The sequence below is a fragment of the Manis pentadactyla genome, chromosome 2 (genome assembly GCF_030020395.1).
Source record: "Manis pentadactyla isolate mManPen7 chromosome 2, mManPen7.hap1, whole genome shotgun sequence".
Lineage (NCBI taxonomy): Eukaryota > Metazoa > Chordata > Mammalia > Pholidota > Manidae > Manis > Manis pentadactyla.
The window spans coordinates 184,095,180-184,167,268 of record NC_080020.1 but is presented as its reverse complement, the minus strand read 5'-3'; the positions used below and the strand labels follow the sequence as shown (position 1 = coordinate 184,167,268).

At 37.4% G+C, this 72,089-nt stretch overlaps 1 long non-coding RNA gene across 1 annotated transcript; it reads left to right on the top strand.

Annotated features, from left to right (window-relative positions):
- The first annotated feature begins 29,721 nt into the window (after positions 1–29,721).
- Positions 29,722–40,439, top strand: LOC118932493 (uncharacterized). Its single transcript, XR_005032801.2, has 3 exons — positions 29,722–30,054; positions 35,673–35,810; positions 36,383–40,439. It is a non-coding gene; the product is annotated as an uncharacterized LOC118932493 (long non-coding RNA).
- The last annotated feature ends 31,650 nt before the right edge of the window (positions 40,440–72,089 follow it).

Sequence of the window (72,089 nt, the reverse complement as noted above, 5' to 3'; positions counted from 1 at the left end):
TAATATGCTCATGGAGGTACAGAAAAATATTCAAGAACTCGGGAATGAATTCTGGTCGGAGATCCAATCATTGAAGAGCATAATGGAGGGAATTAAAAGCAAATTAGATATGGTGGAGGAGATAATAAATGAAATAGAAACTAGAGAAGAGGAATACAAAGAAGTGGAGGCACAGAGAGAAAAAAGGATCTCTAAGAATAAAAGAATATTGAAACAACTGTGCGATCAATCCAAATGGAACATTATTTGCATTATAGGGGTACCGGAAGAAGAAGAAGAGAGAAAAAGGAATATAAAGTGTCTTTGAGGAGGTAATTGCTGACAACTTCCCCAGTCTGGAGAAGGAGATAGTCTCTCAGGCCATGGAGATCCACAGATCTCCAAACACAAGGGAACCAAGAAAGACAACACCAAGACATAAAGTAATTAAAATGGCAAAGATCAAGGATAAGGACAGACTATTAAAAGTGGCCAGAGAGAGAAATAAGATCACATACAAAGGAAAGCCCATCAGGCTATCATCAGACTTCTCAGCAGAAACCTTACAGGCCAGAAGGGAGTGGCATGATGTATTTAATACAATGAAGCAGAAGGGCCTTGAACCAAGATTAATTTATCCAGCATGATTGTCATTTAAATTTGAGGGAGGGATCAAACAATTTCCATAAAAGGAAAACCTGAGAGTATTTACCTCCCACAAACCATCTCTACAGTGTATTTTGGAGGGACTACTATACATGGAAGTGTTCCTAAGGTTTAATAGCTGTCACCAGAGCTAATAAAACCACAGTGAAGAAAGTAGAACAGCTAATAACTAAGCAAATGCAAAATTAAATTAACTACCCCCAAAGTCAATCAAGGAATAGACAGAGTACAGAATATGATACCTAATATATAAAGAATGGAGGAGGAAGAAAAAGGAGGAGAAAAGAAAAGAATGTTTAGATTGTGTTTGTAATAGCATATTAAGTGAGTTAAGTTAGACTCTTAGATAGTAAGGAACTTAACCTGGAACCTATGTTACCATGAATCTAAAGCCTGAAATGGCAATACACACATACCTATTGATAATCACCCTAAATGTAAATGGACTGAATGCACCAATCAAAAGAGATAGAGTCACTGAATGGATAAAAAAACAAGACCCATTTATATGCTGCCTACAAGAGACTCACTTTAAACCCAAAGACATACACAGACTAAAAGTGAAGGGATGGAAAAAGATATTTCATGGAACTAATAGGGAGAAAAAAGCATGAGTTGCAGTACCTGTATCAGAAAATATAGACTTCAAAACAAAGAAAGTCACAAGAGACAAAGAAGGACATTACATAGTGATAAAAGGGTCAATCCAACAAGAAGAGACAACTATTATAAATATCTATGCGCCCAACACAGGAGCACCTACATATGTGAAACAAATACTAATATAATTAAAAGAGGAAATAGAATGCAATGCATTCATTCTAGGAGAATTCAACACTCCACTCCCTCTGAAGGACAGATCAACGAGACAGAAAATAAGTAAGGGGACAGAGGTACTGAACAACACATTAGAACAGATGGACCTAACAGACATCTATAGAACTCTACATCCAAAAGCAACAGAATACACATTCATCTCAAGTGCACATGGAACATTTTCAAGAATAGATCATCTACTAGGCCACAAAAAGAGCCTTAGTAAATTCAAAAAGATTGAAATTATACCAACCAGTTTCTCAGACCACAAAGCTGTGAAACTAGAAATAAATTATGCAAAGAAATGAAAAATCCCACGAACATATGGAGGCTTCACAACATGTTCCTAAATAACCAATGGATCAATGACCAAATAAAAACAGAGATCAAGCAATATATGGAGACAAATGACAATAATAATTCAACACCGCAAAATCTGTGGGATACAGTAAAGGCCATGCTAAGAGGACAGTACATTGCAATACAGGCCTACATCAGGAATGAAGAACAATCCCATATGAGCAGTCTAAACTCACAACTAATGAAACTAGAAAAAGAAGAACAAATGAGGCTCAAGGTCAATAGAAGGAGGGACATAATAAAGATTATTATTAATAATAAATAAATAAAATTGAGAAGACTATAACAATAGAAAGAATCAATGAAAGTAAGAGCTGGTTCCTCAAGAAAATAAACAAAAATAGATAAACTCCTAGCCAGACTTATCAAGAAAAAAAAGAGAGTCTGCTCACATAAACAGAATCAGAAATGAGAAAGGAAAAATCACTATGGACACCACAGAAATACAAAGAATTATTAGAGAATACTATGAAAATTATATGCCAACAAGCTGGATAACCTAGAAGAAATGGACAGCTTTCTAGAAAAATACAACCTTCCAAGGCTGATGCAGAAAGAAACAGAAAATCTGAACAGACCAATTACCAGCAATGAAATTGAACTGGTGATTAAAAACTACCGAAGAACAAAACCCCTGAACCAGATGGCTTCACTGCTGAATTTTATTAAACATTTAGTGAACACCTAACACCATCCTCCTTAAAATTTTCCAAAGAGTAGAAGAAGAGAGAATACTTCCAAACTCATTCTATGAGGCCAGCATCACTCTGATACCAAAACCAGGCAGAGAAACCACACAAAAAGAAAATTACAGACCAATATCCCTGATGAACATAGATGCAAAAATACTCAACAAAATATTAGCAAACCAAATTCAAAAATACATCAAAAAGATCATCCATCATGGTCAAGAAGGATTTATTCCAGGGATGCAAGGATGGTACAACATTCAAAAATCCATCAACATCATCCATCACATCAACAAAAAGAAGGACAAAAACCACATGATCATCTCCACAGATGCTGAAAAAACATTAAACAAAATTCAACATCCATTCATGATAAAAACTCTACACAACATGGGTATAGAGGGCAAGTACCTAAACATAATAAAGGCCACATATGACAAACCCACAGCCAACATTATACTTAACAGTGAGAAACTGAAAGCTTTTCCTTTAACAATCGGGAACAAGACAAGGATGCCCACTCTCCCCACTCCTATTCAACATAGTATTGGAGGTCCTAGCCATGGCAATCAGACAAAATAAAGAAATAAAAAGCATCCAAATTGGCAAGGAAGAAGTTAAACTGTCCCTGTTTGCAGATGACATGATATTGTACATAAAAGACCCTAAAGAATCCACTCCAAAACTACTAGATCTAATATCTGAATTCAGCAACGTTGCAGGATACAAAATTAATACACAGAAATCTGTGGCATTCCTATACACTAACAATGAACTAGCAGAAAGAGAAATCAGGAGAACAATTCCATTCACAATTGCATCAAAAAGAATAAAATACCTAGGAATAAACCTAACCAAGGAAGTGAAAGACCTATACTCTGAAAACTACAAGACACTCATGAGAGAAATTAAAGAAGATACCAATAAATGGAAACACATCCTGTGCTCATGGATAGGAAGAATTAATATTGTCAAAATGGCCATCCTGCCTAAAGCAATCTACAGATTCAATGCAATTCCTATCAAAATACCAACAGCATTCTTCAACAAACTGGAGAAAATAGTTCTAAAATTTATATGGAACCGCAAAAGACCCCGAATAGCCAAAGCAATTCTGAGAAGGAAGAATAAAGTGGGGGGATTATGCTCCCCAACTTCAAGTGCTACTACAAAGTAACAGTAATCAAGACAATTTGGTACTGGCACAAGAACAGACCCATAGACCAGTGGAACAGACTAGAGAGCCCAGATATAAACCCAAGTATATATGGTCAATTAATATATGATAAAGGAGCCATGGACATACAATGGGAAAATGACAGCCTCTTGATCAGCTGGTGTTGGCAAAACTGTACAGTTACGTACAAGAGAATGAAACTGGATTATTGTTTAACCCCATACACAAAAGTAAACTTGAAATGGATCAAAGACCTGAATATAAGTCATGAAACCATAAAACTCTCAGAAGAAAACATAGGCAAAAATCTCCTGAATATAAGCATGAACAACTTCTTCCTGAATGCATCTCCTCAAGCAAGGGAAACAAAAGCAAAAATGAACTCATGGGACTACATCAAACTAAAAAGTTTCTGTATGGCAAAGGATACCATCAACAGAATAAAAAAGGCATCCTACAGTATGGGACAATATATTTGTAAATGACATATCCAACAAAGGGTTATCATCCAAAATATATAAAGAACTCACACGCTTCATCACCCAAACAGCAAATAACCTGATTAAAAAATGGGCAGAGGATATGAAGGGACAGTTCTCCAAAGAAGAAATTCAGATGGCCAACAAACACATGAAAAGATGCTCCACATCACTAATCATCAGGGAAATGCAAATTAAAACCACAATGAGAAATCACCTCACACCAGTTAGGATGGCCAGCATAGAAAAGACTAAGAACAACAAAAAATGCTAGCGAGGATGTGGAGAAAGGGGAACCCTCCTACACTGCTGGTGGGAATGTAAGCTAGTTCAACCATTGTGGAAAGCAGTATGGAGGTTCCTCAAAAATTAAAAATAGAAATACCATTTGACCCGGGAATCCCACTTTTTGGAATTTACCCAAAGAATACAACTTCTCAGACTCAAAAAGACATATGCACCTCTTTGTTTGTTGCAGCACTATTTACAATAGCCAAGAAATGGAAGGAACCTAAGTGTCCATCAGTAGATGTATGGATATAGAAGAAGTGGTACATATACACAATGGAATACTGTTCAGCTATAAGAAAGAAAGAAATCCCACCATTTGCAACAACATGGATGGAGCTGGAGGATATTATGCTCAGTGAAATAAGCCAGGCGGAGAAAGACAAGTGCCAAATGATTTCCCTTATTTGTGGAGTATAACAATGAAGCAAAACTGAAGGAACGAAATAGCAGCAGACTCAGAGACCCCAAGAAGGCACTGGTGGTTACCAAAGAGGAGGGGTGTGGTAGGGCTGGTGGGGAGGGACGGAGAAGGGGATTGAGGGGAATTCTATTTAGTACACATGGTGTGCAGGATCACAGGGAAAACAGTGTAGCACAGGAAAGGCAAATAGTGAATCTGTGGCATCTTGCTGCACTGATGGACAGTGACGGCATTGGGGTATGGGCGGGGACTTGATTGTGTGGGTAAATGTAGTAACCACATTGTTTTTCCATGTGAAACCTTCATAAGAGTGTATATCAATAATATCTTAATTAAAAATTTAAAAATAAATAAATAAAACTATAGGGAACCCCACCTAAAGAACAAACAAATAAATAAATATAAACTATTCATGATACATTGAACATACAAGAATTGCATCTCTATGTTCTTATATAAGAAACATTTCAAGTTCTGAGACAGCACAATCATGAGTGACTGGTGTCTTTGCAGAGGCATATGGGATGATATCTAAGCAAACAGATTAGAAAATGGATATTTGTTATACCAGATTGGAGAAAAATTATCTATGACTACTGAGGTCATTTCGAAAGGCCTTCAGAGCCAACTTCAGATGTTCCCAATGGATTTATTTGTTTAAGAAAAATAACCGTAATAGATTGAGACACATCAGGTATGTTTACATCTTATAATGAAACTAAGAAAATAAAAAGTCACAATCTTCTGCAGGATGGTAGTAATCAACTCATTCTTTTGAAAAATAGTAATAATGAGAAAAAATTCAATATTATTTTTATTATATTTTTTCTTTCTTTCTTATATTAACTTTACCTATGGATAACTGAATAGTTGATAAGAGGAAGTGTCTTTTTCCATGGTTGTATTCAAGCCAATAAGTGAAGAAAATTATAGAATTAGAGTATCAACAGCTTTGCAGCCTACATTTAATTAATGGACCTAGGCAATGATTAGCAATGACCACATCATAATCTGGTACTTCAACCAAATAGAATGACACACATGATGTACAAAATTGTCTCACAAGGAAAAGAAAAAGTTAAACCCAAATCTGATCAAGACTCTAGGTTCAACTACTCATTTATAGGAAATAAAGGAGACAGGGTAATATGTCAAATTATACCAAGGATATATAATGAACAAAGTCCAGACTCTGGAAAACTTTACAGGGCAGAAAGCCTGATTTTCCTCCACAAAAAGTTATGAGGGGTATAAAGAGAGATGGAAGAAGCTAAAGATTTAAAGGCTTAAAAGATAAGCCAACCACTGCATTGTATGGAACTAGTTTCAATGACTGGATTTTGAATTACGGAATTATTAGGGATCTTTTCAGGCATTGTAACAGTGTTATGGCTAATATTATTTTTAAAAGCCTCCCAATCTTTTAAAGACACAGAGGAAAATGTTTACAGATGAAATGATACAGTGTCTGGAATTTGCTTCAAGTGAACCCTGGGTCAAGAGAGTGGTTGGGAGGTATATAAATGAAATAAAATAGGCTATAAATTGATAATTATTAAGACTGCTTAATGGGTGCTTGAGAACTCATTATGTGAATCGGCTACTTTTGTATATATTTATAATTTTCAATAATATAACAGCTCAAAAAAATTAATAGAGAAGGGACAACATTTCTTCTGGGCTTCAATATATCCAACTTAGAGCTAAAGCCTAGATTCTAGGAGGCATTTTAAAAAGAACACAAATCTGGTTCTGAATGTCTAAATCTTGACAGTTTGAGGCTTGAAGGAACAGTCATGCCTCACTGGCTGTGGGGAACCAGAGCAGAGCACACTTCACATACCCAGGGCCTTTTGTCCTGGTTATATCCAGATGATCCAGATGGCAGGAATAGGATAAAATGACAACAAATGTTTATTTCATTTTAGTATTGTCCTGTCCTACTTGGATTTCCAAGAAGAAACTTGGATGCAGGGCAATCCTTTTCTCCCAAACCTTTAAAATTTTTGGCTCCAGTTCCAGGACTCTCAGAATAAAGAGGAGCAGAATTCCTGAGAGTAAATTAGATTTGTATTGAATGGAGGTAGAGAACACAATATTCAGTGTAGACCCATGCTGTTCAATAGAACTTCCTGTCATGATGGAAAAGTTTTGTATCTCCAGGGTTGAATGTGGTAGCCAGTGGCTTCTGAGCACTTGAAATGTAACTAGTGTGATGGAGGAGATAATTTTAATTTTAATTTACTCTAATTAGTGTAAATTAAATAGCTTTCCTTGGCTAGTGGCTACTTTATTGGGTAGCACAGTTTGACTCTATTAATATCCATAGCAATTTCTTCTTTAATGATTCTACTACTAAATCACAAAGCATGCTTTATTCTTTCTAGCCAAACAAGCCAGTCAACATTAATTTTAGTAGATATTCTTCTCCTATTCCTATTCTCACTCCTTTATTTAAAAACAACAATAGCAAAAACTGGAGATTTTAATTCATCACCTTTTCCACATATCCTCTAGGAGACAAATAGATTTATACAGTATTGTTGAAAGGGTTTATCTAATCCACACCAGATAATAAAGAAATTGGTGCTATGAATATATTGACGGTAGTAGATGCCTAGTGGGCTGCTCAGAGTCCCTCTTCTGGGACCAAGGCCCTCAATCTCCCAGCAGCTGGGTGTATCTGCTGCCATCAGCATTTAGTTGAATCCCTCTCCAGGGGTTGCTTGAGGCTAAGGAAACTGCCTCACCCACGTTTATAGTCCTTCCTTAGGGACAGCCCACACCAGTCTACACAGGAATACAAAGTAGGCCCCCTTGCTGAAATTTGTGACAACTCTGAAAGGCCATCTTAAATCTTGAGTTCCCTGTGGGATCAACTAAGGCCTTTGTTACAACCAGATCACAGTTCAACTTCTTCTGTGCAACCAAGCCCCAGTGGCTGTTCCCAGATGCAAATCGACATTTCAGATAGGTTTGGTTCATGCCTTTAAGGAGAGGACACTATTCTGGCAGAGATGAAGAAACTGAAATCAGAGAGGTTTCAGGACTGGCCCAAGGACACACATTTTCCTGGCACTCAGTGTAATGCTCTTTCCACTGTACGATATGGCCTTATAAAGCATGCTGTACCAGGAAATCATAATCTGCTACTGGGAGCAGTACAAAGATAATAAGGTATCTTTCTAACATGTTAAATTGAATGATAGGCAAATTAATACCCACTGGAAATGCTTCCCTCTTGCTTTAGACACAGGATCCTAATTGAAGTTACCATCTTCTTAAATGACCTGGTTTCTTGACCACAATACAAGGTTGGCTGAGAGGTGGGTACCAATCATGGTAGCCTGACCATTAATGGACTAGGGATGGGCACACAACTGAAGCCAAACCAATCAAACCCCTTCCCAGAATTGTTCTTAAACTGGAGCTGAGCAAGTATTTCCATTCTAATTGAAAGATTTAAGAGTGTGATTTTAGCGGGATTTAAACTCGTCTTGGGAAGATGAGGCTCTCCTCATCTTGGGAAGAAGCTGCAGGAGAAGCAAAGAGAGAGAGGGATACAAGTCCTGATAGCAATTTATGTCCTTCTTTAAAGACATCCCTAAGGCCAGTGCCACCCCTGTTCTAAGGCTTGGTTATTTGAGCCAACAAATTCACTCCTGTTTGTTTCAGCCAGTTCATGATCAGTTTATATCCTGTTGTCCTACCACCCTAGCAAATAGATTCCACTTTTCCATTTTACCCTGTCACCTATGCTTTGCATACCCATTTTTATATAGTTTGCATTTGTTAGCATACAATTTTATATTCTGCCATTTCACTTGCCATTACTTCATATTTTTCTGCAGTTGATACAATGCCCACAAGTTAATAAGTCTAGCACGTTAATATACCACAATTTAATAGTTCCTCAAGTGTAGAATATTTAGATTGTTTGGGCTTTTTTTCTCCTTGTTATTATACTTAACATTACAATGGCCAACTTGGTGTATGTAGCTTTATTCTTCTGTTGAATTGATCCTTAAGTTAAATTCCCAGATGTGGGATTGCTGAATCAAAGGATATGAACACTTTCACTGTGACTGACCCCAAAGCGAATCTTTTTTTACATTTCAGAAGTTTGCTTAGATGTCAAGTTTAAAGCAAATCACTCTTTAATGATGAGATCCTTGAGTCACTCCCTCCTGTGTAAATTTTTGTCACTTACCCCAGCTTTCAGGGCCAATTGCTGCTTGTTGCTCCTCTAGAAGCCCTGAGAGTAGGAAGGAGAGCCTGAGGCCACAGCAGCTGGCTGTGCTGGGTTTTTGCTCTGCCCAGCAGTGGAGCTCCAGGGTATAGTGTAGGTTTCTAACAAAAGAAAGGAAGGGTGTTGGAAGGGCCTGGAATCATCAGGAGGGGCTTTCAAGGTATCAAATTCTTCTTTCCCAGAGCCAACTTCAGAATCTCATTAAGGTGAGCAACCCTTCACAAGAAATTCTGGTAACAGTCCCTGAAAAATTATTCTATTATATCCTCCCATAGTGCTTTGGGTTTTTCCTTCATAGTTCTTTCCATTATAAATTATTCATTTTGCAATTCACGGTCTCATTTCTGGGAATTTAACTAAACAATTCTTATGAGGGCATTAACTTACGAATTAATTCAACAGAAGGAAAAAATTACACACACTTCATACTGTCTATAAGTTCCTCAAAACCAGTGATTTGTGTCCTTTTTGTTCACCCCTACACCCCAAACACTTATAACAGTGCATGACACATAATAGGCACTGAACAAATATTTGTTGAGTGAATAGTCAAATCAGCATAATGAAAGAAACTGGGTTAACTATAGTTCTTAAATTTACTTGACCATGGATCCATTTTTCAAATCCAAGTTAACATTCTAAGGGACTCACTTGGGAGATACCAAGTCCACATATTAGGGGAAAGTATTAAGAGGAGGCAGGGATAAGTGGTCCTGTGTTTTCCATGCCTGAACTGCCCCACCCTTCAGTACAAAGAGAGGAACCCCAGTGATTTGACTGACTTGAAGGGAATTTTGATGAAGCAAGTTGATCAACGCAGTATTTTGATAATGAGGTGGAAATTTAATAGTCCTGTTAATGTTGTCTTGAAATTTCATAAGTTAAGGTTCTCTTGAAAATTCATAATTTTTGGATCATTGAGCACTTTCACAGACCAGTCCTGTCAAACTGTTTTAGAAAAATCTCTAAGGAAGTATATTTGTGAGCATTTTCCCAATGCTGACATATGTTGAAGTTAAATGAGTCTTCTGCATATTTTAAAAGATTAAAGTATCCAAATAAAAAAGATTAATTCAGAGACTTTCTTGATTGTATAAGTGAGAAGTTATTCTGGCACCTAGTTACTGCAACTGTTTGGCTGGGGGGTGGGTGCGGGTGTTGTGTATTTTCCTTGGTTCTTGTCCCCACCGTAACAAAGAATTGAAGGGCAAAGACACAGTAGTGAAGCAGAGTAAAAGTTTTATTTAAAGTTACTTAGAGAAAAAGTGCAGGTGACCTCAGAGAGAGAGGAGTGCCTTGAAAGGTTGGAGAGAGAAAATCTGTGCACTTGGAAGGGCAGGCAACCTCAGAGAGGAGCACATGGAAAGGTTGGGGGTGCCCCCTTTTAAGGATTTTTCAGGAATGACAAAGGGCTGGGGGTGCAGTCTTGTTAAGTGGTCTCTGAATATTTTAATTAACTTAAAGAAATTTGCTGCTCTGGTCTCCTCCCAGCAAAGCAGCTTCCTGGTTTGAGAGCATATATCAATTAAGACTGCCTGCCCAGCCCCCCATGGGGTTTGCTAAAGAGTAAGTTAAGAATCTTACTTCTTAACTTCCTGGGTATTAAAATGCAGTCTTATCTTTAAGATGGAATCCTTCCTGCCTTTTACTATGTTGTTTACGGTGGGGCCTGCATGCTAAATTAGTTGCCCAGGTTGCAAATTACTTGATTAGGGCTGAAGGAGAAAAAAATAGTGTATAGGTAAAGTTAAAAAATAAGCTGGGCCTGCATGGTTAACACAATAAAGACATGGATTATGCTGAAGTACCCTCCTTTATTTGGGGAATATTCAAACATTCCAGGCCAAGTTACTCCTGGCTTTTTGAGCTTTAACTGATTAACCCATCAACTCTGGGTCTTTTTTAGTGGGCTTTCCTGGCCTTATTCTCTTTCTACTCCACTCATATCTATTTTCCTGCCTAACACAAGTGTAAAGAGGTCTAGATTAGTTGAGACGCTTGGTTCTAATTCCAGCTCTGTTCCCAAGCAACCTGCTTCATCTTTGGGAGCCTTTCTGAGCCTCAGGGACCCTTTCTACTAAGTGAGAGGACTGAATTAAAAAGACGGTAATAGTCTTTCCAGCTCAGATAGCCAATGGTACTTATCCAAAGCACATTTAGTCTCCAGAAATGGCATAAGTAGCTGTGAACATAAAGAACTGGTTAATATACTCATTGCTATGGCTAGTACAGTCTCTAGGACCATTACAGGGAAGTGGATGTTAAAATACAAAGTTAAAATTTCACAGCTTAAATCATGATTGCTCTTTGGCTGAGCTAATTCAAAAGGCTCTCACAGAACAGGTTAGAGTAAGGCCCACTTATATTTAATGTGGACTGAGAAAAAAAAGTGAAATATGATAAATGATACACTGAAATTAACCTGAAGCAGACCCTTTGCTATTTGCAGGTCTATATAGGACCTCTTTACTTACCAGATTTGTTCTGTGACCTTACAAGTGTCTCTTGAGCTTCAGCACTTGATTTTCCTCTCAGATACAATTCCCCTGTACTGCTTATCTTGTCAAATTAACTACTGTGTTACAGATGTATGAGCCAAAGCTAATTTTATAAGAAACTGGAGTGAGAGGAAATCAATATTTCAAGGTCCCCAAAGTCCTAAGATCATTAATAAAGGGCTAAAGAAGTAGTTTTTGGCTTTTTGCTTCTGATTTCCTTTTTTAGTTTCAGTCTTTTTCTGACTCTCTCCCCAGAACTTCCATGGCATATATGGATGCTCATAAACAAAACAATGACGAATACAATGCTGTTAGAAAGGACACAGCCAGGGCAGCCAACAGACACTGCCAAGCTGGCTGTTAGTGGAAATTTACAAATGATAATGGGGCTGCCACTTCTGCTTTAAGAGCTACTCCCACTTGGGGACCTGAAACTGTGTAGTCACCAAAACAACAAAAGGTGGTTATTTCTTTAATTTACTGAAAGAAGCCCTATTGATCAAGTTCATGTAAGGTTATTAGTTTATTCTACACAGTTTCATAGTTTGGCAAACACAGACACTTCAGCTTCAGCACTTACAAGTGATCAGATTTAATTACTGTTGAGTTACAAAATCACAGGCTATGCCCATTACTTTAAGCCCAATCTTAACACATGTACAAGCTTAAAGTTCTAAGAATTGTTTTCAGTTTCTCTCCTGGTTATGAATTTGTGTGTGTATGTTTGTTATGTAAAACTGAAGTCTAATGACTGTTTTGAAAAGATCTGGGCAAAGGGTCATGACAACAATTCAGCTATTTAGCACAACTCTCTGTAAACAAATCACCAGAGAAAGGCTTAAAGTGAGGTAATAATTCCGGCTCATTGTCAGTGAATAAACACCAGGCATCTATAGACATGTTTAATTAATTCCTGTACTCTCTTCAAATACAAATTGATGCAAAACAACATTTTGTGACTTGAAGGAAATTGCCCACATGGCTGAACTATGTATCTCTGAGAGCTGTATAATCTAAGTGTGCATTTGTGTATGGAACATACCAGACTGAATTAATACTTTGAATGAACATTTATTTCACAGAAAAGGCAAATAAAGTGGTGGATAAATGATGGCAAGGGAGACACTAGATATAAGTAGCAACGATGCAAACCAAATGGTGCTCTGCGAGAGGTGTAAACAAACTCCTCCCTCAGCCCAGGGAGGGGCAATTTAAACCAGATGGGAGGACAGGCTTCACAGAGGAAGGGAAGTGACTCCTGAGTTCTGGGAAGATGAGAACTGTTTTGATTAAAAGATGAGGTGGAAGGCATTCCAATTAGAGGGACAGCAAAGGCAGACAGAAGTGAAAAGCACTACCTGAGATAGTCCTGGGTGAGGAAATGTGACCGGGTTGGTGGAAGGTGGGGCTGGAATTGGGCTAGGGACTCATTTTACTATGCCTTGAATATTAACCCAAAAAGGATGACTCCATCAAAGAAAAAAATTTGTGCCATTTTTGTGTCTTTATTTTTTCAGATTGAAAAAAAAATTTTACATACAGACACATTATGTATACATACATACACATTATAAACATTTAAATACTATGAAAAGTAGTGAAAAATACTGTGAGAAGTAGAGAGGTAGTCTTTCATAGTTCTACAACCCTGGAGATACCCATTGTTAAAGCAAATGGATATTATTAGAATTTTAGCAAATGTTGCTTAATTGCTCTCTAAAACGTTTGTTACAACTTCCACCAATAGTGGATGACGTTGCTTATTTTCTCACATATTTGCCAACATTGAATATTTTCATTCTAACTAATCTTTGCCAATCTCATAGGAGAAAAATAATATTTCATTCTTGTGTATCTTTTCATTTTGGTGTGGCTATTTGCTTTCTTTGCCTCTAATTTAAAATGCTCCCTTTATTATAATTTACCAGTGCCTACCCAGCACCTAGCATATACAAGGCTCTCAGCAAGTGAAGTTAACAGGTTAAGAATGGTCTATCACGGCTCTTTTGAAGAGGAAAATAGTATGATTGTATCTATGTTTTAAGACCATAGTTCTCATGGCAGTATGAAGAAAGGACTGAGAGCATAAAGTTTCTGTACTTATTGTGTAGTCAGAGAATCATTAAAATACTCCAGGCAAGAAAACGATGAATGGTTTACCTAAGGTAGTGCCAGTGGGGATGAAAAATGAGAATGGATATGGAGCATTAGAGGGGTGGAATTGAGATACATTGGTATCCACTTAAGCAGGCAAGAAAAATAAGGACAAGCTGTTGTTAAAGAAGAATGGAGTTCTTTGCTTGAGTGGAGCAGTTATGGGAATATAGAACCCACACTGGGGAAAAATTTTTTTGCAGTTATGAATGAGCCCATTTTATATGTTAAGCAAGACCTACCTCCTCTTGTTCTACTATTTGTGATCTTGCTTCCATAATGATAGTGTTCTATCAGTTTTCCCTGTTTTGTATCCCTTTTCTACTTTACCAGTGGAGTCCTCCACCCAGCAGCATGTTTAACTTGCCCCTTTCCTCAACTGTACCATTATTTGAGTCTTTATTACCCACATTGCCTCTACTTTTTTTTTAGCACTTCTTATTGATGCATTAATTCATTTACTTATTTGACTAATGTTTATGGAGCTTTTTCAATGGTTCTACATAAGGGGGATCCTCAGTAAATAAAAGAGACAAAAATCCCTGTTTCTTGGAGCTCCCATACTTTTCTATTTAGTGTTTCCTTCTTATCTGCTTGCATCATTTCCCTGGAATTATTCTTTTGAAAGTTGACACTGACTTCAAGATTGTTAAATCTAAGTGCCATTTCTTGGTCTCTCCGACTTCTCGGCAGCACTTGACGTTGTTGGACAGTCCTCTGTTCCTTTAGCTTAACTCTTGTTATCTCCACCTCTTCCACTTTTCTATTTCTTGGAATGCTTCATTTATGTTTCTTGCTCTGCTTTTCCTTCATTTTTTCTCTGGTCCTTCCTACTCATGTTTTAAGGACTCAGTCCCAGTTTTAACATTCTAACTTGTATTGTAATTACTTGGGTGTATACTTTATCTAGACCACTGTTCCCTGAAGTGTGTTCTGTGGAACAGAAGTTCTCTGGGTTGTTAATAGATTTTATATAAAGAAAAAGTTCTGTGATCAAACAAACTTTTGGGCAAACACTGGTCTTCTCTATGGAAGAACTGCTTAGAGCAATTACCATGCCAGTGAGAATTATGAATCACTTACAGAAGAAATGATATACAGTGTTTCCCTCATGTCTTTGATCACAGAACCTTATTTTGAGTTGAATTTTGTAGGACTTCTGAAAAACACAATTTAGGAAATATTATACTAGACAGCTCTTTGAAAGCCAAGACTTTATCAGACCTGTTTGTTCATGTATTCCCTGGAGAACTAAGAAGAATATTTGGTCCCAGTAGGTATTCAATATATTTCCATAGGTAGAGATTAAACTGAGGGTATTCCAAAGTGAAAAGTAGGTAAGTATGGGTCATGTTTAAGAATATTTAGTTCAGTTTAGCTATACATGATGAGGAAGAATACCGTGAGCAATTACATGCCCACAAATAAGATAACAGAAGAAAAAGACAAATTCCTAGGAAGATACAAACTACCAAAACTAACTAAAACAAAAAACAAAAACAGATAATTTCAATATATCTATACAAAGTGAATCAATTGATGGGGGGAGTCTAGTAACCATAATGTTGCTTATGATATTGTAGATTAATGGTACCAAAAAAAAGTAAATAGATTGAATTGATAATCAAAAAAACTACCCACAGAAAAAATCCCAAGCCCATGGCTCCTACTGAATTTGACCAAACACAGGTACAATAGGTGCAACCAAGCCTGATGTTGGAGAAATTCATACTTTGTCCTATCAGGAATCTCCTGATGAAGGTTGGGAAATTGAATAACATAATAAGGGCAGGGCCAAATCCCTCTCTCCAAATAGAGATGCTGCTGAACCGCCTGGGTCACCTACACTCCTGAGCTGGGCCAGAGCTAGGTTGGGTCTGGATCTTCCAGATATAGGTTCTATGACATTTACAGCTTGACTGGACATTGAATATTAAGGCTGTGAGGTGTTCCAATAGTTCTGGGCTGGAATATGGTATCAGAAGTAGTTATAAATATCCTAAATTCAAGAATCACCAGCAACAGGGCCTTAACACCATCTACATGTCTAGAAATTAGCCTGAAAGTAGGTTATGCTGGTATGAAGTGGGTGGCTTACTGCAGCCTCAGGAAACTGGTGTCACTTTGGCAATATCAGGCCAAACTTACTTTTACAATCTTTAGTAAGGAATCAAAGCTATGCAGAAAAATGTGAGCAAAGTTCATGTCAAATCATGGCCATAAACATCACCCAATATTGTCCCCTACAGATTATAAAGCCCTAAAATGAGCTTTCTTCCCATACCTTTCCATTTTTAATTCCATAGAAAAATTTACTGAAAACATGCACACAGATACTTTTATTGTCTCACAAAATCTTATTTCTTACCCTCCTTCTGTACATTTTCTTCCTTCTATTAAAGATATTATCAGGTTGCTATCTTGTCAACTCCTTACCTTCACAGGGCAGGAACAAGGCCTCTGATAGACAGAAATATGCTGTCTTTGAGCATATTCAGTGGGCATTGGTACAATTTTTCCTTTATGTTCTTTTCACTTCTATCTTTCTGCTTAGCAATCTCTACAGAAAATCTAGTGTTCCACTTCCCCTAAAATATTAATTCATTCATTTGCCAAATATTTATTGAGCATCTTCTATGTTCCAAATGCTGACCTAGGCTCTGGGGATTTAGCAGTGAACAAAGTCCCTACCCTCATGGAGCTTATGCTCTATAGAAAGAGGCAGATGATAAGCAAACAGATATGTAATGGTGGTGGTCAGTGCTATGTAGGAAGAGTCAGGGGCTATAGAGTGCTTCAGCTGATATGGCAGTAACCAGGGCCCTCATAAGTCATTTGTTAAAGACCTGAATGCAATAAGAAACTGCAGATATCTGAGGGTAGGGTGTTCTGGACAGCAAGTAGAAAGGCTCTGACATATGAATGTACTTGGTGTGTAAAGAATAGCAAGGAAGCCAGTATGCAACAGAGTAAAGGGGAGCATGGTAGAAGATGACGTTAGGAAAAAAGTGGGCAGAAACAGGAGAGTAGGTCATAAGGACCTCATAGGCCACAATAATGGTACTAAGAACCCACTGCAGGCATGGGAGTGGGGGTGCTACATGGCTGATTTAAATTTTAAAAGGACCATTCAGTCTGCTGTTTAGAGAGTAGTCTGTAGGGAACAAAACCAAAATGGAAGCAAGGAGCCTACTGGACATTGTGGTAATCAGAAAGCAATGGTGGTAGCTCACATGAGGAGGAGGAGATGAGGAAGGGAAGTCAGATTCATGATAGATTTTGAACATACTAAAAACAGGATCTGCTGATTAACTGGATGTGGGTTGTGATTAAAAGCCAGGAAATGTGGATGATTTAAAGTTTTTGGCTAAATAGCTGTGATGAGTGGTGGTGCCACTTACTGAGATGGAGACTACCAATGATGGAACAGGTTTTGTTAGAGGGAATAAGAATATCTCACCACGGAGTAGATAACCCTTGGAGGTGTTGTGCAGGAAGTTGGTTTTAAGAGCCTATAGATGAGGGTAATGATCAGGGTTGAAGATACAGTTTGGAAGTCATCAGCATTTCAAAGGTACAGAAAGCCATGAGATAGATGAGGTTACCTAGAGAAGGACTATGGCTACAGAAGAGGAAAGAACAGTGCCAAGGACTGAACTGTGGGACATTCCAACAATCAGAGTCTAGAACTGGTGGAGAATTCAGACAAAGGTACTGAGGAGAATCCAAAAAGGGTGGTCTTAGAAGCCAACTGAAGAAAGAAGCACTTCGAGCAGGGAATGATCAATTGTGCATTTAACATTGTTGCTATATACATTAATTTGATATGATGCCATATATTAAAGTTGCTGAATTTTAATATAAAAATTCTGGATTTATGAGAGTTGAGCATGACTTAAAGTAGAATAAGCATATGTCCCAGCTATTTTGGGGCAGTACTAGTTTCCACCCATTTTTCAAGAGTAATTAATAATGTTCCCCTTTACTCTTAAAAGTATTCTGGTTTAAACAATAAATTATATGATCATCCTAGCTATAGTCAAAACAAATTTTGTGGCAAATAGTGTCTTTAGGAATCTGTGCTTCAGAACTCTCACAGGTTCTCACAGCTCAATAGAATTTTATTAACACAGAAAGGCTTCTCTTTATTCTAAGAATCCTTGCACAGGACAATTTCTAACCCATACTCTACCTTCTTTTACAGGTTCTCCAGGTAACACTGTGTTCCATAGAATATAGATTTTTAAAATTCTTCCTTCATTTTTCCTAATTTCAAACATAAAGCATGCTCAATGAAGAAAACATAAACACAGAAGAGTACAAAGGAAAAACCTCAACCATAATTTTACCGACCAGGTAAGTATAGTTATTATATTTTTAAAACAACAGCAATATTATACTCAGCTTTTCTCACTTACCAGCATAGAGGATCACAGATTTTTTTAAAATTAGACTTTTAGTTTTGAGATCATTGTAGAATCATATGCAGCTGCAATAAATAATACAGAGATCCCATGTACCCATTGCCCAGTTTCCTCCAGTGTTAGCATCTTGAAAAATTATAGTACATCACAACTAGGATATTGATATTGATAGTCAAGATACAGAACATTTCCATCACCACCTCATGGTGCCACACATGCTTCTCTCCTGCCTTTAGCCCCTCCATAGCCCCCACAACCACTAGTATGCTCTCCATTTCCATAATTTTGTCATTTCAAGAATATTACACAAATAGAAACATACAGTATATGACCTTTGGGGATTAGCTTTTTCCACTCAGCATAATTCTCTGGAGAGTCACCAGATTGTTGTATGTATTAATAGTCTGCTCCTTTTTATTACTGAGTAGTATTCCATGGTAGAGATATACCACAATTTAACTATTCAACCATTGATGGATATCCGGGTTGTTTCCAGTTTGGGGCTGTTATGAATAAGGAAGATTTTTCATTTTTTAAATATAAATGCCCAGGAGTGCTATTGTTGTGTTCAATGGTGGTTATATGTTTAGCTTTCTGAGAAACTGCCAAACTATTTTCCAAAGTGGGTATACCATTTTATACTTGTGCTACCACATATAAGTGATCCAGTTTCTTTGCATCCTTGCCAGCATTGGTATTGCCACTATTTTTTTTAACCATTCTGATAGGTGCCTATTAATATTGCACTATAGTTTTAATTTATATTTTACTAATGGCTAATGAGGTTGCACATCTTTACATGTGTTTATTTGCCATCTGTATATCCTCTTTGGGGGAATGTCTTTTCATATCTTTTACCCATATTCTAATTGGAGAGTTTGTTTTTTAATTGTTGAGTTTTTAGAGTTCTTCAAATATTCTAGATCTCAATCCTTTGTTGAACATGTGGTTTGCAAATATTTTTTCCCAGTACATAACTTGTCTTTCCATCTCTTCATCACGGGAATTTTTTGCAGAGAAAAAGTTTTTAAGTTTGATGAATCCAATTTATCAATTTTTTTCTTTTATGGAATGGCTTTAGATCTCTTTCTCACACCTTAGGTGCCAAACATTTTCTCCTTTTTTTCTAAGTTTCATTGTTTTATGTGTTACATTTAAGTCCAAGGTCCATTTTGAATTAATTTTTTGTATAATATGTAAGACTTACATAAAGGCTTACTGTTTTGTTTATGGAGTACAATTATTCCAGGACTATCTGTTGAAAAGGCTATCTGTTTTCAATTGTTGTACCTTTGTCAAAATTCAGTTGGGCATATTTGTGTATATTTCTGTTTCTGTGTTCTCTATTCTGTTCTATTAATCTATGTATCTACTCCTCTGCCAATGATACATAGTATTGACTGTTGTACTTATGTAATTAAATCTTGAAATAGGTATACTGATTCCTCCCATTTTATTTTTATTTTTCAAAATTGTTTTAGCAATTCTAGATCCTTTGCATTTCCATATAAATTTTGGAGTAATTTTTTCTATCTACAAGAAAACCTTGCTGGAATTTTGATAGGACTTGCATTAAATGTATGCCAATTAGGGACAGAACTGACATTTCTGCTTTGTTGAGTCTTCCAATCTATAAACACAGTATGTTTCTCCATTTATTTAGATCTTGCTGATTTCTTTTATCAATGTTTTATAGTTTTTTTCATACAAATCCTCTATGTTTTATTAGACTTACATCTATTTCATTTTTAGGGAAATGATTATAAATAGTATTGGATTTTAAAGTTTGGTGTCCATATGTTATTGTCAGTATATAGAAATACAATTGATTTTTGTATTTATCTTATATCCTGTGATCTTGATGAACTCACATATTAGTTCTAGGAGGTATTTTTTGTAGATTCCTTGGGATTTTCTATGTTGATGATGTCATCTGCAAATAGGGAGAAATTAATTTCTTCTTTCTGATATACATGCTTTTTATTTCCTTTTGTTGCTTTATTGCAATGCCCAGGACTTCAGTACTATGTTGAATGAGAGTGATGAGATGGACAACCTTGCCTTGTTCAGGAATTTAGGTGGAAAACATTCAGTTTTTCACTGTTAAGTGTATATTAATGGTAGTTTTTTTGTAGATGTTTTTCTCAAGTTGAGGAAATTCTTTATTTCTAGTTTTGTGACAGTTTTATAATGAGTGTTGAATTTTGCCAAATGCTCTTCTACACTGATTGATATGATCATATAATTTTACTTCCTTAGCCTGTTTGTATGGTAGATTTTTTTGATTGATTTTTTATAATATCAAGCTACCTTGCACCCCTGAAATAAACTCACTAGGTTGTTGTGTATAATTCTTTTTATGTATTGTTGAATTCTGTTTGATATAGTTTGCTTATGGATCTTTATGTCTATATTCAGGAGGGATATTGGTCTGTATTTTTCTTCTCTGTTGTGTGTTTGTCTGGTGTTGGTATCAAGGTTATAGTAGCTTCATAAAACTCAATTCAGATAACAGACATCTATAGAACACTTCACCCAAACACAATAGAATGTACGTTATTCTCAGGTATACATTGAAGATTCTCCAGGAATCACTATATTCTAGTCCATAAAACAAACCTCAACAAATTTAAAAGGATAAAATAATACCAAGTATTTCTCCAACTACAATGAAACAAAATTAGAAATCAGTAGCAGGAAAAACAATTAGGGAACTCACAAAAATGTGAAAATTAAACAGCACACTCCTAAATAACCAATGATTCAAAGAAGAAATAAAAAAGGAAATGGAAAATACTTTGAGGTGAATGAAAATGAAGACCCAGCATGCCAAAACTTATGGGATGCAACTAAAGTAATGCTTAGAGGAAAATACATGGCTATAAATGCCTATATTAAAAAAAGAAGAAAGATCTCAAATCAGTAATCTACCCTTCTACTTTAAGACACTGGAAAAAAGAGCAAACTAAACCTGAAACAAAAGGAAGGAAAGACACAATAAAGATCGGAATGGAAATTAATGAACTACAGAATAGAAAAAAATAAGGAAGAAAATCAATGAAACCAGAAGCTGGTTCTTTGAAAGGATTAACAAAATTGACAAACCTTAGCTAGACTGACCAAGAAAAAAGAGAGAAGACTCAAATAACTAGAATTAGAAATGAAAGAGACATTACTAACAAACATAGAGAAATACAAAAAAAAAGGATCATAAAGGAGTAATGTGAACAACTTTATGCCAACAAATTAGATAACTTTGATGTAACAGATAAATTCCTAGAAGGACACAAACTACCAAAACTAACTCAAAAAGAAAAGGACAATTCAATAGACCTATAACACATGAATAGATCAAATTAGTAATAAAAAATATCCCAGGACCATATGGCTTTACCACTGAATTCTCCCAAGTATCTGAAGAAGAATTAATATCAAAATTCTTCACAAACACTTCCAAAACTAAAAGGAGAGGAAGCACTTCTCAACTCACTTTATGAGGCCAGTATTACCCTGATATGAAAACAGACAAAGACATCCCAAGAAAAGAAAATTACAGACCAATATATCATATAAATATGGATGCAAAAATCCTCAACAAAAAACCAGCAAACTGAATTCAGCAACATATAGGAGGAATTATACACTATGACCAATTTGGACTTATCCCAGGAATGCAATGTTGGTTCAACATCTGAAAATCAATTAATACATAATTTCAAAAGAATAAAAATCCCAAATCACATGATCATCTCTACTATGAACTGAATTAAGCCACCCCCCGCACAAATTCATATGTTGAAGGCCTCTCAATGTGATTGTATTTGGAGATGGGGCCTTTAGAAGGTAATTTGATTAAAGTGAGGCCAGGAGGGAGGCCCTCACAATGGGATAGGTGCCCTTATAAAAAGAGACACCAAAAAATTTAGTTTCCCTCTGCTCCATGTGAGGATACAGCAAGAAGGCAGCTGTCTGCAAGCTAGGAAGAGGGCTCTCATAAGAACATACCCATGCTGACACCCTGACCTCAGACTTCGTGCCTTTAGAACTATGGTAAAATAAATTTCTGTTCTTAATGCCACTCAATCTATGGTATTTTGCTATGGCAGCCCAAGCAAACAAGCAATTTCAATAGACACAGAAAAAGCATTGGACAGAATCTGGAACCCTTTCATGATAAAACAAACTAGGAATAGAAGAGAACTTCCTCAACTTGATAAAGGTCAAGTTTTTATAGTTTGAGGAAGTCAGTCTACAAAAAACCCACAGCTAACATCATACTTAATGGTGAAAGAATGAATCATTTTCCCCTATGATCAGGAATAAGATACAGATGTTCACTTACACCACTTCTATTCAACATTATATTAGAGATTCCTGTCAAGACAATTAAGCAAGAAAAAGAAATAAAAGCCATTCAGATCAGAAAGAAAGAAAGAAAGAAAACTATTCACAGATAACATAAACCTTTATATGAAAAATTCTAAAGAATCTACTATAAAACTATTAGAACTGGGAAACAACTTCACAAGTTTACAGGACACAGATGGATATACAAAATTAATTTTAGTTTTATACAACTGCAGCAAACAATCCATAAATGAAATTAAGAAAACAATCCTATTGACAATAGCATAAAAAAGAATAAAATACTTAGGAATAAATTTAACAAAAAAGGTCAAAACTTCTACTCTGAAAATTATAAAGTGTTGAAAGAAATTAAAGGAGATCTAAGGAAATGGAAAAATCCATGTTCTTGGATCAGGAGACTTAACATTATTAAGATAAAATACTCTAGAAACTGACCTACAGATTCAACTTGATCCCTGTTAGAATCCCCATTGCCTTTTTTCTAGAAATTTACACACTGATTCTAAAGCCCACATAGATTTGCAAGGGACCCAGGATAACCAAATTAATCTTGAAAAAGTAGAACAAGATTACAAGACATATACATATTTCCTAATTTCAAAACTTATGACAAAGCAATAGTAATCAAGACAGTGTGGAACTGGCACAAGGATAGATGTATAGACCAATAGAATAGAATTGGGAGTCCAGAAATAAACTCATAGATCTATGGTCAGTTGATTTTTGACAAGAGTGCCAATACCATTAAATGGAAAAGAATATTCTTTTCAACAATGCTGGGACAACTTGATAGCCACAGGCAAAACAATTTAGTTGGACCCTTATACCATATGTAAAAGTTAGCTCAGAATGGATCAAAGATCTACATGTATAAGCTAAAACTATGAAACTGTTATAAGAAAACAGGAGTAAATCTTCATGATCTTGGATTTGGCAAAGGATTCTTAGATATGACACCAAAAGCACAAGCAACAGAAGAAAAAATAGATAAATTGGACTTTATCAAAATTAAAAACTCTTATGCTTCAAAGGAGACCATGTGAATCTTACTTTAATCTTCTGCTTTAGCAGGTTTCCTCTATACTGTTCCAGCAAGATACGAGTGGGGGGTGGAGGGGTGCCCATCTCATTATTGCCAGTTGGTGGTAGAAGGCCAGTTGGGTACTAGATTCTCTCAGCCTCTGCTGGCACCTGAGTTGAGGGGTGTTTTTCATTACTTATAGATGGAAATGGGAGTTCCAGCTCTTCACTAGGCCTCCACAGATACTTCCCTGGCAGGGAGGGGTAGGAGGGCCTTAATACTGCTCCCCATGTGGACTCCACTGACATCACAGTGTTAGGGTAAGGAGCCTCTTGCCTCATCACTACTAGGTGGTTGTGAAAGTACTGACTCTCCACCACGCTTGCTCAGATAGGGGTGCTTGCAGGGATAGGGGTGAGGGTTGGGGCACTTTATCACAGCCTGGCAAAAATGGGAGCCTGAGCTGTCCACTTGGCCTCTACTGTTGTAGTTAGGGATGGAGCCACAGTATCTTTCTGTCATGTTTGGCTGGAGTATACAGCACTTATTGCCTAAAGTCTTTCTGTCTTGCTAGGCTGCCGTCTTCCAGTTAAAGATCTGGAAGATTCAAGGTATTAAGTTTCTGAATTGGTAGCATTGTAAATGTTTTCAGGACAATTTTGCTTATCATTATTTTTAGATTGTTCTGTAATGTTTCAAACATAACTTTTTGTAAAACAAAAAAGGTGTAGAAAGCAGGCTCTTGCTGGGGTTTTCCTTTATTTGTGCTAGTTGTCTTTAGCTCCAAGTCAAGGATATGAGGCCAAAAGAAAACCCAGAGGGCTCACTGGCTCACTGTTGTATTGTGCCTCGGGTCCTGAGGCTCCTAGTTGGTCTACCTTCTCTCTACATTTTAGAATCTTGCTATTTTTATTTTCATAGATTTCATGTTTCTTTCATATGTTCATTAGACTTTTAAAATATAAAGACATTTTGGAAAGATTTGATCCTGCTTAATCACCTTCTTTTATAGTAGGAAATGAACCCCAAGATTACAAGCTAGTTAGCTATAATGTTGGGAGTAGATTTCAGTGTTCAAAATGATTTTTAGTGCATCATATTGCGTCAATCAGGATGGCTTTGTTTCATTTTGTTTGGTGTGTACTCAAATTAATTCAAACTTCTTCCTCCAGATTCTCAAATTTAGGGAAAAACATATTTTGTCCAGTGAATAATTAAACTTAATTTGTACATTAAACTTAGGTATCATTTCCTATTATATAAGTTTGAATGAAAATAAATAAGGCCAGTTATTAACTTAATGCTGTTGTTTTAAGAAACTTGTGTGTTTTCCACATGGTATTTTGTTTGCTTGTTCAATTTTCTATTGGAGTACCTGTCTTGTTTCTAAATCATCAGTGTACAGGTCCATCAATGCAAACTGCCAATGGAGGATTTAATATATTAAGTAGTTGTTGCACAACTGACTTCTCCAAGAGGATTTCCTAAATCACTTCATAGATAAGGTCAAAGCACTTATTTTTTCTCCCTCCAAAGTATTAGGCAGATATGAAATATAAAGCTACATTACTTAGCTATGTTACATAATACTCTGAGTAATTGGTCATTTGTTTTCCTAATGACAAGTTAGGAAGGTCTCAAAGAGACTAATTCTTAAAGCTCTGGGTAGCATCTTTTTTTTGTGGAGGAAGTTGTCCAAATGATGTTAAAACATTTTCTCTTTTACAAAAAAGCTATATTTGCACATTATAGAACAATCTGAAAATACTGATAAGCAAAAATGCCCTGAAAACATTTACAATTCTTAATATCCAGAGACTTAATACCTTGAATCTTCCAGATCTTTTCCTAGGACATGCTTAAATACATATGTGCATGTATGTGGGGGTAAAATTGCAGTATTTCCAGAATCTCTCACCAGGCTTTAGTGCATCTGCTTATCAACAGGTGTTTCTAACTAGTGGAGAGAAGTACATCTGCATATCAATAGTAAGAGGAGAGTTTGGGTGGAGCTCCTGCTTCTGCAACTGGGTGGGAGAGCAGAAGTGAACCACTGCTTGTAAGCAGTAAACGGGTTTCTCCCACTTTATTTCTCCCTTTGACTGATTTCTGTTTCAAAGGTATTTTGCCCCAGGATTCCCCCCACCCCCTCCCCGCCAGAGTTACACAGGGTGAGACTGATTTCTAAAGTAGTCATTGTTTGGGGTTATTTCTGGCCTATTTTCCATGTATTAGCACTAATATCTCATTCTATTAGTTATGAATCAAGAAGTCAAGTGTTGATGGACAGTGACTGCAATGGGGTATGGGGGGGACTCCATAATATGGGTGAATGTAGTAACCACATTGTTTTTCACATGAAACCTTCATAAGAATGTATCAATGATACCTTAATAAAAAAAAAAGAAGTCAAGTGTTTATTAAGCCCTCTAAGAACGTTTTTTCTTTTTAAAAAGTAGTATTTATTTTCCTGACTGTAAAAGAATAACATTCATTACAGAGGATATGAAAAAAAATTTAATTATAAAGAAAACTTAAGTGGCCTATATTCCTACTATTCAGCAATAACCACAGTTAACATTCTTATGTAATTGTTTCTAGCATTTTTCCTATGCATATACATGTATTTTTACAAAGTTGGGATGACAATCTATATATATGATCAAATGAACTTGAAACACATTTTTTTAAATTTCCATAAATTTTAAATGTCCATATTTCAAACTGATATATCAATTTAAAGATTTTACTATTGTTGACTTAGATTATATTTTCCAAATTTTGTCATTATTAATGACACTGCAATAAATATGTTTTACATGTAAATCTGAATTTCTATTTTCTTTGGATAGATTTCTAGGAGGGCAATTATTGGATCAAAGATCATAAAATTTTTATGGTTCTTAATACATCTTGCCAATAAGTATCTTAGGAATATTAAGTATAGTTTTGAAATTGTATCTCAATTTTTATCAGGCAGATAGAGGGACTCAAGGTGATATGCTACTGGATAGAAAAAAATGGGCATTTATTACGGATAACACATCCTTGTATTAAACTTGTTTCTACCTATTCAGAATGGTCTCTAGTAAATGGACATTACTGAAATGAATCATTATAAATTCTGAGTAAATTAAGAAAAACCATACTAAAAATTAGTGTGGAAACATTTTTAGTAGTCTTGTCAATTATAGGCTTATGCATGTTTGAGAAGACACAGCTGCTTTCATTGCCAAGTAAGCTGCACTAATGTTACACAAATGATAAGTAACTAAAATAGGAAAGAGAGTAACCACCAGCGCAAAGTTTAGGTGTTTGAGATCTCATGTAGGGTTCTGTGCTGTTCCTTAATCATCCTGGTTATATCTAATTGCCAGAGCAGTGATTTTCTGTTGTTATTGCTCAGCCTTGCAAAAAGAACTCTCCTAATGGAGAGTGCTGGGTCAGAGTTTCCTTTTGTACTTCATAAAGAACACTAGGTATGCATCCTGATCAAATTGACCTAACACTCATACTTTCTTTCACAATTTTTTTTTTCACTCAAGGTGTGTCACTATCTTCATGATTGCCTCTGACAATAATGAAGATTCCAATATTCCCTTGGAAATCTTAAAGTTGTGCAGAATTTCTAGTGAAATCTCATTGGTCACATTCTATTCTGAGACCTTGTAGAGTTTGTCATTATTGAAGCTGTTAAATTGATCAATACAGACATATCTGTATAGGGTGGGGAGAGCAAATATTAGTTTAGGCGTCCTAAGAAAGCCAGTTTGGGAACTTGTGGAAAGAACTGACCTGTTTTGTGTCCTGTTCCTATATATGTATGGACAAGCATGATTGTTCAGAATACCCAATCCACAAATTATTTGACTCAAATTTTAATTAAGGGTTTAAATTCAAAATCTTTGAAACTGCTGAAACTTCAAAATGGAACATGATAAAATGAAAAAGGAGTCAATATATTATTTAGACAACGAGACTTCAAACACAAAAGCACTAAAAATTGGTGCCTTGCTTGTTTTGACATTTCAAATAAATTTTAATTGAAAATAAAAACATATAAATTCTGCTGCACAGCTTATAATCACAAGCTTAGTATAATACATATTACTATACAAATGTGGCTTTACTGCATGTCATTGGCAAAAGCACCTAACTTTTCAATGCCCTGTACTTGCAACATATTTTTGTTAGAAAGGTTTGATCACATACTTCAGATATCTTTTTCAATTTTATGTTTGCTTGGTTGATTTCTACAACAGACTTGTATGCCCCTTACCCATGGTAACATTCTGGTTGGTATTTGCATACATCTGAAATTTGGGAAGGTCACCTGAATGAATAATCCTTGACTGTGGTGTATGTTAATAACATATATTTATCTCCTCCACCTCTTTTTCCTCAGAAACAGTCATGTGAGAAATCATCATGTTTCATTGATGAATTTTATCATAAAAACATCACATTCATTCTGCATGATTTTTTAAATTAACTTTACTGGGGTATAATTTAGATAAAATGCATCCAGTTAAACTGTACATCATGATGCACTTAGGTAAATGTATATACACACATTCTGTGTGGTTTATAATTTGGAGAGATGGGTAACCTGACTTCAGTCCTAAACTGGTCATGTACTAGCCATGTGACCTTGGTCAAGTTAACTTCTCAAAGCTTTGATTCCTTCTGTAAAATGAGGATGATGGTGGTCTCACAGAGTTGCAGAGGTTCAGTGAAATAATAAACAGCTAGTGTCCAGCATACAGGCTGTCCTCAATTCACCTTTTATAGTTAAGTGGGATTATACAAAACAAAACAAGAAACAACTTCTGTTTCTAAATTTTTATATGGGGTCTTTCAAAGTAGAAATCTATGAACTCATCATTTCTTCTTCACTTCTGTTAACCATATTCACTTATTCTTTGTCAGAGGCAGTAGAAACAGCATACAAACACTGGAGAAACAGTGTATCTTTTACTCCATTTGCCCACAACTCAGAATTTTCAGTATGTCCTTGTTAGCACTGACAGGCACATATGGTACCTTTCACTCTGCTGCCAACCACTGCTGAGTAATTTCTAAAGGATAACGTTTCACTAGGAATAGGTAGTTATGAAATCTCACAACATTTCCTTGGCAAAAATTCACAGATGCCAAAGGATAGCTTCTATATTTGAGGACAATGCTAAGCACTTGAAGCAGGTTAAGTGGTGTTTTTCTTTTTTCCTTTAAAACTCCCTGAACGAAGGCAATGTTCTTCGGCGTCTTAGATGATTTAGAACTGTATGTGCTAAATCATCTGGTTTCATTTTAATTACAAGAGCTTACACAAGCCAACGAATAACTTGTATGATCTGATGTTTGACCTGGAGAAACTCAGAGGACAGTGGTTTTATGTCATTCTTGTGTCTGGGATATATATTTACTCGTTGGATCTCCACCCCCTTACCTCGCCCCCACTCTTTTTCAGATACCTGAAGGGAACTCTGGAAACACCAATACCCCCATTTTTCGGCTTCGTGCCTGCATTTCTCTATGTACTGCCATCTGAACTTGGCCTGCAAGTATTAGGTCAGGTGTCTACGTAAATAACAGGCATCCTATGAACTGTAATTGATTAAAAGGCAGTTTGAAATTAGTAATACTTTGATGGTGATTCTAGCCTTTTGTATTTTAAACTGACAGTGAATTCGCTTCAAAAAAATTTAGTACTCTCATGTCCATCCTCCCCGCATTTCGTAATTCACCGCATTCTTCTCCTTTCAACAATCTATATACCTATTCCCTTTCCCATCACTTCCACTTGGGCTGGTAAGCAAGGAGAAAAACGCCCGGAAGGATCCACCAGCTCTCCGATTGGTTCTCACTGCAAAAACGCGCCTGGAGGAGACTCAACCTCAAAGCTACTCGCCGCCGTCGGACCCCGAGGCCTGGACACGGCCCTATTGAGAACGCGCTCTCGGTTCGCCTCGGCCCAGACTCCACAGGTCTTCGGAATCCCGCCATGAGCAAGAGCTCGGAGGAGGCGGAGGAAGAGGAAAAACTCTCGTGGATGCTCCGCCCCGCGGGCTGAGGGCTCAGCGGCTCGCCCAGGGGACCTAGGGGCGGGGCCTGGCGGGCGCGCAGACTCAGTGGGCGGGGCACAAGCGGGGTAGGGAGAGGCCTCCCCAAAATGCGCGGTGAACCTGCGTCAGTCTGCACGCCTTAGAGAGGATCCTCTCGCGACCCCCAGGGGAGGAGGCAGTCTGTTCTGAGGCTCACTAGCTCGTGGACTTGCTGCTTTTCCCATCCTTCCCCACAGCCTAAGGGCCAGTGTGGAGCACCGCCCCGAGAGGGGCCATCAGGACAGCTCTGCTTTCACTTGCACCTTGCCGCCCTGGCCGCCGACTTGGAGGGGAGGAAGCGGCGGGTGCTCCTGCCGTTGTCATCGCCTCGGGCTCCCCAGGCCGACCCCCGCGGCAGGTGAGGGCACAGGACCGGGGTGTGGGGTTGAGGTGGTCCGCAGGGCTGCACTATCCAAAACCCTACCCTGCCGCGAGATTTCCGCCTTTGAAGCAGTCCAGGATAAAATACAGATGGTCCAGGGTCATGATAAGTAACAAGAATTACAGGCACCCAGCTATCTAAAAGTACTCCTCTGCCTAACTGCCTTTTTCTTATTTTAAGGAGAAAACCGGACCCTTCGAAATACAGGCCAGATATAGTGGCCTGGTTAGTCTGAGAATAACGGGACACAGAGCACCTCAGGGAAAGCAAAGACAAGATTCTCCCTTCCTCCCAGTTGTTAGGTGACATGGCTCCACTTTTAAACTCCTTGCAGATGGTCTGAATTTTCTGAGAATTCAAATTGTCTGGTTTTAGAATAGCCTTTTAACTGAATTCCTCTATTTGTAGTTCAGCTTAAGTTTTGATTGAATCATCTACTCCAATGGTAGAACAAAGAGTTAAAGGACCAAAAGAGAGTAAGACTTTAAAGGAAAGAAAAAAACCTATATACAGGTAATTGCTTATGCAAAGCTTATTTCAATTTCTATAGTTACAAAATTACATTTGGTTTATCCAATCAAATTCTGTGTTAGTCGCTAGGAAAATACATATGTAACACAGACACTCTAACAGGGAAGATGGACAAATAGAAAAACAACTAATTCGGTGTTATATGTTCAATAATAAAAGCATGTACTAGGTACAAAAGTAGCATAACTGAAGGAGTGACTCATTCTGTGGGGTATATGGGGATGGCAGCATAATAAAAAGTTTCAAGAATTTTGCCCACCTGAGGGGGTATTTGAAGCATAAGCAGGAATGTAAAAAGAAAAATGCTCATGAGGTGTACATCAATAAATGACTACAAAATGTTTAGAACAGGGAAGAAAGTATAAAGAGGTAAAGAATTCTATTAATTTTAAATTGGCAGCAAAGTGATTAGTTGAAAATTGGGATAAAGGGGCTTTTATTCAACTCTTACATAGTAGAGAAATAAAACAACAGTCCTCCATAATTCCCACTCCAGGAAAGACCAGTGTTGTTATTTTGGCGTTTATTAGTTATGTATTCATAACTAACATTGCTTTCTACAGAAATAGAATGTCCATACACTCGAGGCCGAATCAGAAATTGGTTGAGTGTGCTGGCTTTGGCTGTCTCACCTAGGCTGCCATACAGGATCCACCACTTCCCAATTTTGTCACCTTGGGAAATTATTTTTTCCCTCAGTTTCTTCCTTTGCAATAGAACAGGGCTGTAACTGTACAATTGTCAATTGAGATTTTAAATGTTGGAGGAGACTTTGTGCATGGGAAGGAACCCATAAAGCTGCTTTTGTTTTGATATTTAATCTGTGTATGTAATCTGCAAAATTTAAGCCTAGTTGTTATTAAGTATTTAAACACAAATCTCAGGTTCATTCATGAATCTATCAATTTTATGTTAAAAATAACATTTTTTCACTTGTTCTTTGATTAATGTTCATTGAGCTTATTTGACATATTAAACTTCCCATTTAAACATATTTATAAATGTGATAGGGTTTTCTTAAGCATTATATATTAAAGTCACAAAAGCATACAAATCAGATTTTCTACACATTTACACACTTTATGAATTTTCATTTATTAAGTTACCTTAAACATGTCAAATTCACACATTGCTGTACCTGATTGTCTCAGGTAATTCACACCCCTAATGAGGCAGATTTACAGAGTATTGGCCCATTCTCAGCCCAGCCCTAAGCATTTACAGAGTATTCCTGTAATAGTCTTCCTGAGCACAGAAAGGACATTAGTTAGGACTGCGGGCTCCCAGCTAGACTGCTCTACTACTAATTGACTGTGTAACCTTGGTTAAGTCATGTAACTATTTGTGCCTGTTTCATCATCTGAAAGTGGGGTTGGAAATAGTACTCAACTCATAGAGTTGTTGTGAGCCTTACCTGAGTTAGAGCATGCAAAGCACTTAAAATAGTGCCTGGCAGGTAGCAAGTGCTCAGCAAATATTATGGTGCTAATGTAAATCTAGTAGATAAATTCTCTCAGGCATCTGTGCAGCATAAAAACCAAACCTATACATTAAATCAAATTCACTTAAGTGTTTAACTATTCACTACATCCCTAACTGGCCAAATCCTAGGTATTTTGATTTAAAAAATCATTCTAATGTCAGATTTTTTTTCATATTGTGATGTTTTCTAAAACATTTCAAATATCTTAAACACAGAGAATACATACACAAGTAACAACATGAGTTAAAAATGTTACTACATCTTGTAAATATAAGGTGTTATTAAAATGATATTAATTTCTTCATCATGTGTATGTTATTTGGGGTTGCAGTAATTATCCAAGGACATTAGCCAATGGAGAGGGGTACAGGTTTATTTTGGCCGTGTTAATCTGACAATATGAGTTCAGCGTTGTCAGTCAAAGATTTGACATTGGGGTTATGGGATTACTGGTCAAAGATTCCAGACTGAGGGTTGGGAGAGTGGGGAAGGAAGGGATGCACCTTCAGGAGTTCTACCTGTCTGCCAGTTAACAAATTGAGCCCCTTGTAATAGCTAGGAGCTGCCTGCCACGTAGTAGAAACTTAAAGCATTTAAGATGGGGTTTATTTTCACAACTTAAGGTATTGCCTATCCCTTAAGAATCTTACAAATTTCACCTTTTGCCTAATTTTTATGGTAACTACTTTCAACTTTTCCCTGCTTGATTTGAGAGGATGGAATTCTGTACTTCCCCACTGGCCATTTCAGCTAATCTCTTTGCTCATTAAAGTTAATTTAATTCTCCACCTCCTTTATATTTACTTTCTTATCTAATAAACAGTTTAATGCCATAGTCTTACATCATAGGATTGTTGTAAGCCTTAAATTAAGTTTTGCAAATCACAATGTCTGGTAGTACTTACTCAACATTAACTGTTGTTATTATGTTGTTACTTTTTAAAAATTGAAGTATTGTTGATATACAATCTTATATTGGTTTCAAATGTACAACACATTTGTTCAACAGTTACCCATATTATTAAATCCTCACCCTGCTAGTGCAGTTACTATCTATCAACATAGAAAGATGTTACAGAATCATTGACTGTATTCTCCATGCTATACTATGGTCCTGTGACCAGCTTATATTGTGATTGTGAACAATTGTGCCCTTTTATGCCCCTCCCCTGCCACCTGCCCCAACCCCTCCCCCTTGTTAACCACTAGTCACTTCTCAGTGTCTATGAGTCTACTGCTCTTTTGTTCCTTCTGTTTTGCTTTGTTTTTTATATTTCACAAATAAGTGAAATCATATGGTATTTGTCTTTCTCCACCTGGCTTGTTTCACTTAGCATAATACCCTCTAGATCCATCCATGTTGTTACAAATGGCAGGATTTCTTCTCTTTTTATGGCTGAATAATGCTCTCTGAATATGGCTGAATATGACCTCTTCTTTATCCACTCATCTATTGATGGACACTTAGGTTGTTTCCATATCTTGGCTATTGCAAATAGTGCAGCAATAAACATAGGGTGCATGTATCTTTTCGAATCAAGGATTTTGTTTTCTTCAGGTAAATTCTCAGAAGTGGAATTACTGGATTGAATAATGTTTCTATTTTTAACTTTTTGAGGAACCTCCATACTGCTTTCCACAGTGGTTGCACCAATTTACATTCCCAACAACAGTGTAGGAGGGTTCCCATTTCTCCACATCCTTGCCAACATTTGTTATTTCTTGTCTTTCAGATAGTGGCCATTCTAACTGGTCTGGGGTGATAGCTCATTGTGGTTTTGATTGCATTTCCCTAATGATTAGCAATGTGGAGCATCTTTTCATGTTGGTCATTTGTATCTCTTCTTTGGAGAAATGTCTGTTCAGGTCCTCTGCCCATTTTAAATCAGATTATTGTCTTTTTGGTGTTGACATGTATCAGTTCTTTATATATTTTGGATGTTAAACCCTTACCAGATGAGTTGTTTATGAATATACTGCTACTCCTGCTTTTTTCTCCAATTATTTGCATGAAATATCTTTTTCATCCCTTTGCTTTTAGTTTGTGTATGTCCTTGGGTCTGAAATGAGTCTCTTGTAGGCAGCAAATAGATGGGTCTTGTTTCTTTATCCATTCTGCCACTCAGCGTCTTTTGATTGGTACATTCAGTCCATTTACATTTAAGGTAGTTATTGATAGGTTTGTGCTAATTAATATTTTATTAATTGTTTTTTGTTAGTAAAACACAGCTCTTCTCTGTTCCTTTTTTCCTCTCTTATACTCTTCTCTTGTTATTTGATGGTTTTCTTTAGTGTTGTGATTAGGTTTCTTTTCTAATTTTTTTGTGTATTTACTGTAGGCTTTAGTTTTGTGGTTACCAAAGGTTCAAGGATAGCTTCTTTACTATATAATAGTATATATTAAATTGCTGATTACTCTATTTCAAACACAATCTAAGGTACTTTTTTCCCTCTTCTTCCTCCTTCACACTCTACATATTATGTGTCCTCATCTGCACTTTTTGTGTATCCCTTGACTGATGATGTGTGTAGTTGGTTTTGCTTCTTTTCCTTTTGTTTTAATTTCATTCTTGCTTGGTAATTAATTGATTTTTACTGTGGGTTTATTTTCACTGGTGAAAGCTATTTAGCCTTAGGAACATTTCTTTCTACAGTCATCCCTTTAACATATCCTGTAAGGCTGGCTTAATGGTGGTGAATTTCTTCAACTTTCATTTATCTGGAAATTGTTTAACCTCTGCTTGAAGTTTAAATGATAATCTTGCTGGGTAGAGGATTCTTGGTTGGAGGTCCTTCTGTTTCAGTACATTAAATATTTCATGCCACTCCCTCCTGGCCTCTGAAGTTTCTGCTGAGAAGTCTGCTTATAGCCTGATGGGGTTTCCTTTATAAGTAATCTTTTTTCTCTCTCTGGCTGCTTTCAACACTTTCTCCTTGTCTTTGATTTTTGCCATTTTAATTATTATGTGTCTTGGCATTATTATCCTGGGATTCCTTTTGTTAGGGGCTCTCTGTGCTTCCAGGCCCTGAGTGTATATTTCCTTCCCCAGCTTGGGGAAGTTTTCAACAATTATTTTCTCAGAAAGACTTTCTATCCCTTTTTATCTCTTTTCCTTCTGGTGTCCCTATTATGCAAATATTGTTTCATTTGGATTGGTCGCACAGCTCTCTTATCATTCTTTCCTTCCTAGAGATTTTTTCTCTCTGAGTCTCAGCTTTATTGTGTTCCTGTTATCTACTTTCTTTCCATCTGATTGACTGTCTCCTCTACTTGGAGTAATCTTCTCTTCAATCCCTCCATTGTATGTTTCATTTCAGTTACTGTAGTCTTAAGCTCTGAGTGGCTCATTTTTCAGCTCATCTCTCTCTTTGTTAAAGTACTCCCTGAGATCGTGAATATTTTTCTGTAAATCAGTGAGTATGCTTATAACTTTTACTTTGAAATATGTGTCAAAAAGATTGGTGATCTCCCCATTTCATTTAGCCCTCTTTCTGGTGTCTTGTCCTATAGTTTTGTTTGGAACATATTCCTCCACTTCCTCATTTTGTCATGGTTTCTGTGTTTCTTCCTTTGTATCAGATGGATCTGCTATGCTCCTGGCCTACAGAGTAACAGCTCTATGAAGAAGGTGTCCTGTGGTGCATAGAAGTTCAAGACTCTTTACTCTCCAGATCCTGGTTCTCCTTTATGGGATCCCCAGCTGTTGGTGTTCAGTGGGTGTGGCTGCTTTTCTGTCCATCTACTGATAGTGGTCTGGGTCTGCAGTGCTGGCAGTTTGCCTCAGCCACCTTTGTGATCCCAGCAGAGAAGCCTCTGCTGGGATCACTGTGGGTGGGGTCACTGTCTGCCCGCCCTGCAGCATTGGGGGGATGGAGTGGGTGGCTGTTCTGTGGCTTGGTCAGGAGCAGCACTGGGCTTGGACACCCACAGGGAGGAAGGAGCTCTTGGAGCTGGCTCCTGCAGGCACCTCCCCAGTTGGGCTGAAATGGGCTGAGAAAGCTGGGAGAGTCTCCCTCCACCTGCAACGTCTGATGCTGCTCTTGGGCCGAGTGGAATGGCTCCCCAGCAGTGTGCTCAGGGAAGCAGCTTGGGGTTGAGTTGCCAACAAGGGGGATAGAGCATCTGGGGCTCCTGTGAGTTCCCGACCTTCTGGGCCAAGGGAGTGCTGGGGAGGTATAATCCACCTGTCCTTTGTACTGAGGAAAGAGCTCCGTCCAATCCTTGCTCCTCTGGCATCCTTCCCACAGCTGGCATGTCTTTCAAACTGCCACCTTTGTTTTGTGTATCAGGACCAGTGGAGCATGCCCATCCTCCACAATCAGCTGGAGTCTCAGCCTTCCAGAGTGTTCTAGCTGTCCCTGTTTGTCCAGCCTGCTAATCACCAGACCCCAATGTAATGTGGACTCATGCTCTTGGAGCAGATCTCCAGAGGCAGGTGTGCAGCACTCTTGAGTTCCTACCCCTCTCCCAGGTTCACCCCTCTTTCCCCTGCTTGTGGGCTGGTGTGTGGGGAGGGCTTGGGTCCTAATCAATCGCAGCTCTGCCACTTTACCTTTTTCTCTGTGGTCTACTCTTCTCCAGGAGTAGGTGGTCTGTTCTGCAGTCTTCAGCTCAGGATTAGTTGTATTTGCTGTATTTTCTTTTATGTATTTTTGGGAGGAGATTTTCACCTTGCCTTCCTACTCTGCCATCTTTTTAAAAATTATGTGGTTACTTTATTTTAGTTTGGCTTTTTTCTTTAAATATTTCACATTTTAAAAATATTTGATTAAAATGCAAAAGAACAGTTGTCCTTCAATCAAAACTCAAACTTGAACTGCCTTATGGTAAGACACTGTGTTAATTTCCTATTGCTGCTATAACAAAGCACCATTAATTTAGTGACTTAATACAAATTTATTACCTAATATTTCTAGATGTCAGAAATCTAGAATGGTCTGACTGGATGAAAATCAAGGTGTTGGCAGCTGAGTGCATTCCTTTTTTGGAGGATCTCAGGAAGAATCTGTTTGCTTGCCTTTTCCAGCTTCTAAAGGCCACCTACATTCCTTGGCTCATGGTCTTTCCTCCAGTAACAGTATCACTCTGACCTCTGCTTTGTCAACATTTCTCCTTCTCGGATTCTGACTCTCCTGCCTCACTCTTTCACTTTTAAGGGCCCCTGTAATTACACTGAAATCACCTAGATGATGATTCAGGATAATCTCCCCTCTCAAGATCCTTAATTTAATCATAACTACAAAGTCTCTTTTGCCATATAAAGTAATATAGTCACAGATTTCAGGAATTAGGACATGTCCATTTTTGGGAAGCCGTTATTCTGCCTGCCATAGATTCTATTCCTGAAATTACTGATGATGAAACAAAAAATGCATTAAATGACAGCAAAGGGATGGAAAAGGATTCTTATTTCACTGCCCTGTAAACAGACCTCGGCCAAATGCTGACAGCATCTGAAGACAAACCCTTTGGCTATTTGTTTCCTTAGTATTGGGCAAATTAAAAAATCGAACAGTTTCTGAGTATCTTCCAGATATTCAGTGATATTATATATACTATATATATTTATAGATGATATCAACCCATCTATTCAAACAAGGCAACATGTTCCTACAACTGATTAAACTTAGGAAGTGCATATGTACAAACATATGCACACAGACACACAGCTGTCCTGAGTAGCCAAAATAGCTGACAAAAGGTATTAAGACTCCTGTGTTTCACTCATAGGCAAACCTTACAACTCACACTCAGATCCCTCCACTTGACTATAGTTCTAATAAGCCTAGTTATCTTATTTCCAATCCTTGGCTGACTTGGAGTAGAAAATTAGAAGGCCAAGAAGGAAAGCTCTAGGCAGGTAAACTGACAGAACTAAGACTTGGAGAAACATATCTCAGTCAGTAATGTGCCTTGTTTATATGATATAGTCAGGTGAAATAAAATTATACCAAATTTGTGCATTCAAGAGAAGAAATGAAGATGGGAAGTAAGAGGTGTTTAAAGTAGAATCTATCAATTCTCAAACCTTTGGCCAATCACAAATCTCTCTGGACTTTTACTTCTTCACATAAAAAACTGACACACTTAGGTGATTCCGTGATTTCAGGTGACAATAGCTTGTCACCAGGAAGATAATTTGAAGTGCTATGTATTGTTTTTAAAGTTATATTTATTCTGTAGAAACTATTACTATGAATCTAACACCTTACCAGCACTTACATACATCAGTTGCCTGGGACAATTAAGAATGAGGCAGGCAGAGCAATGTGCTTCGATGATGTCAAATTCATCACTTTTTCACAGCCTGAACAGTAACTAATATTTATGATCCTTTAATCTAACCAGCAATTAATGAACAGCTACTATGTTCCAGGCACCACCATGTTATGTGCTAAGTCTTCATGGAAAATTAATTTACTTTCATGTTTCAGAAGACAGGTGGAGAGCAGTAACTTAATTAAAACTTAAAGTATGTGAATATTTGATCCAGAAATTCTTCCCAAAAGCTGTCCAACAGAAACTGTCATGGAAGTGCTCAAAGATACCTGTTCAAAGATACTGATGCATTGCTTGCAATAGTAAAATACTGGATATCCATCAGTAGAATGACAGAGACCTGTATACACCAACATGAAGTGATGCCCAACATATAGTACTAGATGACTAAAGAAAGTTGTAAAACATTATGTTTTTCCTTGTTCATGTACAGATATAAGTATATGCATAAAATATCTCAAGGATATACAACAAAATATTGAGGGATAGGATTATAGGGATTCTTTTTTTCTACATTTTTTAGTGTTCCCTTAAAAATTATAAACATCAGAGGAAAAACAACAAAGCTAAAACTGAAAGAATAATGCAAAATAAAAAGCAAAGAATTTTAGCAATATTTTCATGAGGAAGTACTGAAACTTTATTTAAAACAACACCTTTTCCAAGAATTGGGAATAGATCAGTTTCATCTGCAGTTTTTTGGCCCCGCAGTTAGAAGCTGTGAACTTTCACTCAGTTACCCCTCTCTTCATCCTGGTTGGTTTTCAGCTTTCAATAAAGCTTTTCACCTGAGCTTGCTCTTTAAGAGCACTGGATTCTGAACTCAGGATAATAGTGAGTACAGGCATGCCAGTTTGTTTACCATGAGTCTCAGAGGAAATCATGTGCATCTGTTTACTTTTCCTTGGAACCTAGAAGGTCACCTCTAAAAATAATTTTGCTCAGTGTCCAAGCTTCTGTGACAGAGGTACATGCCTCACATGCTCTCCACAGTTAGTGCCCTCTGCCAGGGATATCTAGTTCCCCAAAGGACTCAGACTAGAGAAAAAGGAGAAAGCAGCCACCAGCTAAGCTCTCCAGCTACAGATATCATTTAATAATGGATACAAAAGAAGCCCTTTAAAAAATGGTCCATGTCTTTTCTCATGGCTGTCACTCTAGTCTAGGGATACTGAACTTATAAATGTTTATTGGCTGTATTTCTCCTTTTGTGAATTTCCAAGTCCTAATACTAAGAGAATTTCACAACCAGAGCCCATGCTGTGGTTACTGACTTTGCAATAGACACATCTGGGGTACCCAACCACCTTTACCTCTTCTGGAAGGGCCCTGAAGCTCTTATTGAATGGGAAGGCCTAAGCAACTATGCTTACATATGTGGAATATTCTCCATTTACCTATGACCTCCACCCCATTCCTCCCTTTTTGAATCCCATTGCCCCATGCTGGGCTGGGACCATATTGTGAAAGATCTTGAAAGCCAGAATATGGATTCTGAACAGAGGAGTAAGCAGATGAGAGCTCTGCTTTAAGATTAACCTGGCGTTAGTATAAGTGGGCAAAGTGAGGAGAAAAGATCAATTAGAAGTCTAGTGTCCAAGTCAGAAATAATGAAAACCTGACATGGGCAGAAGATAATAGAAAGGTGGTAACTGAAGAGGTAGAATCTGTAGAACTTTATAGCTGAATGGATCCAGGTACAAAGGATTTCCACTTGTTCCAGAAGTTTCCAACACTTGTGCTAGGAAATTGGTGGTGTCATTATGGAGGAGATGTCCTCTCTTGGGCTCTGAACTCATCCTCTTCTACCTCTCCAGGGACTTCACACCAACAACTATTTTGTCATCTATCTTCAATTGTTCCCTTTCATTGATTCTTTTTCATTTTGGTCTATTCAAGAATCTGCCATATTTTAAAAACAAAACAAACAAAAACAAACCTCTCCCCTTCAGAGGTGGTGAGAAATGTAGGCTATGAACATCTTCATCTTAAATGTAGTGTCAAGAGATGCTATCTATGATTAATGGAATGAAAAATGGAGCTTCCAAAGGTTTCAAAGGTGGCCAGATTGCCAGGTTAAGGGCTCCATCCTACAAGACTGCCCTCTATCCCCCACTCCAGATTCTAGTCGCAAGCTCCAGGCAGTTACTTGTGCTTCTGACCTACTGGCTACACACTAGAGGTTCCCATGACCTCCCCCTTAGGTTCAATTAGTTTGCTAGAGCGGCTCACAGAACTCAGGAAAATACTTAATATTTACCAGTTTAATAAATGATACCGTAAAGGATACAAGTTAACAGCCAGATGAAGTGGGACACAGGGCAAGGTCCCAAATAAAGGAGCTTCTATCCTCCTGGAGCTTGGGGCCTGGTTCAGTGGCACATGGAGGTGTTCTGGTTCCCTGAGCATAAAAGCTCTCCCTGACTAAGAAGCAGAATCCAACCAAGCAGGGTAGGCAGAGCAGAGAGAGTGAGCTTTTCTCATAGGTTTTGTGAGGGCTTCATTGCATAGTCATGACTGACTAAATTATTGGCTATCAGCAGTGGATTCAGCCTCCAGCCCCTGCCCTTGGGTGGGGACCCAAAAGTCTCTCATTAATGTAACAAAACAACTGTTCCACCATTCATCCAGGAACTGTGGATGAAGACCAAATATACCTGGGAAATATATATCTGATTATATGAATGACCAAATATGTATGTCTTATAACTTCTATAACTCATCACAAGTCCCCAAACTGAGCTTGTTTCAGAAACTTCCAGTACCATCTATGCTGATAGGTCCAATGGGCAGCAGGCATCAAGGCAGAGAATTATTTGGTAACATCTATTAACAGACAAAAGGGAAAAGTGGCAGAAATAGTTACAGTAACTCATTAGACCATGATATAGGTCTGCTATCTGGAAAAGGAGAAGGAAAAATAAGGAGAATTGAGTAGGAAGAGCCTCAGACTGAGGTGTAGCTCTGAGAAAATTTTGGACAGCCCATAAAGGGGGCCCATAGATGTAGAAATATCCAGGCACTGGTATTTACATCATGCTTAGTCATTGGCTAGAATTTTCCTAGGAGGAAAGTGGCCATGGTGTATAATAACTAGAAGAAGGCAGAAGGATTCTGGTGTGTTGGTAATTATCTGTTTCTTAGTCTGGGTTTCATGAGTGTGTTCATCTTATAAAATTTTATTAAGTTCACTTTTGTGAACTTTCATGTATATATACTATATTTCTATTTTTTAAAAGTCATAGGTCTCTGCCTTTGGCTCTAAATAGCCTTAATATAAAGAACTTTAATTAGAATTGTGAAACTCAAACCTGAGGGGATAGTCTTATACTCAAAGGTCAATTTGGTGATATACCCATAAAGTCTTACAAATATATAAATGCATTTCTAGGAATTTATTGTACAGAAAAGATCACATAAAGTATAAAGTCTTAAGTATAAAGATATTTATCATTATACTGTTTATAATGTGAATATTTGTTTGGAAGCAACATAAATTTTCATTAGTACAGGTCCTGCTAAATAAATTATGGTACAAATAATGGAGTATAATGAACAGTTTAAAAAAATTATGAAAATCTGTATTTAATATCATGGGAGTATGTTCATGATATAGTATTTATAAATGAAAAAAAAAGTGACTCAAAAATATGTTCAAGATGCTCCCTTTTACCAAAAATGTAATAAAGGCATGTTTTTATATTTCAGAAAAGGATGAAGAGTATTTTACATAAAATAATAGTGGGTATCTTTGGACAGTTAATTTAAAATGATCCTTTGTCTTTTTAATATAGTTTCTACATTTTTATAATAAAAATGTAATATTAGTCAGAATATTCAATTCTAGTCAGAATTCTTCCCCTAAAAACTATTTAAAAATAAATAAATCAGTCTATGTTTTTAAATACTACTTAATCTATCATTCAAGTTTCACTTTGAGCATCTACAAAGAGTAGAACTTTGTGCCAGCAAAAATCTTTAGGGGAATTTTTAAAAAGGAGCCCAAGAGAGTGTCTTTTACTTTAGAAGTTTTTCTTCTTAGAGACATAGACTTAGACACACATAGAATTAGAGAATTAGTCAGTTATAATGATTAGCCAAGTTATGAGATCCTATAAAGTAGGGTATAAAAGTTTATTCATCTGTGTACACCCAGAGTCTTTATGTCATCTGGAATATGATATCAGAGATCTGTATGTATTAGTCAACCAAATGAAAGAATGAATTAATGAATGAATTAATTAAAAATGAATGCTAGATGAGCACACGGTACCCTAGCACAGGACTAGGGGCTAGTATAGGATGGCTACAGAATAGTCATGTTTCAGGTACAATCTGTAAGGTGATGACTCCCGAATCCTTACCTCTTTCATGAGTTTCACACAAACATTTACAACAGCAAACTTGATGTTGGCCTCTGGGTGTTCCAAAGGCACCTGCAGCAAATATATTCAAAACTGAACTCATTTTTCCACTAATCCTGTTACTCCTTCTGCTACTAACACCAACCAGACCAGAATCCTAGAAGTCATCCTAGACTTTGTCCTCTCCTTCAGTCTTCACATTCGATTTGGTACTGAAATCTTGTTATTTCTGTTTCTTCAATAGCTTTGAAATTTGATATTTCCTCTCTGCTAGTTTCCTTCCCTACAGCCACTCTTCTTACTATCTATCTTCTTTGTCATTGTCAGATTTTTCTAACATGCAAATTCAATCACACTTCTCTCTTCCTTAAGATTGTCTAATACTTCCTCACTGCTGTAAGGTAAAACCCACACTCCTTGGTTAGCATGGCTTACAACGTCTTTGATAATCTGGTTCTGTCTCCCTTGGCTAGAAGGCAAGGCTAGAAACTCCCAGTGGTGAGGATTGTATTCCCATCTTCATCATTCCAGTGCTTCTCACAGTTTGGGGAACCCACTAAAGTTTTCCTAAGTGAATGAATAAAGAAATCAGACCTGAAATAGGCTTTGAAGATTGGGCTGGGTGGATAAAATATAGACACAAGATCTCATCTAGATCCTTCAAATAATTGTTGGGCTACTAAGTTTAGCTTATTGATGAAAGAGATTCCTTTTCATTAACTTTTGTATCTCCATGACCTACCAAGTGCTTGGCACAAAGCTGGTATTCAATAAATACTGGATTAATTAATAAATTGATAAATGGTACTGTGTATTTAGCCAAGCTAGCATTTCTTTTGGGAAAGTAATGCTCAATTACAAAGCAACTTGTTTGGGAAAGAGATGGAAACTCCATTACTTCTTTGTGAAGAGGCTACTATGCTGGCTGGATACCCAAGCAAACAGACCAGGCCTCAAGGCAACTTAATTAAGCATATATTTCATGGACCAGAATATGGACCTGCTGCTAGAAAGGACACCTGTTTTCCTGAGTTTAGTAGCTCCAGCATTAATTTATTAACTGTAACCAGATCTGGCTACAGATGCTGCCAAATCGTGGGATATCCCAAGATGTCATTACTGGATGCTAATTTTGGATAAATACCTCCTGGAGGCTGTAAGTCTTTTGAAATCAAGATTGTATGTCTGAATAAGTTATAATATTATTGGAGTTTCCATTTTCAGTGAGTAGTTAAACTCATTTTTTTTTTGGTAGTTAGGACACATAATGGGCATGCTGGCATTTTATTTTATTTTATTTTATTTTTATTTTTTGGTATCATTAATATACAACCACGAGCAAATTGTGGTTACTAGATTTCCCCACTGTCAATTCCCAACCACATACACCATTATAGTCACTGTCCATCAGCATAGTAAGATGCTATAGAGTCATTTACTTGTCTTCTCTGTTCTATACTGCCTTCCCTGTGCCCCCCACTATGTTATGTGTGCTAATCGTAATGCACCTTATTCCCGTTATCCCTCCCTTCCCACCCACCCTCCCCAGTCCCTTTCCCTTTGGTAACTGTTAGTCTATTCTTGGGTTCTGTGAGTCTGCTGGTGCTTTGTTCCTTCAGTTTTTGCTTTGTTCTTGTACTTCACAGATGAGTGAAATCATTTGATACTTGTCTTTCTCTGCCTAGCTTATTTCACTGAGCATAATACCCTCTAGCTCCATCCATGTTGTTGCCAATGGTAGGATTTGTGTTCTTCTTATGGCTGAATAATATTCCATTGTGTATATGTACCACATCTTCTTTATCCATTCATCTACTGATGGACACTTAGCTTGCCTCCATGTCTTGGCTATTGTAAATAGTGGCATGCTGGCATTTTAATTTTAACATATACTGATGTTAAGAAGTCAAATATTTCACAAGGTCCTAGGAAGTTGTTTGCAGAGTAGTGTGTTATGAAAAATGAGCCTGATGTAATACACTCACTCCCTTCAGAGAACCCACAAGTAAATTTAGTTAAAGCTTCTGCCAGCATGATTCTAGACCAGAGAATAACAAGGATATCCCAACTGCCAGTTGCTCTTATCTGCTCTTTCTTCTGATGACTAATTTGTAGAAACTCCATTTTGCTATAAGTTCAAGTCTCTCGATTATCTTACCCCTGGACTTTTCTCCAACTGTTTGATTCTCTGGAGCTTTCGAGGAAAACTCAGTGGTTCATGATATTGTGCCTTTCACTTAAGATATAAAAGAATAAGCTGGTTAAAATATCAGTGGTCTGGACCTTGCAAGCTTTTTTTTTCTTGACAGGAAAGGTATTAATGGACCTTATTAGTTAATGAGGAGATTAAAACTTAAGAATAACCTTGGCTAATCTTCCATCATTAAGCTGAAATGCAGCAAATGCTTTCTACCATCATGCCAACATGAAATGTCTATCTTGCTTCCTATTTAACTAGCTGGAAACTTCAACAAATAAAGCTTAAATCTTACAATGAGATGGTTTTCTTTTGATCCTCTGGGACACAGAATGGAGAAATAAAAAGGAAGGAGGCCAATTTATATATCTCAGTTACCAAGAGGCTTGGAGCTTTAGGGAAAAATTTCACCAGAGATGATAAGGTATCATTTACAGGTCTCTAAAAAATTAATAAGGCAATTTGATTTTTAATGCTTCTGCAATCCTAGTATACTGGCTTTTTATAGCCCTAAGCTGTTATTTCAATGCAGATCAAAATGTCAAAGCGGGCCTCTACACATCACCTGTTCCTGCTATTTCCAAAATGGTTACTCTCTTATTTGCATACTTACAACTTCATTTGAGAACAATCTGCAATGCCCCTGATTAGTTATGAGCGAAGCTGGTCATCTGGTGCCCTCTCAGACTTAGCAGCAACTGCAGCCTGGTTGGAGTTTGGTACCTACAAATATTCCTGGGAGTCCGGGTTGCCAGCACTAGCTCTGGAATCTTGTAAGCTGGGTTTGAGTCCTGGGTCCATTGCTCACCAGCTGAAACTTGTGCAAGTTACTTAAACTCTCAATGGTGAAAAAGGAACAATAATAGCACCTACAGAATGTAACACAGTGCCTGGCACAACAGTAAGTGCTTAGCAAATCTTAATAGCTAAAAATAAAATAAGCATCATTTTAAGCAAAACATTACACCTACATGATTTTATCCATTCATCTGAGGTTATAATAATGTGTAAGAGACAATGTTCCATCTTTCCCAGGCTGATAAAAGAAAAGGGATTTATATCCACATACACTTATTGGATATATGTAGTAAGTTGAGGTGGCACAGCTGTGAGTGGGTGAAAGGAAAGTTTCTTGAGTAAGAAAGCCAGGAGCTCAGCTTTGGAGAACGGGCAGAATCCAGACAAGCTGACTAGAAGGCCAGGGCCATTCTCAGGCTGTCACAATTGCATAAATGGCTCTTCTTGTCAACCTCATCGAGTACCTCAGGTTCTTCAGTGGCAAGAATTCATGGGGCCGGAATGAAGGGAGATTCAAAAGGTCATTGGTTTTTTGGAATGTTTTTAGTTTGGTCATTTGAAAACAAATATTTATTGCTAGTTTAAAAATACTTCTTTTCCATAAGGAAGTATTTTGTCAAATGTAGAACAGAAATAATCCTCTGCCCAAACAAAATAAAAAATTACTTATGCACCCATATGTGTCTAGCTTTATTTGGAGAGAACATAAACAGATGTGATCCTGAGATACAATCAAAACTGAACCATCCAAGTTTATATGTAGCTTAATAAATAATGCCTAAGGAAAGGTGTATAGTCCAATTTGGTCCAGGTGAAATATGATAGTGAGTTTGACTAGGGTGGTGGCAATGAAAAGGGGGATAAGATCTTTACAGTTATCTTATTTTGGACATGGCATATTGTAAGTAGAACAAGCTAGTAGGAAATACTTTGCAATAGACTTGTCTCTAGAGACAATAGTTTTTTGGTGCTCTACTGTAACTGGAAACTTTATCAAAGGATAGTAAAACATCCCAAGTACTGATATACTAGGGGTAAAACTATTGGAATGTGTCTCTTAGAACCTTACCTATTCATTTAAAAAATTAATTTAATATGTTTCCTACTATGTGCCACTTGGTATGTGTTCTGGTACTGCATATTTGGTTGTGAACAAAACAGATGTTTCCTTCTTTCATGGAGCTGGGGGCAGGGGGAAAACAGACAATAAACAAGTAAGCAAATGAATCACTATATAATTACACATTCATCCATTTACCCATCCACCAACCAACTAATTATTGAGCACTTATTATATGTCGAGGAATACTGGGCTCTGGGGTATAATGATGAGCGAAAATAGACTGGCTCCTGTCTTTATGGAGGGTACAATCTGAGGGAAAAGGCAACCTACTCAATGAGTCACACTAAAAAGGTGAAATTGTTACTATGTAAGAACTATATGAAGGAATATACAGAGGAAATCTGACCTCACATGGAGGTCAAGGGAGGGTCCCCTGAGGAAGTGAGAATGTGTGAAGAACTGAAGGACAAGGAAGAATTGGCTGGCAAAAGGAGGGAAGGAGAGCATTCCTGACAGAGGGAAGAGCATATGGCTGACGCCGTGGTGTCTTAGAGGCTGAAAGATACTGAGTGTGGCTAGAGGAGTGACCCACAAAAGAATGAGAGCAGCTGAAGGTGAAGGGGCAAACCCAGAAAACCCAGCAAACTGGTCACAGAAGCCATGGGCAGAGTGTTCCTTAGCAGAAAGGCTCCCAAGAGGTTAATACGAGAACTAAAAATGTTCCCTGGATTTCACAACATGCAGGTCATTGATAAGCCCTGTGCAATGACAAGCAAGAAGCCAGAATGGAATGGTCTGAGAGTCAGTGGAAGGTAAGGAAATGCAGGGAGTGAGAATATAGGTGAGGTATTGCATTTGGTCACATGTAATGGAAACTGATGACAGTAATTTAACTAAATAGGGTTATTTTTCTCACATAACGCAAATGACAGAGGGTGACAGTTCAGGCTAGTGCAGTGATTCCACAATATCATCAGTGTCTAGAATCCTTCTTTCTGCTCTGTCATCCTCAGTATGTGATTCTTTTTTCATAGTGAACAGAAGATGGCTGCTCACTCTCCAGTCAGTGTTTTACATAGAAAGAGGAAAGAAACATCAAGGGAAAAGGTCTGTTGCCTACAGCAGGGAAGCAAAAATTTCTGTAAATCCCTAACTGACTTCATCTTACATATCATTGGCTAGAACTTTATCATGTGGCCACTCCTAGCTGCAAAGGAGCCTGGGAAATGTAGCTCTTTAGCTTGACCCATTGCTGCTCCTTACAGAATCAGCTTCCATATGAACAAAGGAGAAGGATATTGAGAAGGCAACCACAGCACAACCAAATCACATATTCAGACAGTGTGTCCATAAAGGGAAGAAGATTATAAGATGATAGTTGGAGGAGGATGTGGGGTTGGGTGACTTAAAAATTGGGAATGATTTGAATATATTTAAAACTTCATGAGAAGGACCTAATCAGGAGAGGGAGAGAAAATTTGAATATATAAGAACAGAAGGATAATTAACAGTATAATGTTCCTTAGAAAGAGGGAGGGAATGGAATTTAAGAAAGGAGAAGGAATAACATTAAAGAACAATAAGGATAGGCTCCCTATTGTCAGGACAGAGAGGAGGAAAGTAGGCTTACATGTTTTATATTGAGAAAATGGACCTTCTATTTCTTCTATCATGTAAGAGGAAAGGTTCACTATTGCCAATGAGAGGGTAGAAGAGAGTGATCAGAGTTTTGAGAAGTTTGAGACATTAAGTTTGAAACAGCCATTGTAGAGCTAAACTGATTCAAGTGTGAAGGGCACAAATAAACTGCTGTCAGGGAATGTTGTTCTCATGTGTGCCTTTCCTGAGGAATATATTAGAAAATGAGCTTCAGACAGTCAAAGTGACTAGAAAGATATCAACATAAGGTCTGGTGTTGAGTATTAAATATACAATTACTTATGTAACTACCCACATCCCTACCCATACCAGCTGAATATCCTCCCTATCACCATTATTAATTCAAACATCATTTATTCAACAAATATTTAGTGAATATTCTTTACAGAATAAGATATTTTTGCATATCATCAGCACACTAGGATGGGTTGAGGGTGGGTGGGAAATAGAGCTTGGGAGAAGGCAGCAGTGGGAAATCAACTGTAAGAAAAGGTGGACCCACCCTCTCTTAGCTGGGAGAACGCATAGAAGTCTTAACATCCAGGCCCAGGGAGAGTGGCTAAACTGCACCTAGACAATGACATGCAAGGGGTGGTCTGATCTGAAGGGTAAGATGGGGATGCTAGTGTCTGATTTTAGAAGCTCTGGGCAATTGTCATGGCACCAGGGACCAACCTGGAGTCAGGTTGATTGGAAATAAGGGCACCAGCTGTAGAGATGGTGGGTGCAAAATTAGAGGGTGGAACAGGTTTCAGCAGGCCTGCTTCCTAGTTGGCTAATTCCTCAAAATGCCAGTCTCAGGAGGTTCCAGGAACCTGGATGTTAGATCCCCTTCTAACTGATAGGGCTGATGCCAGGAAATTGCATCTGAATAATGCTGCCCATGTTAAGAACTAGATTATCCTGCATATGTATCTATACCTTATAATACCTAATGCAATAGAAAAGTATTTCTATTTCTATATTCTTCTTACCACTATGGAAAGAATATCTCATACTCAATGGGGCACATAGTAATAATAACCACCACCATTTATGCTATATGACAGACACTGTTCTAGATACTTAGTGAGCTGTATCTCATTTTATCTTTATGACAACCCTCTAAATTAGCTATTGTTCTTATGATTTACAGAAGAGAAAACTGAGCCCAGTCCAGTAAGTTTAATTTGCCCAAGATCAACAGCTATAAATGGCCAAACTAGGAATCTAGCCCATGTGTGATTCCAGACCTAACATTATGCCATAACTGTTTTATTACACCGTTCCAGTATGTTGTTGAAACCTTAATGAGTGTCAGTTAAATAACTGTTGAATTGGTCTGCTTCCTAGGTAAGCAAAACTGGGATCACAGCTCATTTCTCGGGATATGTTGCTAAAATGACAAGACCATGCTGCCCTTTATCAGCTTCAGTGACATTGGTCACTGGTTATTTTCCGAATGAAAAGAATATCTGACATTTCTATTGTGATAGACACTTAATATAAAAACATTTAACTCAACCTTAACTACATATATTATGAGCACTGAAGCCTATACATATACACACAAAAATCAATGTAAAATTTTTAATGAATGTGCAAAACTTCAATCTGTGCTAAAGGCCAGTTGTACTCATTGCAGTTTTCACTTTTTCTTTGACCTGCCATTAAAACTTTATTTTTACTTCTAGAGAAATAAAAAAGTTATTTAAGTTTTCCCACACTTTTGTTTGCTTATAATTTCTTTAATGAAAATTTTCAAAGATACACAAAAGCAGAGAGAACCTTCAAGTATCACTCAGTTTCAACAATGATCATTTTTCCATTATGTTTGATGACATGATTTCTGATAGTTATCTCATAAATCCTTTCTGATCTAATAACTATATCATTCATTTAGTATCTTGGTATTTCCATATCATTGGTATAATTACTGCCTTATACTAATTAATCATGGCTAATTAGAGGACATCTGATATACTATTAAGTGTTATTGTTGAAGTTAGCTCACTATAGTCCACAAAGAATTACTGTTTTACCTGGAAACATGATTGTTTTATGTAAGTTTTGGCTTAGGTTGGGTTAGAAAATGAATCTACTTGGTATCTATTGGCCCCATTAGATTGGTCCATGTTTACCACCCTGACCATCCAATCTTAACCTTCTTTCTGTTGACACAGAAATAGAGGAGAAATTTATCCTCTGCCAAGATAATCAGAACAGAAATGTGGCTGCCTGAATGACAGTATGCATAATAATGTCATTCATAGCTATTTATAGTAAGTTCATTCAGAAAGTATCTGATGCTCATAATTCCACAAGTTTGATGCCAGTGTGAGCCATGGACTTTCCTGGTTCTGATCCTTAGCCAGCCTTCTTCATGACATGACAGAGTAGATCATGTAAGACAGCATGAATATTTCAACCAAAATATATCCTGCTGCTAGATAAAACAAAACAAGAACAACAGAACTATACTCAAATCCCACATTCTTGAGAATGGAGCCATATTGTATTTTTATATAAATATAATAACCACAGTTCAATAGTTTTTTTTCCAAGAATTTTAAGATTGAAATATTTCTTCCCCTTACAGCTAGAAGATAATACCTCACTAAGATACAGATTTCTGAGAGAATTTTTCTTATATCAAGCTTTCAAGTTAAATTATGACTTTTCAAAGGTCTCAAATGACTTTTAAAATAGAAGAATTATAAATCTTTTTATTATTTTTTCTCTCAGTTATATTCTGGAATTGGTTTAATATGATCTGATGGTACTATTTGCTCCCACCCCTCCTTTTTTTTTTTTGTGGTCACTTACTCTAAAGTGATTATAACTTTACAGATTCAGATTTACTGTGTAGTATTTCAAGCCACTTGTTGAATTGTTTGTTTTAACCCATCTGGTTATGTAATTAACATTTTTTAGTATTTTCTTATAATTGCTTCTTTAAGATATTTGAACCTTGACAGTTATTCACCTTCTTAAGCAAAACACTGTTTAACATTTTATTTTTAATTAAATAAAAATAACTATATCCTTTTTATAAGAGACACACTTAAAATAACATTAAAGAAAGAAAAAATTTAAAAAAAGGAATGGAAAAAGTTCACTAGAAAAATGCTAAGGAAAAAATGGATATAGCACTTTTATACTCATTACTCTACTTGCATATTATTCAACAGAGCACTGTAGTATTGTAAATACATAACTATTTTATGTACTAAGCAGTCTAGAGAAAAGCAGGTAATAGTGATGACTTCCTAAACCCATTGCATCATCCTTGCTACCCCAACCTCACTGCCTATAGCATCCTCCACAACACAGTAGGTGCAAAGTTCCAGTTTCCCAGTGTTCGTATACTCATTCCCAATGGACTCTAGACACATCCCTTCATGCCTCTCCTTCAAAACCTAATACTGAATAAAACCAACTATATTTGCAACTGGAGCTCAACCAACTTTAAAGTCAACAACCCTGATCTTCCCCCAAGTTCAATGACATCGTCACCCTAACTTGGTGCCATGTAAACTTGTCCATATCAGACTCTATCACAGACCCAAGCTCAGACTGAATCTCCACCCAGTAAGAGGCTTCCCAGGGTCCTGGGTCTCCAACCCACTCTGTAAAGACCTCCAGACTTACCACAGGGTCTCTGGGCTTTTCATCCTCTGTGCATCATTTAAGGGCTGGCCCAGCTGTGGTAATCTTTCCTCCTTTTTCCCTCAATCACAAACAATTACATTTATGTCACTGGAATGATTCCTCCAATTACATATTATCCTGAGTGTTAAAGTCTTATTCTGTTCTAAACAACTGGTCACCAAACCTAGTTAAAAAAATGATCCACAATAAAAAAATACATTTTATATCGTGACAAGGTGCCTACAAAGTTTTCCCTAAACAATACTTTGTTCCTTACCATGTGGCAACACAACCTGACATTTTTTTATTCTATTAAAAAAGTCATCCACTAATTGATTTTTATTAACTGCTAATGGGTCAAGACCCTCAGTTTGAAAACCCTTGATCTAAAAACCTCCCAAGACTCTTCGGGCAATTGTTTATCATAACCAGGTTAGATAACACAAAGGCATATTTAAAACAAACACTGCCTTTCTGCCTGGATTTTTTGAGAAGGAATCCTTTTCCATAGAAGGGCAACAGTCCCCAGAATATAGAAGAGATACTTTAAGTTATTGGAAATGGTGGAGATTTATTTAAAGCCTTCTAGAAAATGCCCTCAATCTGAAATCATTAAAAAGCACAGGATTAAAAGTCAGGCAACCAGAGTCCTTGTTTCATCCTGCCACTTGATTGTTAGGAGGTAAATCACTCAGCCTTTCTAAACCAAGGGGTCTTGATCTAGAGAATGATATACAAACTTGATGATATATAAACCCTATACATCTAATGATTCATTCACTCATTCATTTGCCCATTTATTTGACAAATGCTTCATTAAGTATGTACCAGGTAGGTCTCTCGCTGCTCATATCTGACAATTCAAGCTGGGAGGGCCAATGTTATAAATTTATCACACATCACATGTGATTGTATGCCAGGGTTTTTTTTCATCAAATTTATGCTTCATCAGGCACCAAGGAGAATGAACTGCTTCATATAAGTACATTATCCAGAAAAATGATACTCATTTATATAAACCACTTAATAAAAATCTCTGTAAAACGTATTATACTGTACCTAATTTCATTAGTAGTTTAAGTAGTTACCTCTAATAGTAAGGAGCTCAATTTTATTATTTATGAGTTTTATACAAGTTTAACTTATAATGTCAGAAATGTAAGTTTTGCTCTAATCCCCTCCATTTTCTTTCCCCCATTACTTTTTAACTTAGTTTAACCGTCATACCACTAGGTAAGTTGGCACAATCAGTGGTGAGAGTATTACTAAAAGCCATTCCTACACCAACATAGATAGCAATTGCTTAGCTATTCACCAAAGTGATTTTGAACTACATAAAATACCACACAGGACTCCGAAATGTATCCCCAAATTCCCAATTCAGCATAATCCCAAAAATGTCCACAGCTACTCCAATGCCCCATGAGGTAAGGGTATTGTGATGGAGGAGTTCGTCTGCAGAGACAGACTGCTCGCTAGTGTTACAATGATGGCCATGTGAACACATCATCAGGGACTCCCACTACCAAGGCTTTGGAGGTTTATATAAATGAAGGCGCCTGAAACTTAAGGTAAATTTCATGGTAAAACTCACTGTAAATCTGCTACAAATATCAATTATTGAAGGGAGGAGATTTGTGCAAGTGAGGGACTGATGGATGACAAGCAATTCCTAAGCGCTCCTTGGATTTGAAGTGGGTGGAGAGGAGTATGTGGATCCAGCAGAGGAACAGACTTCCCAGCTCCATGGGCCTGGAGCTGTGATTTAGATACTAAGCCACATGGCCTCGTTCTGAGGTCACATGCTAGTAAGGCCCGAGTATATATCAATTACTCAAGGAATGGAGCAAGTTTTGAAAGGTCAGTGGCACCATCCTCTGGAGTCCCAGCAGACGCCAGCATAGTGGCTCAGGAGATGTATTCATGTGCTTCAGCACAGGCGTATTAAGACAAGACTGGCTGACCCTGTTACTGTTACTGCTGTTACTGTTTGCTGATCTGGAACTTGAGGCAGATCATTTAATCTGGATGCTGGTTTCAACACTAGTAAAACAGAATATTGAGAATTACTTATTTGTGGGGTACTAAGATCTTCCCAGTGAAGTAATTTAATCCTTGTCCTAAAATCTGGCTGATCTCTTCTATTTTCTAAAGTTCCTTCTGCAGTTGGAAAAAATAGAAATAAGGAAGTGAAAGAGAATTGGATAGCACAGGCAGGTGGTCCCAGATAGGGCAGTGCTCCTGCCTGGGCTGGGGCTGCTGGCTTCCTCCCCTCACTCCAAGGAGACTTCACTGAGCTTTAGAAGGAGTCTAGGCTGATGAAGAGTCCTGAAATTTAAGCCTCATTTGCTTCAGATTAAATCTGTATAGAAGTTTCTATTACATGTCCTTCCCATTTTTTGAAGCTACCATTTATTGTGTGCTTGTTTTGTACCAGCCATATACATATACATATATATATATATATATATATATATATATATATATATATATATATATATATATATACTTGTCGGTTTTTCTCAACCTTGCCCATACATTCGAATCACCTAGGAAGCTTTTAAAATATACCAACCTGGAACTGACTGAAACCAAGTCTCTAGGGGTAGGACTTGAGTATCTATAGTTTTTAAAAGCCCTCTGGATGATTCTAATGCACAACTAGGGTCCGAACTCTTGGCACACTATGCTACTTTATATGTATGTTCACTTCTTAAATCCTTATACAAACCTGAGAGGTAGGTCTTATTATCCTTATAAGTGAATAAACTGAGATTCTGAGAGGTTAAATACTTTATTCAAGATCAAATCACAGAGTTGTAATTCAAACCCAGATTGGTCCGACTTCACAGAACACTTTGCTCTACCAGTTCCCATCTTTGTGAGTCTCTGTGAGAAAGAACAAACTTTTAATTCAAATTTTTTCAACTGGAAAAATGCAGTGATGAGTAAAATATCATGTAACTATTCTCATAGCAAACATGACCTCCTTCAATATAACTCTCTTAACTGTAATTCTTTACTCTAAAAACAGTAAGATAAAGCCATATTCCTGAGTTTAGTTCTAAGTTAGAAGAGTCCTTTATATCCAAAAACATTTCTGATTATCTTATTGAAAAGTAGCTTGTTGGCGATGAAAATCCTATATAACATCTACGATTGAAACACATCCTAGTTGATGTGGCCCTGGAGGTCCTGGATACAAGGTAATGTATTCTAGCCCAGAATATATCATGCCCCAAGCCTACTCAGTCTCCCCTGCACATTAGTTCTTAAATCCTCCATCTTCCTTTTTCTTGGATTCTTGTTCACTTTGCTTGAATACATCCCCAACTAATTATTTCAGTAAAGATCTGTAGAGGATAAAATTTCTGAATCTTCAGGTGTGCAAAACTATTTTATACTCTCACTTGAAAGCTAGTTTTTCTCAGTACCATTTTTCCTCAGATCTTTGAGATACTATTCTGTTGTCTTCTAGCAGTGTGGCCAATGAGAAATTTGATGCTACAATGATTCTTATTCCTTTAAGTTTAACCTGTTTAACCCTTGGAAGCTTTTAGGATTTTATCTTTGTCCCTAGTGTTCTAAAATTTCACCATGATGAGTTTAGGTGTTGGTTCTGTTTTACTCGCCTTGGTCAAAGCTTTCAATTTGAAGACTGGTCTCTTAAATTCTGAGAAGTCTATTTTAATCATTTTTTCTCCTCTGCATCCTTTCTTTCCAGTGCCCCTATTATATATATAATTATTTAAACTTCTAGATCTATTAACTTTTTGAAATGTATTAAGGGAGTTATTAAATGTGCTTTTTAAAAAAATTCTTCTCTTTGTTGAAATCAGTGCTTTTTTTTTTACGTGGGGCTGGTTTTCCACAAAACGTTGGTGATTCTTGTATCTGTTCATTTTTGTTATCTATTAATCCTTAGTTTCCTGCTCAATAAATTCAGTGTTTGTTACTATAGCTTGCCTTCTATAACTAGAGGGAAAAGATATGCTACTGAGATGAGTGTGGGGTTTTCTGTCCCTCTTGATCAGGAGCAAGCTGTAGTATAAGGCCCTCTCTCTCTGGCTTCAGTGTCCACAATTCCTTCTTTAACCTTTGAACAAGCATGGCGACTGCTTGCTGTTGAGTGGAAGAGTGCAAGACAGGTTGGTGGTCAGCCAACATAGTTACTTCTTATATAGCCCCTCAATTAATCACTCTAATGAATATCCAGGGCTTGTCCCTCTCACTTGTTTTATCTGTTGATTCTGGAGTTGGTATGACATCAAATTCCTATCCTCATGCATGCTTTTGGACACTGGTTTCTTTCTGTTTTGTTCCTAGATATGTCTGATCTTGTCTGATATCTTTCAGAAATTTCTCAACATTTCTGATAAAGCTCTTTCTTGTTATTCCAGCTGTTACCGATGGGTGTGTGTGTGTGTGTGTGTATGTGTAGCATGTAGAAATGTAAAACCAGGGAAGTGGTAGGTATCCAATAAATACTGTACATTAAATGCATGTATGTGTTTTATGTGTTGCACTTAGACACACACACACACCCCTTTCTATATTGTAGGTGAGAGTTGGTGTCAGACGCATGTTTGCAGTCTACCTACCATTGGTTCTTGTGAATTACATTTAGATTTGGGGAGTGTAGAGAAGAGGGAAGTTTTTTCTTGTTTGTGTTTAAAAGGAAAAAAAGCAGAATTTCCTATTGAGATGAGAATGCTTTAGTCAAGATTACTCTAGTCTAATTGTTATATTTTATTTATTATACATTTATTTCTTAATTATTTTTGAGTATTTATGTGTAAGACATTGGGTTGGAACTGTAGACAGATACAACTGTATTTTTCTCAGTGTCTTCTTCTCTAGCTGTCTTGCCTCCAGTAAACACAGAGGCCAGAATAAGGCTCTTACAGTCAGAAAGAGCTGGATTAAAATACATTTTGTGTCACTTATTAGTTATTGGGCAAGTTAATGTGAGCCTCATTTTCCTTATTAAACAATATAAAAACACTAGCCTCATAGGGTTGTGGGCCTTAAATGAAAATACATATACAAAATGCCCCACATAGTGGACAGTACATTTATAGTGAAAGGGCTAAACAAACATCAGTAAGCTTTCTACTCCTCTACCTTTCTCTCCAAGTTTACTGTCTCATATTTCTAATTACAAAATTTTAAACTTTCATTCTGATTTACTGTTCAGTCTCTTATGAATTTGTTTACCATGAGTTTATTATAAAGGTGTACTTTTCACATACTAAAAAAATGCCATGATAAAATTGAAAGTATCTTTATCATATACTTCAGTAACTAAACTTGATTCAATTTATTCAGATATAAATTCTATTACAAATATTTATTGAGCACTTACCTTGAGCCAGATACCATGTTCATCTCTGAAAACACTAAGTAAGGACTCCCAATGGCAGGGCTACAATTACAGTGAGTAGGCCAGGTGAGTAAGACATTTGCCTCTAGTATAAAATTTAAGACAGGCCTTAAAACTCAGCAATAGAGATCAATATTTAATGCAATGCTCTTTAAAAAATCAAATTTAATGCAAAAAATTCATGATCAACAAAGTGTTAATATTTTAAATAAAGACAGAATTGGTTTTACTGATTTATTCTTTTGCCTCAACTACAATATGGCTTACTGATCTTATTTTTTTTTGTCTGTATATCATCCCTACTTCCTTTGAAGAACACATCCTCTTTCCCTCCAAACATGTGCTTCTGGTGGGTAATCAAGTACCCTTGGGCCCCAAGGCCATACGATGGACAGATGAACCAAACCCATCCAGATTAAGAGTATCTCACTCTCTTGGCCATAATGATTGGTCCAAAATGATAGGCAATCCAGCACTGTCCAATAACTGTCTTCCTCTAGGAATGAATGAGGTCAACACACAGAGATAAGCAGAGCCAAGAGTTATGAAGGGTGAGGGACTCAGATAAAAAGAAATATGAAGGATGATTTCATTTGACCCAAATTCACCTCTTAACATTTCAGAGATATGGGTCAAACAATTCCCTTTGGTGCATAAGCTTCTTCGAGTTGGAACTCGCCATACAACCACAGGAATACTAATTAATACAATGTATAAAGAAAGAGTATTTCAATCTTGAGAATTGGTCAGCATTGTAAGCTTAGAAAAGTCTGAAAAGCAGTGTGCCTTCAGTATTGTCCAGTGAAGTGGTTGCCACAGACATAACCCTAGAGTAGAAATGGAATCACTGGTTCTTAAGATCAGCCAGCTAATTTCCCTCGATCTAATTCCAAGCACAACAAGAAGCCTCTGATTATAAACTGTCTTCCTAGATAGAATTGCCCAGGAAGAGAGCAATACATGAACAAGCGTATCCAGTCTGCTCAATAATAATATTGTTCATTGTTAGGCAGTAAGTTCGCACTTGATAGGTCAATGCCCTAAAATTAGGTCACTTTGGTGGATGCTAAAACTGAATTTTCTGCAGGCTTAGAGGCAATATGGATAAAAATCTAATGGCTGAAATATAGACTCTCGAGCCAGACTATGTGGATTTGAATCCCAGCATTGCTACTAGCTATGTGATTTTGGGTAAGTTATTAACCTACCTGTACCTTATTTTCTCATCTGTAAAGTAGGGATTCTATTATAGGGTGGTCAAATGAGAATTGTATGAGTTAATATTTATATAGAAACTAAAACATAGTACTATGAAAATACTTGAAAATAAAATAAATATATTACTAAACTGAGAAAAACACCTAGAATGCAGTGTTTACCTTAAGCTATTGCTACTCTAGGGACACTGAAAAACTCTTGAGTACCCAAAGAAGTTTAAATTTATTTCAATTATTTGCATATATTTCTAACTGACTGACTGGCTTCTAAGGTCCTAAAGGGCAGGAACTGTGCCATATTCATCTTTTATTTCTAATGCCTGAGACTTTGTAAGCATAAAAAGACAGAAGGAGCCCTGTTCATGGAATCCAAAGACTTGGGTCTGAATCTTCACTCCACCACCTACTATTTGTCCTGGAGCAATTCATGTCATTTCCCAGACCCTCAGTTCCTGCAGCAGTAAAATGAGGATAATAATACCTCCTTCAACGATTGTGAAGATTAAAGGAGATAATAATTAAGGGATCAACATGGGCTTCCTTCCAGTGCTAAAGTTTAGAGTTGTGTAAATATTTTTCAGTATTATTTAAATGAGGGAGAATCCATTCATCTAGATATTCTATAACAATGTAGTTTCGCAGAGCTTATAACAACTGCTATTAGTATATGTGCCAGAAGTTCTTTAAGAAAATACATAGAAAACAAATCTATGGATTAATTAAAGGAAATTATTTCATTTGCTGGCTCCTTGACCAGGACTTTTAACTTTAAATGAGATAGAACTGGGCGAGATGAAAAAAAAATTACTGGCTGATATATATGAGTCATTATGAATGTCCCATATGGGACATATGGCAATAAATCCAGATTCATTCATTTATATATTCAAAAACTATTTTGATGGGCATTTATTATGAACTAGGAACTCTGCTGCAGATTAACACTCATTTTCTATGTTGAATCTGTATTGAATGTAATTTACATCTCCTTCAGCTTTAGTTCTTAACAGATAACATGTTAAAATTTCTTCAGATGCTGATTGTTCATTCATTCAATATCTATTGAGACATGTTATATCCCAGGCATGTGTTAGATGCTGGGATACAATAGCAACTAGAAAAATAAGGCTCCATCTCCCATGGACATTTCAGTTGGGGGTAAGGGGCAGACAGCAAATAAGTAAATAATTATAAACTGTGATGAGTACTAAAAAGGGACACAAACAGGACAGAGGGTGGACAATAATGGGAGGGGGGACAACGAAGCTCTTCATTAGGGTGAGTAGGGGATGTCTCTGAGGGCAGGGATCTTTGTCCAGTTCACTGCCCTATCCTGGGCATCTAGAACATGCCTGGAAGATAGTAAGCACTCAATAAAGGGACAAGGAAATAATACATAAACTGAATCCAAAGGATGCTAACCATTCAAAGAGAAGGACACTCCAGGCAAAGGAAGCAACATGAACAAAGGCTCTGAAGTGGGAATGAACTTGGAGTGTTTGAAGACCTGAAAAAGACCAGTGTGTCTGGAGCAGTGATCAAGAAGTGGAGGAGTGGGTGAGATGGTTTGGCAGGTTTCAGTCAGATCACACTGGGCCTCAGAAGCTGTCCTCACCAGTTTGTCATTTATATTTTTAAAAAATTGAACAGAATAGCCTATGAAATATGGGTGTAACTAGAGTGAAGTATATCCACCAAGAAGGACACTACCTTTCTATGACTTCAAATGTATTCATTCATTTATATATTCAAAAATTATTTTGATGGGCATTTATTATGAGCTAGGCACTCTACTACATATTAACACTCATTTTCTGTGTCATATCTGTACTGAACATAATTTACATCTCCTTTAGCTTTGGTTCAAAGCTTTAGTTCGTCTTTCTATGACTTGTTGACTGAAGTTGACAAGGATCCTGAGGTTGTCTATAAAGGAACCACAGGCATGTTTAGCATAGTTACTACATTTTAAAATGAAAATTAAACTCATTGCTGTATTTTGAGAAATTCTTGAAGCCTCTTTGTTAAATTAGCACCAGCACTATAAAAATAAATAATGCTCTGCATAGATTTAAACAACTTTCCCAAATGAAAAAGAAAGATAAAGTCTTTAGGTTTGAATTGTGGAAATAATGTAATTAATTCTCTCTTCAGTTGCTTTTAGCAGCTCTGTGTAGAACCACCCACCTTTAAATAACCTTTTAGTGAATATCCTAAAATTGCATCCCCTACCTCAGTTTGTGGATCAGCTTTGAAGTAGGAAGAACTGCAGGGTTGAGTATACATTATTTTCTTTACCCTTATTGACTTTATCTGTATTTCTTCTACTATCAAAGAAAACTGACAAAGGTAACAAATAAGGCTCTTACAGGACAGATAAAATTATTATCCCAGAATGATTTGGAGCCATCAGAGTGGGATAAAAGAAGTTGAGTTACTCAAAGACTACAGGGTGAGTAGTGTTTATTACAGAGCAATAACAAAGGGTTCATATATTTGAATTTTTTAAAACCAAAAACTATTAACTTTCATCTTTTTCCATCCTCCAACACACAATCCAAAATACTAACTACAGTGACACAAGAACACAATTTGGATTAGTTGTGACAATTGTTATAGGGGTGAACTTCATTATTAAAAACTTATTATGGAGAGGGACGGAAGATGGCGGTGTGAGTAGAGCAGCGGAAATCTCCTCCCAAAACCACATATATCTATGAAAATATAACAAAGACAACCCTTCCTAGAATAAAGACCAGAGGACACAGGACAATATCCAGACAACATCCGCACCTGAGAGAACCCAGCGCCTCGTGAAGGTGGTAAGATACAAGCCCCGGCCCGGCGGGAGCCAAGCGCCCATCCCAACACCTGGCGGGAGAAGAATAGGCAGAGCGGGAGGGAGACGGAGCCCAGGACTGCCGAACACAGAGTCCCAGCCATCCGGGCCCAGACACAGTACGTGCCCAGGGGGCCCTGGATACTAGGAAAACAGGGCAGCAAGAACAGTGAGCGGGCACCGGAGGCCGGGTGCCGGAGGACATAAGAAAAGCATGCGACCTTTTTTTTTTTTTTTTTTTTTCCTGCTTTCTTTTGGCGAGCGCTTTTTGGAAGTCTTAAAGGGATAGGGACCCCAATACTAGGGAAACAGGGCAGCAAGAACAGTGAGCGGGCACCGGTGGCCTGGTGCAGGAGGACACCAGAAAAGCGAGCGCCCTTTTTTTTTTTTTTTCTGTTTTGTTTTGGCAAGCGTTTTTTGGTAGTCTTAAAGAGATAGGGACCCCAATACTAGGGAAACAGGGCAGCAAGACCGGTGAGCAGAGGCCTGAGGCTGGCACCGGAGAATAAAGAAAAACGAGCAACCACCTTTTTTTTTTTAATTTAAAAATTTTTTCCTTTTTTTTTTTTTTGTGGTCGTTGTTTTGTTTTGGCAGGTGCTTTTTGGAAGTCTTAAAGGGGCAGGGCGGGACACTTAATCCAGAGGTAGGGAATCCGGGGATCTCTGGGCACCCTAACACCTGGGCTGCAGGGAGCAGGGAGGCCCCTTACGGAGATAAATAGCCTCCCAGCCGCTCCTGCTCCAACGCGACTCCACGACTTTGGAGTAGCTGCCCGAGCCAGGCCACGCCCACAGCAACAGCGGAGATGAACTCCCTAGCAGCCGGGCAGGAAGCAGAAACCCTGTCTGTGCGCAGCTGCGCAGCACAAGCCACTAGAGGTCGCTGTTCTCCCAGGAGAGGAGGGCCACAAACCAACAAGAAAGGAAGTTCTTCCAGCCGTCACTCTTCCCAGCTCTGCAAACTATTCCTATCACCATGAAAAGGCAAAGCTACAGGTAGACAAAGATCACAGAGACAACACCAGAGAAGGAGACAGACCTATCCAGTCTTCCTGAAAAAGAATTCAAAATAAGAATCATAAACATGCTGACAGAGATGCAGAGAAATATGCAAGAGAAATGGGATGAAGTCCGGAGGGAGATCACAGATGCCAGAAAGGAGATCACAGAAATGAAACTCTGGAAGGGTTTATAAGCAGAATGGACAGGATGCAAGAGGCCATTGATGGAATTGAAATCAGAGAACAGGAACGCATAGAAGCTGACATAGAGAGAGACAAAAGGATCTCCAGGAATGAAACAATATTAAGAGAACTGTGTGACCAATCCAAAAGGAACAATATCCGCATTATAGGGGTCCCAGAAGAAGAAGAGAGAGGAAAAGAGATGGAAAGTATCTTAGAAGAAATAATTGCTGAAAACTTCCCCAAACTGGGGGAGGAAATAATCGAACAGACCACGGAAATACAAAGAACCCCCAACAGAAAGGATCCAAGGAGGACAACACCAAGACACATAATAATTAAAATGGCAAAGATCAAGGACAAGGAAAGAGTTTTAAAGGCAGCTAGAGAGAAAAACGTCACCTATAAAGGGAAACCCATCAGGCTAACATCAGACTTCTCGACAGAAACCCTACAGGCCAGAAGAGAATGGCATGATATATTTAATACAATGAAACAGAAGGGCCTTGAACCAAGGATACTGTATCCAGCATGACTATCATTCAAATATGACAGTGGGATTAAACAATTCCCAGACAAACAAAAGCTGAGGGAATTTGCTTTCCACAAACCACCTCTACAGAACATCTTACAGGGACTGCTCTAGATGGGAGCACTCCTAGAAAGAGCACAGCACAAAACACCCAACATATGAAGAATCGAGGAGGAGGAATAAGAAGGGAGAGAAGAAAAGAATCTCCAGACAGTGTATATAACAGCTCAATAAGCGAGCTAAGTTAGGCAGTAAGATACTGAAGAGGCTAACCTTGAACCTTTGGTAACCACGAATTTAAAGCCTGCAATGGCAATAAGTACATATCTTTCAACAGTCACCCTAAATGTTAATGGGTTGAATACACCAATCAAAAGACACAGAGTAACAGAATGGATAAAAAAGCAAGACCCATCTATATGCTGCTTAGAAGAAACTCACCTCAAACCCAAAGACATGTACAGACTAAAAGTCAAGGGATGGAAAAACATATTTCAAGCAAACAACAGCGAGAAGAAAGCAGGGGTTGCAGTACTAATATCAGACAAAATAGACTTCAAAACAAAGAAAGTAACAAGAGATAAAGAAGGACACTACATAATGATAAAGGGCTCAGTCAAACAAGAGGATATAACCATTCTAAATATATATGCACCCAACACAGGAGCACCAGCATATATGAAACAAATACTAACAGAACTAAAGGGGGAAATAGACTGCAATGCATTCATCCTAGGAGACTTCAACACACCACTCACCCCAAAGGATAGATCCACCGGGCAGAAAATAAGTAAGGACACGGAAGCACTGAAAACACAGTAGAGCAGATGGACCTAATAGACATCTATAGAACTCTACATCCAAAAGCAACAGGATATACATTCTTCTCAAGTGCACATGGAACATTCTCCAGAATAGACCACATACTAGGCCACAAAAAGAGCCTCAGAAAATTCCAAAAGATTGAAATCCAACCAACCAACTTTTCAGACCACAAAGGCATAAGACTAGAAATAAACTGTACAAAGAAAGCAAAGAGGCTCACAAACACATGGAGGCTTAACAACACGCTCCTAAATAATCAATGGATCAATGACCAAATCAAAATGGAGATCCAGCAATATATGGAAACAAATGACAACAACAACACTAAGCCCCAACTTCTGTGGGACGCAGCAAAAGCAGTCTTAAGAGGAAAGTATATAGCAATCCAAGCATATTTAAAAAAGGAAGAGCAATCCCAAATGAATGGTCTAATGTCACAATTATCGAAATTGGAAAAAGAAGAACAGATGAGGCCTAAGGTCAGCAGAAGGAGGGACATAATAAAGATCAGAGAAGAAATAAATAAAATTGAGAAGAATAAAACAATAGCAAAAATCAATGAAACCAAGAGCTGGTTCTTCGAGAAAATAAACAAAATAGATAAGCCTCTAGCCAGACTTATTAAGAGGAAAAGAGAGTCAACACAAATCAACAGTATCAGAAACGAGAAAGGAAAAATCACGACGGACCCCACAGAAATACAAAGAATTATTAGAGAATACTATGAAAACCTATATGCTAACAAGCTGGGAAACCTAGGAGAAATGGACAACTTCCTAGAAAAATACAACCTTCCAAGACTGACCCAGAAAGAAACAGAAACTCTAAACAGACCAATTACCAGCAACAAAATTGAAGCAGTAATAAAAAAACTACCAAAGAACAAAACCCCCAGGCCAGATGGATTTATCTCGGAATTTTATCAGACATACAGGGAAGACATAACACCCATTCTCCTTAAAGTTTTCCAAAAAATAGAGGAGGAGGGGATACTCCCAAACTCATTCTATGAAGCTAACATCACCCTAATACCAAAACCAGGCAAAGACCCCAGCAAGAAAGAAAACTACAGACCAATATCCCTGATGAACGTAGATGCAAAAATACTCAACAAAATATTAGCAAACCGAATTCAAAAATACATCAAAAGGATCATACACCATGACCAAGTGGGATTCATCCCAGGGATGCAAGGATGGTACAACATTCGAAAATCCATCAACATCATCCACCACATCAACAAAAAGAAAGACAAAAACCACATGATCATCTCCATAGATGCTGAAAAAGCATTTGACAAAGTTCAACATCCATTCATGATAAAAACTCTCAGCAAAATGGGAATAGAGGGCAAGTACCTCAATATAATAAAGGCCATATATGATAAACCCACAGCTGACATCATACTGAACAGCGAGAGGCTGAAAGCTTTTCCTCTGAGATCGGGAACAAGACAGGGATGCCCATTCACCCCGCTGTTATTCAATGTGGTACTGGAGGTCCTAGCCATGGCAATCAGACAAAACAAAGAAATACAAGGAATCCAGATTGGTAAAGAAGAAGTTAAACTGTCACTATTTGCAGATGACATGATACTGTACATAAAAAACCCTAAAGACTCCACCCCAAAACTACTAGAACTGATATTGGAATACAGCAAAGTTGCAGGATACAAAATCAACACACAGAAATCTGTGGCTTTCCTATATACTAACAATGAACCAACAGAAATAGAAATCAGGAAAACAACTCCATTCACAATTGCATAAAAAAAAAAATACCTAGGAATAAACCTAACCAAAGAAGTGAAAGACTTATACTCTGAAAACTACAAGTCACTCTTAAGAGAAATTAAAGGGGACACTAACAGATGGAAACTCATCCCATGCTCGTGGCTAGGAAGAATTAATATCGTCAAAATGGCCATCCTGCCCAAAGTAATATACAGATTTGATGCAATCCCTATGAAACTACCAGCAACATTCTTCAATGAACTGGAACAAATAATTCAAAAATTCATATGGAAACACCAAAGACCCCGAATAGCCAAAGCAATCCTGAGAAAGAAGAATAAAGTAGGGGGGATCTCACTCCCCAACTTCAAGCTCTACTATAAAGCCATAGTAATCAAGACAATTTGGTACTGGCACAAGAGCAGAGGCACAGACCAATGGAACAGACTAGAGAATCCAGACATTAACCCAGACATATATGGTCAATTAATATTTGATAAAGGAGCCATGGACATATAATGGCGAAATGACACTCTCTTCAACAGATGGTGCTGGCAAAACTGGACAGCTACATGTAGGAGAATGAAACTGGACCATTGTCTAACCCCATATACAAAAGTAAACTCCAAATGGATCAAAGACCTGAATGTAAGTCATGAAACCATTAAACTCTTGGAAGAAAACATAGGCAAAAACCTCTTAGACATAAACATGAATGACCTCTTCTTGAACATATCTCCCCGGGCAAGGAAAACAACAGCAAAAATGAGTAAGTGGGACTATATTAAGCTGAAAAGCTTCTGTACAGCAAAAGACACCATCAATAGAACAAAAAGGATCCCTACAGTATGGGAGAATATATTTGAAAATGACAGATCCGATAAAGGCTTGACATCCAGAATATATAAAGAGTTCACACGCCTCAACAAACAAAAAACAAATAACCCAATTAAAAAATGGGCAGAGGCACTGAACAGACAGTTCTCCAAAAAAGAAATACAGATGGCCAACAGACACATGAAAAGATGCTCCACATCACTAATTATCAGAGAAATGCAAATTAAAACTACAATGAGGTATCACCTCACACCAGTAAGGATGGCTGCCATCCAAAAGACAAACAACAACAAATGTTGGCGAGGCTGTGGAGAAAGGGGAACCCTCCTACACTGCTGGTGGGAATGTAAGTTAGTTCAACCATTGTGGAAAGCACTATGGAGGTACATCAAAATGCTCAAAACAGACTTAGCATTTGACCCAGGAATTGCACTCCTAGGAATTTACCCTAAGAATGCAGCAATCAAGTATGAGAAAGATCAGTGCACCCCTATGTTTATTGCAGCACTATTTACAATAGCCAAGAATTGGAAGCAACCTAAATGTCCATCGATAGTTGAATGGATAAAGAAGATGTGGTACATATACACAATGGAATACTACTCAGCCATAAGAAAAGGGCAAATCCAACCATTTGCAGCAACATGGATGGAGCTGGAGGGTATTATGCTCAGTGAAACAAGCCAAGCAGAGAAAGAGAAATACCAAATGATTTCACTTATCTGTGGAATATAAGAACAAAGGAAAAACTGAAGGAACAAAACAGCAGCAGAATCACAGAACTCAAGAATGGACTAACAGGTACCAAAGGGAAAGGGACTGGGGAGGATGGGTGGGTAGGGAGGGATAAGGGGGGGAGAAATAGGGGGGTATTAAGATTAGCATGCATGAGGGGGTAGGAGAAAAGGGAGGGCTGTACAACACAGAGAAGGCAAGTAGTTATTCTACAACATTTTGCTATGCTGATGGACAGTGACTGTAAAGGGGTTTATAGGGGAGACCTGGTATAGGGGAGAGCCTAGTAAACATAATATTCGTCATGTAAGTGTAGATTAGTGATACCAAAAACAAAACAAAACAACAACAAAAAAAGGGGCAGTTCCTGTGTGGTAACCTCCAGTGAGTTCTACACAAGGGTATAAAGGGCACATAAAAGTGTAGGCAAAGGGTCTGTTTGTGTTTATACAGAAGATCAAAGCCTAATTGGGCTACCCCGAAAATGAACTAAGATACGATTATGAAAAAGAACTTCCAACATCAGCACTCTCTGGAAGACTCATGCCAGAAGATGATTATCAAAAAACCCCAACAAAGATCCACGCACTACTACAGCTGTAGATGCACTCATCCCACCAGTTCCTGGACTTGCCATGGGAATGAAGAAGGAGATATCTAAGCTGGCCTGTGCATACAGTAAAACAACAAATTTGACTGGATCTATACTGTTGGAACTCAACCAAGAATTAGGAGAAGTGCAAATTGTAGCTCTCCAAAATCTTACAACTACAGACTATTTACTGTTAAAAGAACATAAGGGATGTGAACATTCCCCAGGAATGGGTTGTTTTAATTTGTCTGATTTCTCTAAGACTGTTCAGGTTCAGTTGGACAATATCCACCATATCATAGATAAGTTTTCACAAATGCCTAAGGTGCCTAACTGGTTTTCTTGGTTTCACTGGAGATGGCTGGTAATCACAGATATGCTTTGGTTATGTAACTATACTCCTATTATGTTAATGCGTGTGCGCAATTTAAGTAGTAGCTTAAAACCTATACATGCTGAAGTTACTCTACAAGAAGATATGTCAAAGAAATAATCAATCTTCCCATGTTTTCTTCCGCCTGCTACTTCTATAGCTTTTCTTCTTCCTTCCTAATTACAACCCTTAAATAGAATTCGTGCCTCATATCAAATTTACCGAGTATCATAATTCTTCCAAGTGGTAAAGATACCTCAAGACAAATGCTGGGCATAGAAGCCACAGGGCATAAATATGCAAAGAAATAAAAAGCTAACCATTTCAAACAATAAGGCTTCTCTCTCACTTACCAACTTTACATTTCCCTGTATGGCCCCGGAAGATGACTGGTTAGCCAGAGACGGGTAAGATTCCTCAAGGAAGGAACAACCTAAGACAGGCACAGTCGCAGGGGGGCCATCAGGTGAGAAATTGGGGATCAACAGAGGTGACGCTTAGAACCTCACCCCCCCGTTCTGACAGAAATCTTCTGCATACGTGGATGTTTTATTGCCCTTGTCTAGCTTGGATTAACACATAGTCTACAGGCACACACCTGATCATCTACATTTGCTCTCTTACAACACTAAACTATGTTTTCTACCTTTATCTTGTATCTACCTACCACTTCAGCATTTTATTAAAAATAATAATAATAAAGAGAGAAATGTGGTATCCACATATAAATCAAGTATAAAAACCAAATGAGTATTCATATTTGAACTGACTGTTTATAGTTCATAATGCATGAGCAAAACCGAAGGTTTCTGTGATGACTGCCCTTGTACTATTCACCATGTAACTTATTCACTATGTAAGAATTTGTTCTCCATGTAAGAACTTGTTTGTTATGCCTCAGAAGATTGGAGACTGATGAAAATTAGGCTTGGGGTGGATTAATGATTGTGCATTGAGCATTGACTCCCCTATACAGAATTTTATTGTTGTTAACAACCATTTGATCAATAAATATGAGAGATGCCCTCAAAAAAAAAAAAAAAAAGAGAGACTTCCAATGGTAAAATAAATAAGTAACCGGGATGTAATGTATAGCATAAGGAATATAGTCAAGATATTGTAACAGCTTGGTAGGGTGATAGCTGGAACCTAGAATTATGTATATAAATGTTTTATCACTGTGTTGTACACCTGAAACTAATGTAATGTAATACTGTGCGTCAACTACCCTTCAATAAAAAATAATTATCTAAAAAAAAAAACAAAACTTATTATGTATAAAAACCGCTTAACAGGAAATAAGAGGAAACATTAGATATGAACTAGTTCAAAAGAATTAATAGTTTTTGCTTTAAAAAAATTCAAATTAGTGAACCTTTTGTTATTGTTCTATAATAAACACTTAACATACATGATTTCATTTAATTCTCTTAACAACCCTTGAGGCCAATTTTAATATTTCCCTTTTATAGAGAAGGCTATATTGTAATATATATATGAATATATGTATGAAATAATGTATATTAAGAAGTTAAGTTACTTACTCATAGTGACCCAATTACACTACTATGATAGTAATGGCAAAGTCAGATTCAAACCCAAGTCTGACAATTTTTCATTACTTTGACTATAGATAAAACATCTTCAGTAATTATTTTACATTCAGCATAATTTGAAAATAGCTCAGCAAAGATTCTAATAGACTGTTTTACGGCAATCAACTTGTTTTGAAAACAACTCCTTTATATTTATATAAAATTTGTTGCAAAGTGTTTTTCATTGGATGTTTACCATATCCTTTGAGGGAGGCAGGCAGATATAGCAGAGAAAATTGAGGCACAGCGCATGGTCTCTTTGTTATAGCCCTTCCCTGTTGCTCTGTGAGTTATGTGCTTCCATGTCTTGGAGGTTCTTCCTGAACTTGGCCCAAAGCACATATTTAAAGTGTACAATTGGTTAAGTTTTGACATATATATATACATCTGTGAAACGAATATCACAATCAAGATATTAAAAATATCAATCATATCCATCATTCCCAAAAGTTTTCATGAACGTTTATGAATGAACAAAAACCAAATCGTCGGACTCCTGGGCTGGTACAATACTTTTCTTATACTTGAAGAAAGTCTTTGCTTTTGTATGTTACTTGTACTTGCTGTACACTATTGTACATTTATGGAAAATAACATAATTGAAGATAAAACATTTTATTTGTAGAAGCCCCAAACATATACTGCATGAGCCATGTATGGAGTCTGCCATTGGGAATGAGAACATCCTTCCTGCTTCCTCACGAATCACCCATTAGTCTTTCCAGAGGTTTCGCCCTTGGTCTTGCTCTTAGATTCCAGGAGGCACCCAGGCCCAGGTTAGTTGTGTCTTTATAGTAACTTCCCTTTTTGCTTCTGCTTAAGCAACTTTAAAGCAGTACTCTTGCCATTCGTTGCTTAGTTTCTTCCTGTTTATCTCCTGAGAGCAGTGGTGAAGCTTCTGGGCTCCTGAGTCAGACTGCCTGGGGTTCAAATCCCAACTCTACCACTTATAAAGCTGTAGGACTTTGGGCAGGTTGCCTCTCTACACAGAGCCTGGTAGTTCAATAGCAAATTTTTGGCAGATGTTACATATAACCATTTTCTCTGAAAACTGACATATACTATTCAGAGCAGAATTCCAGCCAATAATATAATGGCCTAATTTGGAAAACAATTATTAAAATGATTTCACTTCTGTATTTCTTTCTGGAATGAAGGAATATTTTATGTTAATCTACATTAAAGGGGTTTTTTTTGGGCAAATAAATATATATAATAACAAATACATAAATATATATACATACATACACATGTATATATGCATATGTGGGTATATATATATGTACAAAAAGGCAAAAACAAATCTCTTATTACTTAAAGCAGACAATCAAAAGCTGATATCCAATATTCTTTAAATAGTTATTCACTTTCAATGACATTGTTTCATAGCACATAAAATTAGGATGTTAGCTAGGATAACCACTCCTTCTGGCACATAATAGCTAATAAAGCCACATTAACAAAGCAATCATATCAAGTATTTTAAACTGCCCTTGAAAGGATGGACACCAAAGTTCTTCACTGATTCTCCTCTGTTCTTAGGATAAAGCTACAGCCTCTTCTCTTTGCACCTTCTCTCCCCAATCAAAGTTATTCCAAAGAACTGTCTATACAGTTAATTTCCAATGGACTCTCCTTTCTCTCTTGATCCCACTCCAATCAGGTCTTCCTCCCACTGTGTCATCAAAAGTGCACTTATCAAAATCACCAATGACTTCCATGTAGTCAAATCTAAAGGACAAATCTCAGTTCGTATCTCATTCCACCCATCTAGCAACTGATGTATTTGGTTGATCTCTTCTTCCTGAAACTCTTCTTTCACTCGGTCTACAGGACACCACCCTGCCTGGTTCTCTTCCTACCTCAATGGCCATTCCTTCTCTGCCTTCTTTGTTATCCTTTATCTTCCAAACCTCTAAAACTGGTGTTTAAAACTCACTCCATAGACCTCTTTTCTTCCTCACATTGGAGTTCTCATCCAGTCCAGACTTTAAATGTCACCTATATGCTACTGCCTTCCAAATTCATATATCTAGCCCAATTCCTACCCAAACTCCAGACAGGTATACTATCCAACAAACTATTTGACATCTTCATTAGGCTGTCTACAAGGATCACAACATACCTCAAATAGACTGTTAATCTTGTGTCCTCTATTCTT